Source organism: Cotesia glomerata, linkage group LG1, assembly GCF_020080835.1.
Source record: "Cotesia glomerata isolate CgM1 linkage group LG1, MPM_Cglom_v2.3, whole genome shotgun sequence".
NCBI classification, from domain to species: Eukaryota; Metazoa; Arthropoda; class Insecta; order Hymenoptera; family Braconidae; genus Cotesia; species Cotesia glomerata.
The window spans coordinates 20,991,131-21,063,219 of record NC_058158.1 but is presented as its reverse complement, the minus strand read 5'-3'; the positions used below and the strand labels follow the sequence as shown (position 1 = coordinate 21,063,219).

The window sequence follows — 72,089 nt, the reverse complement described above, 5'->3', positions numbered from 1 at the left end:
CAAAAATCGGGAAGTTATTGTTTTCACCCCGTTTTGCAAAAATCGAGTTTTCATCAGATCTCGACGTTTGAAGGTCACAGGAAGCTTTCCTGACTATTCCCGCGAGGGTGTCACTATGTCTTTATGTATGTATGTGTGTGTGTGTGTGTGTGTGTGTGTGTGTGTGTGTGTAAGTATGTGAATCACTTATAACTTTTGAACGGTTGAACCGATTTCATCGCGGTTGGTGCCATTCGAAAGGGCTTCGCCAAACTTAGATTTCCTGAGAATTTGAACCGATTCGGACCGATAGATTTTGAGAAATTTTGAAAAATCTCAAAAAAAATTAGAAAAAAATCATTTTTGAAAGTGGTTTTTTTGGAATATCTTTTAAACGGCTCGATCGATCAATTTCAAAAACTAATCAGCTCTTAACGTCAAAAAACCACGCCGATTAGCGCTAATCCAGTCAAAATCGGTTGATTCGTTCGAGAGATAGCGTGAACGAAATAAAACCGAAAAAAACCGAAAAAACTGTTTTTTTTCACATAACTTCGTCATTTCTTCTCGGATCGTTTTTGATGATATAGAATAATTTCAGAGGTTAAAAAACCGCGTCGATTGCCGCCAAAAACGTGGAAATCGGTTGATTAGTTCGAGAGATATCCTCGACGAAATATTTGGAAATAAGGATTTTTTCAACATAACTTCGACATTTTTTGGAATAACTTTCAAACAGCTCTACCGATCGATTCCAAAAACTAATCAGCTCTTAACATCATAAAACCACGTCGATTGCCACCAAGCTGGTCAAAATCGGTTGCTTCGTTCGAGAGATATCGTGAACGAAAGAAAACCGAAAAAAGTGTTTTTTCAGAGTTACTCCGAAATTTCTAGTTTGACCAATTGAAACTTAGAAATTATTTATAAGGCTTAAAAAACTACGTAGAATGCCGCCAACCGCGTAAAAATCGGTTCATTCATTCAAAAGTTATTGCGGTATGAACATTCAAAAAATAGTGTTCCATGAAACTTCTATCAGACTTTTATTTATTTATTTATTTATTTCTTTATTGCATATAACCCAACAGCCTTTAAGGCCAATAAGAAGGTTACAAAAAGATACATATAGTGATTCTGATTTGTACATGTAGCCAAAATATAATAATATATATAAAAACATTTGATATTATGAGTATTTAGATTATATAAGGTACAATAGTATTAAAACTAAGTATGAATATCAATATCATAGTGTAAGATAACATTGATATATTAAATTATAACAATGAAGTTGTGTTTGTATGCAATAATTACATAATCAACCTGCAAGATGTTAGTACATTAGTTGTTAGTACATTAAAGATGTGTATATGTATACAGATTATAAGCAGTTATACACATAACCTTCTAGTAATGTTATATACTTAATAAATAGAATAATTCATAATATTAGGTTCCATAATGCTGAGGTTAATAAATAATAGTTAATATAATAAATAAATAACAATTCATGAGTTTAGGTATTATTTGTGGGTGTAGTATTTGTGGGTGTAGATGCTGGAGAATGGTAATCTGTTTGCCTGGAGTTTATGACAATAGTTGTAAGTTCTCTGATACTAGTACGCGATGCAAAGTCGAGTAGGTCAATATTACTACACTGCTGTACAATGGAGTTGCATGCATTGATAAGTCTATTGATCGGTAACGAGAGCATGAAATTACTTTTTTGTCGTGGTGGATAGAAAGGCTGATTATATCGAACAGATCTATTAGGAGCTAATATTGGAATTCGTTCAAGAAGCTTGGGGCATTCAATCTTATTGGATAGAGTACTAGATATTAAAAGTACTGATGCACAAGTTCTTCTTTCTTCCAATGTTAATAGGTTAGCATCAACACACATGGTTAGATAGTCAGAACCTCTAGCTGGATAAATTCCAGTTTTTTTAAAAGAAAAATATTTGACAAATTTACGCTGGACTTTCTCAATATTATTTATATGATTTCTGTAAATTGGTGACCACACAACTGCAGCATACTCAAGTTTAGGTCTGACAAGTGCAACATATAAGGCTTTAATAACATTAAGATTCTTGAAATTTTTAGTCATGCGAATAACAAATCCCAGGGTTTTTATAGAAGATCTAATAATATTAGAGTAATGGTTTGTAAAGGTAAGCTGGGAGTCGTATGTAACACCGAGATCATTAACTTGATGGACCCTATCTAATATCATTCCATCAATACTGTAGTTATATAGTATAGGGATTCTCATTTTATGAAATGTGATGATTTTACATTTGGTCCGATTTAGTAACAGCTTATTGACACTGCACCACTTTACAAAGACAGTTAGGTTGTCCTGTAGATAAGTACAGTCACGAATACTGTTAACAGCTAAGTATATTTTTGCGTCATCAGCAAATAGGTCTAGGAATACCGAAAGAACAGATCCAACATCATTTATGAATATAAGAAAGAGCAAGGGGCCAAGGTTGGATCCTTGAGGGACACCTGAAGTTGAGTAATATGTTGGAGACAGGAAGCCATTGTATAGCACAATATTTTTCCTTCCTGTTAAATAGGATATTAGTAGGTTGGCTAGTTGTTCAGGTATTCCTAGTTCAATTACTTTCCTTACCAGTATTGTGATATCAACCTTATCGAACGCTTTGGAGAAATCAGTGTGGATAACATCAACTTGTTTTCCGTCAGATAGGCTGTCTGCAATGTATTGAGTATAGGGAAGTAGGTTTGTGACTACCGATCTATTCTTTAGAAACCCATGCTCATGAGTAGAGACGTACTGTGTAAAGTATGATAGCAGTAGGTCATAGACTAACATTTCAAGGATTCTCGCAAACGCAGGAATAATTGATATAGGCCTATAGTTTTCAAGATTTGTGTTTTCGCCTGATTTATGTATGGGACAAACTTTAGCTGTCTTCCAGATAACTGGAAAAACACCTTTAGTTAGGCAGTCATAGAATATTATTTTTAAAGGTAGTATTAATGGCCTATAACATTCCTTCACAACCTGACAGGGTATACCATCAATACCCGCCGACATTTTGTTAGGTAATTTTTTAATAGCTCTTATAATATCTAATTCAGAGGGTAATTCAAGACCTCCCATATGCTTACAAGGAAACTCTCTTCGGTGTCCCCCTCCGATTTTGATGAAACTGAGATATGTTATTCTCCGTCGAAATCTAAGAGACACGTATTTTTTTTTATCTGCAAAAAACCTTTCTAGGGGGTGAAACTACCCCTCAAAGTTTAGCCTCCAAAGGGGTGTTTTTCAAGTTTCGCATACTTGCAGTTTAAATAATCGAATGGGACCAATTGCATAATTTTCAGGGTGGAAAATCATGAAAAATGCTTTTGGTTTTATAATAAAACAATGGATAGAACAAAAGTTATGAGGGTTGAAAATCACAAAACTTTTATAAAAAAAAAACTATTCGATGGATTTCAATGAAACCAACGGCAATCGGAAGAGGAAAAAAGTAGAGAATACGTCTTTCGGGGTTTTCCGAAAAATTAAGTTTAGGGGTTAAACATCCCTTTAGCATATCTAAATTGACCACCAATAAAATATCGTTTTATATTAATTTCGATATGAATTCATCAATAATAATTTGTTCGTACATTTCTAGCATTTGGAAAATAATAATAATATTATATCTTAATATTTTACTTACTTGTTTACTTCTCATCCCAAACTTTATTTTGTGTATCGGGACATCAAATATTATAAATGTCATGTAATGTGAATTTGTTTTGGAAAAAAAAGAAAACTGAAACACTGCTTAAAGTTTATTCTTTACAATAATCAAATTAAATTTAAAAATAATTTACAACTGATTTTATACAAAAATATTTAATATTTCTGATGTTTATGAAATTTAATACTTAAATTCATCATTTTGTCATATGCAGATCTATTCAATATATGTTTTGCAATCGTGATGTTCATGAAAAAATGTTGAAAACACAACGACTTTTTGCACCATGAACAGCGGATAATTGCTATATTTTGACAACCAGGAACCTCACAATGAGAATTGCATGATCCGTGAAATGCAAAATCCACAGGATTTTCGAACTCATCTGGTTTTACTTCTGTGTAGCCACTTTTGTACCACGAGTACTTAAATAAATTTATGTACCGAGGAGATGACAATTGGATATGTGTAAGTGATTGTAATTTTATAATGTTATTTCGTAAATGCAAGTTTATGTCCAAATTCATCAAAACTGTACGATCCGAAAAATATCGAACAAAATTTTTCCATACTCGGAATCCAAAAACATCAAGCGGTTGAATTTTCCCAGTTGTACCTTTTGGTAAGATCATTACTTCAGTATCTTTATTTGTTGGTTTAACGCTTTGTACAACTTGAGGACAATGCCCAGTCCATGAGTCAATTAGTAATAAAGATTTTGGGCCCACATTTGGAAAAAACACCCTCTCCAACCAAATTTTGAAATGATCTGAAAATTAAAAAATATGAACTATTTGTATCAACAATAACTTATGCGCAAACCAGAAATTTGATTTTGATGCTTCTATGTATACATTATGAGGTCTAAAAAGTGTTGTTTCAACTATTGGTCCAAATTTTCCACTTGGTTCTTTTAGAACCAAAAAAAGTGGGGATAAAAGCTTTCCATCAGCGGATACAGTTGGTTGAACTGTGTAACTATGAGTAGTAGAAGTAACAGATTGTACAAGACATTCTACTTGCTTCTCTCCTTCAACAGCTAAAGTTCGACCGGAATGCATTTCCAACTGAAAACCACTTTGATCTGAATTATATACGTTTGCTAATTCATAAATTTTAATTTTTTGTTCTACATTATTGACGAATTCCTCAGCTTGCTGTTTTAATGATTTACTATCTTCAATGGTTTTGGACGTGATAAACTTATTTATTTTTCTTGATACGATGCGATGTGCTCTTTTGAATGCCGCGATCCACTTTGTTGATGCTTTAAAACGGAAATCTTCCGCACCAATTTCTTTTTGAGCTTGTAAGGCCCATCTTTTTATGTTACAATCATGTACGATTAAACCTGCATCTATAGCTGCTTTGAAATTTTGTAATGTATATTCACAAATTCTTGCTAATTTTTCCTTATAAGTCCCTCCCTGATTTAAAGTATGAGCCCATCTTCGTAACTGTCGCACAGATTGTACCTTTCTAAATTTTTGTCTAACACTGTCTAAACTTAAATTTCTTTTTTTGCCACTACGCCAGTACTCGACGGCTTTCAATTTATATTCATAAGATAAATCTTCAACATCCTTAGTGCATTCGTCGATAGGTGTTTCTTGATCAACTAGTGCATTTGCCCACTCTTTATCTTCCACGACTTCCATCGTCCAATCTTTATACGGTTCTTGGAAATGCAAAGAACTTTCTTCGACCATTTCGACTCCGGAGTATTCGTTCATAGCATTGAGTAAAATATTTTCAAAACTTTCTTTGATTTGTATTTCTTCGTCATTTACTGGCGATTCTGGAATGTTCATGACTTGAAATGTTGTTAAGAGTAGTCTTATAACATTTATAGGATTGACTTTCATTTTTGCTTTATGTACTAAAAAAAAGATTTTCGTACAATTTTAAATTATTCACTTATTAAAAAAAAAAAAAAACACGATTATAATATTGAATTATAAAAGATGAAGTACATCGCAGTAACTAAACTAATCTCGAAATGATACATTTATTTGTACTATGTTGTTTTTCACATTACTGACTCATATATACTAAAAATATAATTATCTCTTTTTTTGTATGAGATAACGATGAATGATTATTATGATTATAATAAATCATTATAAGCATTTTTTCTTTTTTTTTTTTTTTTCCAAAGCAGATTCACATTAAATGACATTTGTAATATTTGATGTCCTGATACACAAAATAAAGTTTGGGATGCGAAGTAAACAAGTAAGTAAAACATTAAGATATAATATTATTATTATTTTCTAAATGCTAGAAATGTACGAACAAATTATTATTGATGAATTCATATCAAAATTAATATAAAAAACGATATTTTCTTGGTGGTCACTGTAGATATGCTTAAGGGATGTTCACCCCCTAAACTTAATTTTTCGGAAAACCCCGAAAGACGTATTCTCTACTTTTTTTTCCTCTTCCAATTGCCGTTGGTTTCGTTGAAATCCATCGAATAGTTTTTTTTCATAAAAGTTTTGTGATTTTCAACCCTCATAACTTTTGTTCTATCCATTGTTTTATTATAAAACCAAAAGCATTTTTCATGATTTTCCACCCTGAAAATTATGCAATTGGTCCCATTCGATTATTTAAACTGCAAGTATGCGAAACTTGAAAAACACCCCTTTGGAGGCTAACTTTTGAGGGGTAGTTTCACCCCCTAGAAATGTTTTTCCGCAGATAAAAAAAAATACGTGTCTCTTAGATTTCGACGGAGAATAACATATCTCAGTTTCATCAAAATCGGAGGGGGACACCGGAGAGAGTTTCCTTGTTAGTATTGCAATCTGTTAGGTATGAGTATACCCTGTTATCAAGTTGTTCGTAGACGCTGCTGAAAAATTTTGCGAAAGAAGCTACTATTAACTGAGGGTCATCAACATAATTACCTGATATTAAAAAGCTCCTAGGGAATTGACAGCTAGTTGATTTAGATTTTACATGGTTCCAAAAGGATTTTGGATCCAAGAAGAGTTTGTTTTCAGTCTGCTCTATATAATTTCTATATGCTAATTTAATTTTGATTTTGAGAGCTTTCCTATGGTGTTTGTATTGCTCAAGAAGATATGCTGACATGCCTAAGCTATTTTTATAATTCCTACGAAGTTGTTTTTTAATTTTACATTCATAGATGATTTCAGAGGTGAACCACGGTGGGTATTTAGATGGATTGTAAGATCTAGTTTTAGTGCGTGGTATTGATTTTGAGAATGCTAAGTCTAATTGACTATAGAGATAGTTACACTTGTCATCGGGAGTATCTAAGTCGTATAATGGTTCACAATTTATAGATTCAAGTTTAGTTATGAGACTAGTTTTATCAATTTTATGAAAATTATAATTACCCAGAGGCTTTTTAATAATATGTTTTGGTTTTACCATAGATACTTGGGTCATAATCCTTAGTGCAGGATGATGAGGATCAATTTTGACCAGTGGTGTTACATCTTTATCCACTGAGCAGTCAATTGATGAGAATATTAGATCAAGTATTCTACCATGTGTGTTCAGGACCCTATTAAATTGTTTTAAATTATTAATTAATGAGAAATTAGTTAAGAGATCAGCCTTTGAATTCAAGTTTCCAGCAATAGCATCAATGAAGTGTGGTGAGTTGAAGTCTCCAAGCAGTACCAGTTCTCCAGCATCCATGATAGAGTGAGACGAGAGGAGCTCTAGAAGGTCGGAGTAGATATGCACATGCAGGTCTGGTGGAATGTATATGTTAACAAGATGTATTTTAATACCAAGATTAGTAAATAATAATCCTACAATCTCAACCTGAGGGAAGAGTTGCAGAATATCATCAAACTTTATCAATTGTACATTAAGTGTACTCTTGCATGCAATCAGTACACCCCCTCCAGAACGCCTGAACTCCTCTCGTCTGTCACACCTAAAAACAGAGTAATTATTATTAAAAATTTCATGATTTAATACACCAGATTTTAGCCATGTTTCAGTGAATACATAGAAATCATACTCAGCTAAATACGTATTACGATATATATCGTCCAATTTAGAGTTTATGCCTCTGACATTTTGATAGTATATTGTAAGATTATGTAAGCTGGAGTTTATTGTGTTATTAATGGAATTGAAGCTGTAGTATTCCGAGGAGTCTTGACTATGGTCGGTTGTCCATTCCGAGTTACAATCCTCAAATTGGTCTCACCCGCTGCTATCCGTTCCTGGAGTTGTAGACGTACTCTCCTGTGTTCGCTTCTCTGGAGTTCGGTACGATCCTGGACAATAGCCAGATTTTGGACTAGTACTGGGGGGATCTTCTCTCTCTTGGCTTTTATCAGTCCCGAGATGAGCTGGTCAACAGAAGCTTGATCAGTAAACCTGACTTTTATTGGCCTAGGATGGAGTGAGTTATTTATATATTTACCAATCCTAGAGCAGGATGATATTGTACAGTTATTTGCGAGAGAGTCACAAATTTCTTGTATTTTGATCAGGTCATTCGATTGACGTTCATTTAAGGAAGCATTGTGCGGTTCTTTAATACCTAGGAATAGGGCATTATTTTTTTTAGATATTCGCTCATCGACTTCTTGTAGAATAATGTTACTATCCACGTTTGTTTCAAGGTTTGATATTTTGTTGGCTAGCTCTGTAATTTTATCATCATATGAACCTATAATGTTGGTATTTGACGTTATCCGAGCTTCACAGCTACTGATTTTATCTTCGACGTTGTATATTCGGTTGTTAAACTGTTCTGTGAAAGATTGGACTTGGGATTTGAGTTCATTGACACTTGAGACAACTGTGGCAAGCTCATTCTTGACATCATTTTTGAAGTCATTCCGAATTGCGGTGACGTCGTCCTTAAGGTCATTTCTCAGTGCGAGTATTTCTTTTTTTAACATTTCTCGAAATTCTTCTGAAGAAGAGGAACCTCGCCTACCACAACATCGTTGAAATATTCCACTAGTTGTGGGCCCTGCCTGTTTGGCACAGCCCGGGTGATAGTAGGCCATACATTCCACACACTGATAATGCTCCTTGGCAATGGAATTTGAGCAACCACGACATTTTGATCCAGGCGGAGCATTGGCAGTTTTTATTTCAGTATTTTCAGACATGTTTAAGTTTACTAATTACGTTAATTAGTTGATATGATATTCGTAAACAAAAAGAATGAGCACTGTCACAACATGTGTATTGAACAGTTTAAGTCATGTGATATTTGAGCACCACTGGTAATTGAACATATAGATACGGCTCTGGGCAGCTTGAAATGTTTATGACGTATATTGTAGGCACTTCTGATAAGAGATCACGTGAATACGGCACTGAGCAGCTCAAGTGAATAAAGTCACGTCGCTACTGAAAATTATTTAACAAATGGCTTAACACAGTATTTATAAGTAAGTTTGACGATGTGAGACTATATCACTCATTTAAAATTGAGTTGCCAATGTAGATATACTGTTGGAGTACAAATTAACTTAAAAACTGCGCAATAATAATTATTTGTTAAAAAAATACACCACGTGTCACATGGCTATTTTACCGGCTTGAGCACCGAATTTAAGATTTAATTAATTTAATTTATTTATCTGCACAGTTTAGTTATGTAATTATATTAAAGTATTAATTGAGCACTTATAAACACTTTATGATTAACTTCAAAACTGCGCAATATTAATTATTTATGAAAAAATACACCACGTGTCACATGGCTATTTTACCGGCTTGAGCACCGAATTTAAGATTTAATTAACAATGTAGATATACTGTTGGAGTACAAATTAACTTAAAAACTGCGCAATAATAATTATTTGTTAAAAAATACACCACGTGTCACATGGCTATTTTACCGGCTTGAGCACAGAATTTAAAATTTAATTAATTTAATTTATTAATCTATCTGCACAGTTTAGTTATGTAATTATATTAAAGTATTAATTGAGCACTTATAAACACTTTATGATTAACTTCAAAACTGCGCAATATTAATTATTTATGAAAAAATACACCACGTGTCACATGGCTATTTTACCGGCTTGAGCACCGAATTTAAGATTTAATTAATTTAAGTTATTTATCTGCACAGTTTAGTTATGTAATAATATTGAAGTAATAAAAGAGCACTTATAAACACTTTATGATACAAAATATAAATTAATAACAATTATAACATATAACAATCAACCTGTATATACGGAGCACTTTGGAGACCGTGTGCGCAGTTTGGCTCAAAGAGCTCAAAAGCATAGAAAAGGTATCTTTTTGAGCTCGGAGAGCTTAAAACAACACACAGATTGTACTTTTGAGCTCGAAGAGCTCAAAAAAGCGGCCAGGTATTAACGGAATTAGCGGGAAGTTGCAGGGATGGCCTTTAGGGTCAACCGTTTTCCTAATTTTTTTTTTTATTTTTTAGACAAAATTTTTAATTTCTATTTTTTTATGATACAACATACAAAAATACATACAATCCTCAATTTTCACCCTTCTACGATCAACCCTTATTTTTTAATAGCCATTTTAGTAATTTAATCATTTTTCCTCTCCGGTCGAAAACTGATCAATCGTCATTTAATTAGTTATCCCCGCCAGATGTCTACAGGTGTCACTTCTGACCCAGTAAACAGCACGGAGTAGGGATGAGAACGAAGCCGGTCTCCTTTCTTTCTCACTCCCTACACAGTTGTCGGCCATCATTATTGTTTATGCATCAAGTGTAGTAGTAACGTTGACAATTATTATTTTTTTGCCCTCCGGGCGGAAAGTGGCAACTTTCGTCCCGCTGCGCTAAACTAAGTTGCCGCTTTCCGCCTTCGTCGGACAAAAAAATAGTATACACTCCTCGGGAAGTAAATAAGGAAGCCTCAGATCACATGTTTGTTGACCTCGGCTTCGCCTCGGCCAACAATTACATGTGATCTGAGACATTTCTTACTTTACTTCCCTAGGTGTGTAATATACTATTGCTATCTCAGTGTAACTCTCATATTAACTTTTAATCATTCCTATTTTATCAATAATAATTAAATTATCAATTTTGAGTGTATTTTGCACGATTAGTTAATCAAGTGATTTTATAACCTCAAAAGTACTCAACACGTGACACGAGCTTCCAATAACAACGGATTTTGTGTTGTAAGTATACTTTTTTTTATTTATATCGAAAATGTCGTTGATCTTATAAAAATGTAATTTTAATTTAATTTTATTAAAAAAATGTAATTGAACAATTAAGATTTTCATAGTTTACAAAAAATCAATCATTATGAATCTTTATTTTGAAATGTCAATGGAAATATTGGTTGTATGAAAAAATTATAAGAGACAATGTTTTCATAAAATTTAATTTTTTACTTTTGTTTGAAAAATTTTTCCATAAAACTTATATTTTTGTTATAATTTTATAAATTAAAACTAATCATTTCAAAACTGCGGCAAAAATCCTGGCCCTAATTATACTTTTAACATTTTTCATCATTAAATAATTTCATTAATTCTATTTATGTATGTTTTGTACAGTGAGCAATGCCAAGAAAACGCAAAGGGGCTGATTTGAGCCGCAGTACAAGTAAAGCTCGAAACTTGCGAAATAGCAGATCCGAAAGAACAGAAGAACAAATCCAGCAACAAAATACTGATGCACGTGTCAGAATGGCGCAATTGCATCAAGAAGAGCCAGAAGATACACGAGCTGAACGCAATGAAGTCAGAAGATTAGAACAACGACAATCACGCCATTTCACAGTCAATAGACGAAGAACAAATGACCAACAACGACAACAGGTACATCGAGCATTTATATCTGATTCATTCCTGCGTCTAGCATTCCAGTATGAGCCCGATATTGAATATTATGCTCATCTAAAAGTGGTAATTGGTGCTATGGACAAGGAATGTCCGCATTGTCATGCTCTGAAATTCAAAAATGAGCCAGCTGGGATGTGTTGCGCGTCAGGAAAAGTGCAACTACCTGAAATTGAAACACCACCTGAACCATTGAACGGCTTACTTATCGGCACGGATCCAGATTCTAACGTGTTCCTGAAGTCAATTTGAAGATTCAATTCATGCTTTCAAATGACATCGTTCGGAGCAACAGAAATAGTTCGAAATACTAATGCAAATGGTCAACAATTCAATTCTACATTCAAAATCAGAGGCCAAGTTTATCATAAAATGGGCTCACTGCTGCCAATGCCAAACGAACCACATAAATTCTTACAAATCTACTTTATGGGCGTCGAGGATTCCGGAAGCGCACTTGCCAATCGCGTGAATGCACGTTGTGATTATAATAACCTTGATTCACTTTATGCCAGGCGCATCGTCAGCGAGCTAGATGCTCTTTTGAACGAGCACAACGAGTTGTTGAAAATATTCAAATCACATATGCACCAATTACAAAGCGATAATCACGCTATCGTCATTAATCCTGATAAAACACCAGCTGGAGAGCATATTCGTAGATTTAATGCACCCGTTGTTGATGATGTTGCTGGAATCATGGTTGGCGATTGTACAGCTGCACGAGAAATTTACCGACCGATTTCTGCACAATCGCTGATTCGCAAGATACTCTCATTGAACAAATATTTCCCGATGTACACACACAGTACATAAATCATGAGTGGCTTGCAGAAAGAGCGATTTTAGCGGCAAAAAATGTAGACGTTGACAATTTAAATCTGAAGATACAAATGTTGTTGCCAAGGAACTTGGTATCATATAAATCTATTGATACAGTTTGCGACGACAGCGAAGCAGTAAATTTTCCCACAGAGTTTTTGAACTCACTGGATGTGCCAGGCGTGCCACCGCATAATTTACAATTAAAGGTTGGATCTCCAATTATCTTGCTTCGTAATTTGAACCCGCCCCGGCTGTGCAACGGTACGCGATTAGTCATTCAAAAATTAATGAAAAACGTGATCGAAGCCAGGATTTTAAATGGCAAGTTCAGAGGTGAAAATATACTCATACCACGGATTCCTATTATACCTACAGATATGCCAATTCATTTCAAACGTATTCAGTTTCCGATTAGATTGGCATTTGCAATGACTATCAACAAATCCCAAGGTCAAACGATGCCTGTTTGTGGATTAGATTTGAGAACACCATGTTTTTCACACGGACAATTATACGTGGCATGCTCTCGAGTGGGTAAACCATCCAGTTTGTTTGTTTTAGCTAAAGATGGACTAACAAAAAATATTGTTCACGCTATAGCATTAAGAGATTGATATTGTTTAATAGTGTTACTGTCGTAATTGTTTAATTAATGATATATAATTTTAAGGAATAAATTATAATAACTTAAAAATAATGTTTGCCTTTTGTTATTTTTATATTCCCTCATCGTTCACAGCGCTCCATGCTTATTTCACGCATATACCACATTCTTACATACATACAATATACACATTCTAACATACATACATACTTACAATAAGTAAGCTATTTTTTGTCTACACTAGAAATTACTAGGAAATTATTTATCTGGCAAAACAACGTTTGTCGGGTCAGCTAGTATATATATATATAAGTAACGTGGTAGAATTACGACGCACGCGCACTGCACTCGTCCACTCTACTTGACTCTCCTTAACTCTCCCCACTCTTTAAAATATATAAGGCTTGCTCGGCTTGCTATACAAGCGATTCCCCCACTCGCCTACTCTAAACTTTCACTCAATGCTTCTCCTCTAGCGCTACTTCCCCTTTTCCGCCTCAAATCGTTCAATTTTACCCTCCGTAAAGAAGTTTCACTTCAAAAATTATAATAAACAATTGTTCTAAGGAAAGAGAAAAAATATTTTACTAATGAATATTGTTAATATTTTAAATTAAAAAATTGTTAAATGGAAGGTAGTAGATCAGTTAATTGTGACTAAAATTCAATTATTAAAAAATATTCTAATTAATTAATTTAATAAATTAGATTTAATATTTAAATTAACCTCTCAAAATTTTGAGTGTTCCGGATACTTCAACTGGCTCTCCTTTTAGAAATGGACTGATAAAGTTGTCAGTGAAATTAATTATTTTAATTTCCAACTTATATTTGTTTTTGTTTGCAATTGATTCAACGCAAGAATCTCTCGCGAAGTCTTTTCCCCGAATTCTAGCGATGTTCAGTTGAGTTTTTATATATCCTTGGACACCTATGAGAAAAAAAAATTAATTATCTCCAATGAAATTTTAATTCTTCTTGAGTTAAAATAATATAAGTTGTATATACGAATTTCTTTGTTAATGTAACCATCACAATTTTCAATTTCAACAAGAGGTAGGGATTGCTTTTCTTGAGAAACTGGTCTAGACACAACTTTTCTAATAACGTTGACTTGAGTGTTTGATTGGATGAACAATTCAATTTCAACGGTGCTGTAATTGTAATATAAATTTTTTCCAATGAATTTTGAAAAAGCTCCGTCAATATGCACGATCTATAAAAAAAATTAATTAATATTTTAACAATTATTTAGCAATTAATTAATAATATTAGCGGATAGTAAAATTTCATTACAGCATTATTTGTAATTTTGTCCGCGACACGATCAATTTCATCATTCCACACACTCACTTGGACTGACTCTTGGTCATCATTTGATAAAACGAATTTGAAAACAAATGATACCTCGTTGGTTTCTTGATTTACGTGTCTTTTAGTAGGAAAAATTCTAACAACTCTTCCAACAATTTCGCTAATATAAATATTAATGATATTTATTAATTTTTTTTAATTGGTTATTTGCATAATTATTAATAATTTACTCACATAGTTGATGAAGAAGGTTTGAGTAATTTTATGAACTCAGATGATGATAATTCAATGGGTGACTCCTCGGGTGGTTCTTGGTTCCCATCATCGACTTGGCTAGAGTCATTGTTATTGTTCTCTTGTCTCTCAAGCAAATCTGCAACAGAACTCGTTGATTCTTTAGGGTTATTATCTGAATTAAGATTTTTTTTTTGTTTTGTCATAATTATTTTTTTCAATCACAAATTAAATCTATATTTTATTGCAAATTGTTTCCTTTTAATTATATTTATAAGAGAGATTTTATTGATTTGTTTACGTCGTTTGAGTTTAGATAGTCAGTTGTTTGTTAATCCTAGTAACCTCGTTTGCTAATTTTATTTTTATTCGAAATTTAAAAAATTATTTTGTTATTGATGAATAAAAATTTAATATAAAGAAATAAAATAATATACAATTTTTTAAACGAAGTATTTAAGAAATCATTGAAAATTATTAATTTTTAACTTCCCGGTAAGAAAAATTGAGAATTTTTTTAAATTCAGGAAGTTATTGGTTTTACCCCGTTTTGCGAAAATCGAGTTTTCATCAGATCTCGACGTTTTGAGGTCCTAGGAGGCTGTCCTGACTACTCCCGCGATGGTGTCCGTGTGACTGAATAAAATCTAATTCACTCTTAAACTTGAAAAATCACGTCGATTGCCACGAGTCTCGTCATAAGTGCAATTTGGAGCGCTTAGATACGGAATTAGCGGGAGGTTATAGGGATGACCTTCAGGGTCAGCCGTTTTCTAGATTTTTTCTAACAACTTTAACAGGAAATTAAGTTAAAATTTTTTAAGCAAATGTTAAAATTTACAATCACCGATCTAATTACTACAGGTTGTAACGTCCACGTTTTCAAAAAAAAATATATATATGTAACTTAATTTGTCCCCGGCTCGAAATTTGCTCGCCGGAGTCCAGGGTCATAAACGGGGATCACATTATCAATAACAAAATATAAACAAATCACTTCATTTTAAATAAATCAAAGAAAAAGGAAACCTCTTTATTGGCCTGATCATGTTAATAAACGATATAAACAATATAATCAAATTAAACAATATAAACAATACATTAGAACACTCTTTTCACACATATTCGCGGTTCAAAATCAAGAAACAATATAAGCAATATACACTGATACAATAGAAACTTTCTATCCAAACATACACGACGGTATTCACGGTTGTAACAGGGTAAATTACCCTTAATCGATAAGTCACCAGAGATCGATAACTTTTCGACTAGCATTTGAGCGCATCGATCTTCGGGCCTAGAGAGAGAGCAGGAGGGGGTATTTTTGGGGTCGTTATATAGACGAGCCATGCGTGGTGTCCGGAGAAGTAGTAAAGTGTTGGAACGAGTAACATCAAGAAGTCCAAAGAAGGAAGCGAGTATCAACCATAGAGTTTCTTCAACCAAATTTACACCAGGTATTGGACTTTGGTAATGATGAGCCTTGGGGCCATATACCCGGCTCATCAAACACACTACTTCTCATTTTATTTATTCAAGTTTGGATAATTCAATTGTTTAATAATTTTGCTTAATAATAATTAATCATTTTAATCAATTTAATTTGTTAGCTTGTGAACAATTCCTCCTGGGGATTTTACACCCGAGGAATGTTCTAGACCTCCTGGGTTTAGGTCGTGAGTATCTAAATTGTTAATTCAGCTGGTTAATAATTATTAACATCTTAAGATTGGCTAAATTAAATTCATCTTTTGATTAATCAAATTTAATTAATTTCTGAACATCGAGAAATATTCGAGTCGGCAGCTCACGACCAGTCAAACATTAGTACCCGAGGTCAAGCCAATAACGAACAACGTCGTCCATTTTTTGAGCGCGCAAATTCCTTGAGAATTTGATGACGCAGTAAATTTATAAAATCAATGCGTGGACTATTTTATAATTTATAGCAATTGAATTACCACGTAATTAATTATTTTTACATTAATCATTTTTTATTGATTTATATTTTTATCATTTATTGAAAATCACTTAATTATTTATTGGAAACAATTTTAATTACCGGAAATTGAATCATTGAGAAAACTGCGACGCATTTAGTAATTGAACGTCGTGGATAATTTTCTGTAATTACTTTACACCGAGGCGAATTATTAATTATCCAATCGTCATTCTCAAATTACTAAGAAATAATTATTCCACGTGTTATTAATTATTGAGAATTAATTTACTAAATTTCGGAGCAGATAAGACTGATGTACCCGTAGATAAACTTTCGGCAAATAATTTGTATATTGAGAAATTACTAATTAATTATCTAATTTGATTGCCAATTTCTACTTGGGTTGTCTTATATATTGAAGTCATGTACTGGAAAATTGTCAATAATTTAATATCATTGTTCCGGTAGAAATTGTTATGAAACTATTTATTGTGTGGATTAAGTCCGAGTAAAATTTAGTTAAAACTACAAAAGAATATTCTGAGAATTTAGTTAATGCGTAGAGATAAGCTCGTGTTAAAATTGGAAGGAAAAGTAGCGTCGGTTCAAGCCGGAATATTTAAGAAGTAAAATTTGTTAAATTGTGAAAATAAATTACGATTTTATTACGAGTTAATGACTGAATTATTTTAGAAAAATTAACGTTGTAAAATTTTGGAGTAATTTTGTAATCCAGAAAATAAAAGTAAAGTAGAGTCAGTGTGTGTGAGACGCGTGGGATATGTGTGTGGAGATTGTGCGGGTTAATAGTGTGCGATTGTACGGGTTCTCTGCTTGTTGATGGTTTGCCGAATAGAGCAATTCGTACAGTCCTAGAAGCCGTTGTATAGTCGCCAAGTGGGGTACAACGGTAGTAAGATAGAAACTGCAGTATAGTCGCTCCATATGAGGGTACTGTGGGATTAAGAATTTTCTTGGACGACCCCTACTTGTTGATGGTTTGCCGAGTAGGGTAATCAAATCTTAGTGCGACGTTTTCTACTTGTTGATGGTTTGCCGAGTGGAAGACTAGCGTTAAGTCGGAGTAGCCGGTTTTAGCCCGAAATCCTCCAGTAGTTGTAAGTGAAGTAGTTGTAAGTGAGTACGTGCAAGGGCACGAGTTGTGAATTAGTTTTATTTTGTTGTTAAATAAATTTTGGATCCGTTGTTAAATAAAGATTTAATTATTTACAGATCACCTTCCTCCACTCTCTCTCTCTTTCCTTGTAGATTAATAAGCTCAGCTCTGGCATCCGGTTCCAGGAACCGAGAAAATAACCCTGGTGGCGCCCTGAATCAGCATTAGGGTCATTTGTTGTTAATTAGTTGTTTTGTTTAATTTTTGTCAGGGGCCTTAAGTACGGGAAATAAACCACCCGTTACACGGTTGAAACTAAAAAAAAACGCGGTCTACAAAATACTAACTAGTTTCCCAGTAACACCCCCTACCCCCTCAGGTCGACTAGCCGTCATCCCTGGGGGGTCCTAAACTCTACCCCGAGAGCAAGTGGAGAGTATCCTTCTCGCTCCCACCTACACGGCTTATGATCACCTACCGTACCTCAGCTGAAGGCTTCGGCACGGGGAGTAGCACTTTCATCCGGTCGGTTCACGATACTTACCTGAGCCTTGGTCAGACCCCAGGTAGAGTATCATCCTCTACAATTACTTGGTGAAGAATATTCGCCCGAGTAATTCTCCCGAGAAAAAATTGCTTTTATCGAGCCAAATTTTGGCGTTTATCATTTTTCCCCCAACTCTCTTGTAACGAACCGGAAGGATCGTTTTAGACACCTGTCCGGTGCCCTCGAACTAGCATTCAAAAATAATTATTTATTAATTCAATCGCAATTTCCTTCATTTTCTATCCATTCGTCTCGCCAAATTCTAAGTTTTTATTTTCGAAACTCAATTCTTTATCGTTTTAATCGTAATTTCCTTCATTTTCTATCCATTCGTTTCGTCAAATTCACAATTCTTTATTATTTTAATCGCAATTTCTTTCATTAAATATCCATTCATTGATTTTCCATACTAAATTGTCCTCGGGACTTATAAAATCTTCGCTTACCTAAATTATTTCTTACAAAATAATAATCGTCATTTCCTTCATTTTATATCCATTCATCGCTTTCCCATACTAAATCTTGTTCGGAACTTAGAATAATTTTCCCAGTCTTTTAATTTCTTTTACAATTAATTCGCTCGGCTTCGTAATAATTTCTCACACGCTTAATTTCTTAATTTTAATCATACCTTTGGTAACAATAATATAAAACTATTAACTAAATAAATACAATAATTAAATAATACTCGCCGCGCTAATAACAATAATTGTTTCTATTAATTTTTAAGTAATTAATAAAAAATAAACTGAAATACTCAAATACAAAAGTGAAATCTGGGTCATAAAGTGTCAATCGATACTTAGAAATTACGGATATTTTTAACCTTTCTAAATGTTTTTCAATATATTGTAGATTGAAAACAAGTATTTATTTTCAATTTTTTGAATTTTATAATATAAGTTATTGATCAATTAATATTTTCACTGCATATACTGTAATTAGTTTACTTACCGATTCTTCTGTGTGCGTATCTATTTATTCACTTTATCTCAACTTTGAACACATTTTGTTTCATTTGTACAAAAATTAAAAAAAAAAACGAAAATTTTTATTAGTTATTTTTGTTATTGATTTAGAATTTCGAATTATCGTATGTTTTTATATTTTCCATTATTTTCGAAATTACAAGTATATTAAAACTTAAATTCTATGATCAGTTCTTAAGGTTTAATTTTGCTATCTTGGGTATTTTTATATTAATTGCACAAAATGATTTAATAGAATAGTCTGGAGTATCCATTGAAAATAAACAACTGTGATGAAATAACAGAAAAATCTAAGAGTTTTTTTCTTCAAGCTTTACATGGTTAATTCTCTGTGAAACAAGAAAATGTAAAATAATAGTATATTAGAGTATAATTATATTAATATTTGTTTTTTTTCTCATAATAGATATTATAGTTTGCTTTGTTGATTTTTTTTTCAACTTTTAACTTTCGCTAGGATTGTTAAACAGTTTTACATTTTCGTTTGCTTTTTCGATTTCTTTCAATTAATTTTATTTTCATTTCATGTCGCAATATGATTTAAAGTGTGTCCATACTTACATGGGAATAATTTTTGAAATTATAGAAAATTGTGATGAATTTATTTGTAAACATTCATCAAAAATTTATTTATTCTTAAAAAAAAAATAATTAAAAAATCCTTAAAAAAATATGATTAAACATATCTTTTCGAGAGTAAATTAACTTCACGATGAAAGTTCTAAATTCAATTCTGCAAAAAAAAAATTTTAATAATTAAATATCATGAAAAATAATAATAATAATAATAATAATAATAATAATAATAGTAATAATAAGCGGGCTTGTTACGTGGCCTCCAAGTGGCGCACCGCGGGAAACGCAGACCAGAACACCAGGTCTGTAGGCAAACGACGTAACAGGTGCAGTGGGCCAACTACCCACTGCATTGAAACTCTGAGTTACAACAAGACATAATCTCAGAAGTGCTCCCCACAACCGGTCCTTTTCGGATGAGGACCATTTATCAGGTGGGAGGAGCACACCGGACCCGATAAATGATGATGACACTGGCGCTTTAAGGACTAACTTTAAGTAGACGGAGGAACTGCAAGTCGATCTCTTGGCGTGTTACCAGCGCAGCGAGCCGGGGATGATCGGTTACATAGCCCGGATGCACACTCTTTGGAGTGATATGCATCCGGTGCTAGCACATTTTACGCCGAAACACCTGCGTAACTATGCCGCTCATCTCCGGCGTAACAGACGATCGCTTGTGCCGGATAGAAGGCAGTCTAATAGACTTTCCTTTCCGGCGCAATTACACCAAAAGCGACGCCGTTCCTCCTTGGATAACAACAATCCCTTTATAGGACGGCAAGTAAGTATATCTAAAAAGATAACTTACTCCCAACAACAACTTGACACGGTCAATGAAGATCTCCTTACACAGATCCAGGAGGATTCCACTCTGCTCGCTGTGAACCAGGTTGTGTATGGTGCAGCAGTTTCGGCTTTTCCGAGAGAGAGACATCGTCTCTCAATCGAGGCAAGGTTGAGACAGCGCATCGCACAACTTGGCGACAAAATTGACAGATCCCGGAAACATGTCTCTCGCATCCAATGTGTGATTGAGTTCGAAACGACCCAACGAGCATACACGCCCCGAGTACGTCGCATTGCTGCTGAACTTCGGTGGCGTCATCACACATTGAATAAAAGTACTCTTCTTGTCATCAAAGAAGAGTCGCTGAATAAATTGCGAGCTCTAGTGACTGCCAAAAAGTCACTAGAGAAAAGGCTGAAACGGCTGGTCGACAATTCGTTGTTTCGATCTAGCCCTTCACGCTTTCTGACACCAAAGACTGTTGTTACCGGGAATTATCCAGCACCTGAGCGGGTGGAAGCCTTTTGGACTGAGTTGTATGGAGATCAACCAAACGTAAACGCCAACACTCCAGCTCTGCATGACTTCAAAGCATTTTGTCGGAAACACCGTCGACAGAATGCTGATGAAGAGAGCCCTGCAGTCAGTGTAAATGAAGTTCGTTTAGCTCTGGATGGCAGCAGAAATTGGGCTGCCCCGGGACCAGATGGCATTAATGTCTTCTGGTGGAAGAAGTTTACTTCTACCCACCTCCATTTGGCCCGTATATTTACATCCTACATTAGAGCTGACGAACCAATTCCAGACTGGCTCGTAGAAGGGCGAACCGTACTGATACCCAAAAAAAGTGACCTATCACCTGCCTGAATGCGGTTTATAAAATTTTTACAAAAATTTTGAATAACCGTATCTTGCAGGAGATAAGACCTATATGGCAACAGATATATAAACAGCGTGGCAACAAAAGAGGCCTGTCAGGTTGCAAAGAGAACCTGATAGTTGATCGATGTGTCATACAAGATGCGATCTACTATCAACGCAACCTGTCAATGGCCTGGATTGACTATCGCAAGGCATTTGACTCAACTCCTCATGAGTTGATTTTATACCTCCTCAAGTGCCTGGGGGTCAATCCCGAAACGGTGGAATGCATTCGGCGTACAATGTAGCTCTGGCGAACGCGTTTCCACATAGGAAATGGAAACGCATTGCACGTAACCGGAGTTGTAGAGTACAAACGAGGGGTCTTCCAAGGCAATTCCTTGAGCCCTCTGCTGTTTTGCATCTCACTGCTGCCTATATCTGTTGCTCTTAATTCTGAAGATGAAGAACCGGTTAATGTTGAAGATGAATCAACATTATTAATGAATGAAGAGGGCACCAGGAGAGGGTGAAAAACCAGTGTCTTTGTTCGATCAATATGCAGAAGCATTAAGTTTTATTAAAATCTATGGTGGAAAATTAATTAAAAAACCTAAAGATTTATCATATCAAAATTGGATCAAATCAGAAATAATGAGATCCGATAGAAGATGTGCTAATGTAACAAAATTATTCTTTTCTGCATTAAAATTAAGAATGTCAAAACTTAATTCAAGTATAAATTTTTGTTTAAGGAAAAGCAAGACAAAATCTAATTTTTCAGCTAAAGACATGCTAGATAAAAATAAAATAAAGAACTTGGAAGTGAATGATAATTTATTTAAATTATTTGCTCATGACCTTGGTACGCCGTCATTTTGGGAAGAAAAGAAAAAAAATGTGTTTGCTATGATTCGACAATTAGGTCCACCAACATTATTTTTAACATTATCCGCAGCTGAAAGTAGGTGGCCAGAGTTGATTGTTATTTTAAAAAAAATAATTGATAAAGAAGATCTTACTTTAGAAGACGCCCGTAATTTAGAGTATAGAGAAAAAGTTCGATTAATCAGTGGTGATCCAGTTACAGTCGCTAGATATTTTGATTTTCGAACAAGACAGTTATTCAAGCTAATGAAAGCAAAAAATAGTATTTTTCGAGTTCATAATATCATAGATTTTTATATTAGAGTTGAATTTCAGCAAAGAGGTTCTCCTCATATTCATAGCTTACTTTGGCTTGAAAATGCACCGACATATGATGATGAAAAATTAAATAATTCTTCTGTAATCGAATTCATAGATAAATTTATTGCATGTTCTAAAAATATTCCAGAAGAAGTATTAAAATTACAGACTCATAGACATACATTTACTTGTAAAAAGGGTTTCAATAAAAAGGATTGTTGTTTCGATATACCATTTTTTCCTATGAATCAAACATTAATTTTACTACCTTTAACAGATATTGAAAATAGAGAAAAAGTTAAATTGAAAGAAAAACGAAAAAATATTCAAAAATTTTTGGAAGATAAATATAAAAATGAAATTATAATGACTATAAAGAATTATTACAAACATTTGAAATCAGTAATGATATGTATATTAAAATTATACGTAGCGGTTTAAATCGACCGACAGTGATATTACGCAGAAATCCTAATGAGTGTATGATTAATTTCTACAATAATGAAATGTTACAACTACATTCTGCGAATATGGACATTCAATTTATATTAGATATGTATTCATGTGCAAGTTACGTTTTGAATTATTTGAATAAATCAATCGCTGGTCTTTCACGGTTATTGTACAATGCTGTGAATGAAATCAAAAAAGGGAATTACACAATAAAAGAACAATTAAGAATGCTTGGAAATGAATTTTTAAAAGCTAACGAGTTTAGTGCACAAGAAGCAGTTTATTATATTTTAGCTCTTCCACTATCTATAAGTTCCCGAGAGTGTTTATTTGTAAATACTAACCTACCAGAATCGAGAATTAATATAGTTAAAAGTAAAAAAGATCTTAAAGCATTACCACTAGAGTCTGTTGATATTTATATTAAAAGTAAAATAGATCATTATATAAATCGCCCGAATGAATTAGAAAATTTTGGCTTGCGTCATTTTTATCTTGGTATAACTTTTCTACTAAAGAAAATGAAAAAAATCCCGTCAATAGTGATGAAGAGGAAGAATTAGAAGATAATACTCGTTCTTTAAAGCTTATTGACAATTCAGGATATGTACGAAAAAGAAAACAGTCAAAAATATTACGATTTATAAACTACGATGAACAGACAGATCAAGAAAATTTCATAAGAGAGAACGTTATGCTATTTATACCTTGGCGAGATGAATATCAGATGATTGCTTCAGTAAAACAGTTATTTTCACAATATAGTAACATTATTAAAGAACGAAGATCAGAATTTATTTTTGACAAAGATATCGAGAAGATTTTGAATGATATAAAAATACATTTAGATGAATCAAATAACGAAGAATAATGAAGAAGAACATACTCCAAATTTGAAGTGTTCAATAATCCAACTTGTGAAGGAGATGTAGCTATTGACTTAGCTGGTTTGACTAATGAAGATAAAATATGTAAAGAAAAAGATTTATATTCCGTACCAGTACCCCAATTAATTGATGAAGAAGAATATATTAACTTAGTATGTTCTCTTAATGAAAGACAACGAAGATTCTTATTACATTCATTGCATTGTTTCAAGATAAAACAATTGCCTTTTTATCATTGTGTGATTGGTGGAGCTGGTGTCGGTAAATCTAGATTAATTGAAGCTATTCACCAAACATTTATTCGTTTTATAAATTATGAATCAAATCAAAATTTAGATTCTATTAAAATTTTATTATGTGCACCTACTGGAAAAGCTGCTTTCGGAATCAAGGGAACGACATTACATTTTACTTTTGTATTGCCTCTGAATCAATGTTCCGCGAATCTTTGCCCATTAAGTAGTAGTACAAGAAATACGTTATTTGCTAGATTAAAAGATCTCAAACTTGTTATTATTGATGAAATTAGTATGGTTGGTTCAAGAATGATACAATATATTGATTGTCAGTTAAAACAAATTTTCCAAACATCGAAAGCTTTTGGTGGCATATCGATTATTGTAATTGGAGATTTTAATCAATTATCCCCAGTAGGTGATAGATATATATTTCAATCTCATATAAAAGATCTTTACGGAGATATTATCGGCAATCCTTTATGGAATTTATTCACAAGTTTTCAATTAGAAGAAATAATGCGACAAAAAAATGATTTGAAATTTGCAAAAGCTCTCAACAATTTAGCTAATGATGTATTATCCCAAAAAGAATTTGATCTATTTAAATCTAGAGTAGTATTTAATGAAAATGATGTTCCTAATGATGCTATTCATTTATTCCGAACTAACGTTGAAGTTAATGAATATAATATGAAGATAATTAATAAAGATTCAAAAAAACAATCCGTTTTTGCACGTGATAAAATTTCAGGTAAAGCCTCCGATAAAATAAATCAAAAATTGCTTAATCTATCTAGGACTTTAGAAGTAAAAGATGCTCAAGGATTACCGTCACAATTATTACTCAGTATAAACATTAAGTATATGTTAACCGTAAATATTGATGTAGAAGATGGTCTTGTTAATGGTGCAGTAGGGATATTGAAAGGGTATGAATCAAATAATGAAGGAAATATTTTCCGTTTGTGGTTGGACTTTTTTGATGATCAAATAGGAAAAAAAAGAAGAAAAGAAATTTTTAAAGATGGAAAAAATAATTGGACAGCAATCGAAAAAATAACTAAAAATATTCAACCTACCAAAAATATTGTAACAATTATTCGTCATCAATTTCCTTTGGTACCGGCTGAAGCAATAACTATATATAAAAGTCAGGGTGGAACGTACGACAAAATAGTAGTACATTTGGAAAAAGGAATGAAGAAAAATGAACTATACGTAGCTTTTAGCCGGTGTACAAAATTGAATGATTTATATCTAATAGGGGAATTACAAATTCCTTCCACGCAGAACCAAAATGATAAAATCAAAATAGAAATTAAACGCATCTTGAATTGTAAAATTAGTCCATCCTGTCTCTTTATTAATCGTGAATATGAAGATACAATAGTATACCAAAATATACAAAGCTTAAATAAAATATCTCATTGGCTTGACCTGAAGAATTTCATCAAACTATATAAACCGTGTATTTTTATAGCAGCAGAAACATGGATTAATTCTGAAGATAATGTTGAACTACCTAATTATTCAATAGTACATCGTGTAAATGTGTCACAAAATAGTAACAGACATGCTTATGGATTAATTATATATTGTAGAGAAGACAAAAACTTTGAAGTTATTTTTAGTCATAATGATGAAAATAAAACCACATCGTGTTCTCTTGTAACAGGACTGTACAATAATGAATTAGTGATATGTACAGGCTACAAACCACCATCAACACTTTATTAAAATATTTCAAAAAGTATTATCGAGATGCTAGAAACTACTAAAAAAGATAAAAAAAAAATAATATTTTTAGGAGATTTTAATTTCGATTAGAATAATAATTTTTCACATCCTTTTTTCACAACATTGCGATCGGAAGGATTAAATTCTGCTTTAAAAAGCAAGGAGATTTCCACAAACTTAAATACAGCCATCGATATAATATTTTCCAATTTTCAATTACATTGTGGGATTTCCGAAACAATTTTTGGATATCATAAGCAATTAATTTGCATTTTAAAAAAAGGAAAATACATTGATAATAATAACGATAAAAGTTTATGTCATCTTTCTACCATAGAAGCTATTAAAGAAGGTAAATGGTTGAAAAGTCGATTAATGCAAACAAAATGTATCCAGAAGAGCGACCCTGGCGGTTTCGGCGACACGGTGAAAGCACGGTCGCTTGACGGTTGTTTCACGGTCGTTCCACCGTATAAAGTTCGTTCTTACCGAGCAATCTGTCAGTCAGCATCGGATACCGTTGTGAACGATGTCTACTATTAATTTATTGAATATATACGGTGCATACGCAAGTGAATCTACGATGTTATGACCGACACTGTACGCTCAATATACTGTCAAAATACGGTGATTTTACGCTACTGTCACGGACAATAAAATAAAAAAAAATACTTCGAACAGTCTAGACCGGGACTCGAATCCGGTTCATCTGGTCGCGTGCGCGAAACTTTACCAGGTAGGCTATCTGAGACGCTACACGAATTATTCGATTCAGTGACATGATAAGGTGTCAAAACCAAGTCATTTTTTTCATTGTACAGATAAAAATAGCTTAAATAAAGTTATATTTTTTCCATGACTTCAAAATAATAATCGTAATAAATGATTCAAATTTTTGATGATTACGAAATTCTTGATTTCGAAATTACGGTGAAATTATTAACTGTATAAAAAAAAATCTAGAAAAGAAATTGCTAAAAATTTAATTGTTAAAAAAAAACATCTCATAATAATTTTTCTTGATAACAAACAATTTTTCCGTAATTTCGAAATTAAAGTTTTCGTCTCTAAAAAAAAAAAAAACTCAAATCTTTAATAATGGATTCAAATTTTGAAATTACGATGAAAATATTTGACGTGCAGAAAATATGTTTATAGTTAAGTTGAAAATAAATTATAATTTATTAATTAATTGTTGAATAAAATATCTCCCGATTAAAAAAGAAAAAAAAAACAATATTGATTATTATATTTTTCATTATCAAAAAGTATTATGGTTTCTGATTTAAGACTATGAAAAAAATTCAACACTTGTAAGCTATATAAATTCTTCTGAAAAGTATTGAAATGATGGATCTCTGTTGATTGCCTGTAATCTGATTAATTTTTTATGATTTTACTTTGAAATAAACAAAATTCAAATAATTTAATATTTTTTTCAAATTTTTCATCCCGATTATTTACTGAAAATTTCTCATTTACAAATCTTTTTATACACTTTGAGTATTTTTAATGAAATAAAAGAAAAATAAAATATTGTCAGCACTTTTTCATCGTTGACTAGTAAAACATTCCTGACTTACCGACATTATATGCTCGTTTCACGGTCGTTTCACTTACAGACTACTGTGCATCCACCACCGAGTTACGGTTTTTTGACAATTTATATGTTTTCGAATGACTGTCAAATGACAGACGATCGATCGATGATCTACGATTTTTACTTAGGTAAAAAATCGGAGAAGTCAAGTAAAAATCTGGTTTTTCGAAGAGTGAAGTATGATAACTATACAGAATAAAAATCATAAAGTAACAGTGAAAAACTTTTACAATGATACTCGTCGTTCACTGTCAAATGACGGCCGTTCGATAGTCAAGTGACGGTCATTCGACGATCATTTGTCGACACTGTGAATTGACGGTACATTCACCGTCGTTTCACGATCATTTTACCGTGACCACGAATCCGCCAGGGGATAAAAAAATAATACAAGAATTACATAATTTTGTTAGAGAAAAAATTCATAAATTCAAAAACGTTAACCAAAAAAATAATAATAACGGAATAGAAATTCCATTCAAAATACTAAAATGTTTTCTATCAATTTACACAAAAAGAGATGGTAATTGTTTTTATAATGTTGTTTCTATTTTATTAACTGAAGATGAAAAATTAATGTCGTGCTTGAGAGCATTAGAAGCTGCTCATGTCATTATGAATAAAGAATTTATAAAAAATCTACCAGAAGAAATCTCAAAAACAATAAATTTTGAGAAAATTTTAAGAAATCGTACACGCGCAGAAATTGGAGATATAATAATTATTTCAGCAATATTGCAACGTTCAATTAATATTTATTTTAACAATAATAAAGCTAATAAACAAATTCCTTCAATTAAAAATAACGAAAATTTTCATCTTTATTTTGACAAAAAATCTGAACATTGTCTGCCACTAATTAAAAAAGATGAAAAAGAAAATTTACCTATCCTAGATCCTCTGAAAGATATTAATTTCAACAATTTTTATTTCATTGATACTCCGTATGATCAACATGAACATAAACAACATGGAATGAATGCAGATCATGATAGTTCAAATGTTCAGAACAATTCAGTAAATCAGAAAACGAATAAAATCGTGAAAAAAAAAATTGTTATTCAATCTAGTAAAGAAGTTTCTATCAATATTCATAATTTTAATATGCAAAGAGCAGTTCTTGAAATTGAAAATATAAAAAAGAAATTCGAAAAAAAAAAATATTTGATGATAATGACATATATACCAAGGACATATATACCAAGATGGTGGGCCGGCATGACGCTGGTGAAAATACGTGCAAGGTTTTCAAGTGCCACTCAAACATGAAAGTTCCTAAAATAGTTATGTGCTTAATTTGTGAGAGTGTTTTTCACGAAGGTGACTTTAATAAATATCAAAAGGGTCAATACATCAGTGAGATGTTAGTTATTTGTCCTCAACATCATACGGACAACCTAACCTCTAAATCTGACTTTAATCTGAATACTCTTGATGAAAACGCGCGTAAAATAATTACCCAGCTTAAACTTTTCTACAAAGAAGAGCTGAGAAATGATCTAACTAATAACTTATCTTTAAATGCTTCAAAAAATACTTCAGAGCTGTCTGAAGCTCAAGAACTTGATGAACTAAATGCGTTGAAAATGGAAAATGAATAACTGAAACAACTTAACACTGAGCTAAAAGAAAGAAACGAATTGTTGGACAGACTTGTGAATACCTCTAGTATCGGAGTAAATAAGCATACGTCGTATGCCGTTACTACAAAAGGTATCAATAAAACTGAAAAAGTCCCAAATATTTATGTTAAATCTAAGAGCAATGATAATCGTGAGACTCTTAGCAAAGTTAAAAAGAAACTAATTTGTGACTTATCTGTGCCTATTAACAATGTGAGAGAAAATAAAGATGGTTGTGTGTCAATAAAATGCAAGAACAGTGAGGATGTTTGTAGAGCTAAGTCTGTGCTTAGTGAAAAACTCGGCCCTGATTATAGTGTTGATCTTGAGCATCTGAAAATGCCTAAAATAAAAGTGATTAATGTTGAGTCTGATTTTGGAATGGAAGAGCTTTGTGAAGATATTTATAACAGAAACTTTCTTGACCTTGATGGTGCGTTTAATATAATTGCAGACTACAACAATAGGGTAAACAAACGTACTTTAATTCTTGAATTAACTGCCGAGTCTTACTTACAAGTTAAAAATAATGGTTTTAGGTTATTTATTGGTCATCAAAGCTGTCGTGTCTTTGATCATTTTAACTTAAACCTATGTTTCAAATGTGGTAGAATGAACCACAGTCATAAAAAGTGTAGCAATGAAACTAAATGTCTAAACTGTGTAGGTGATCATCCCACCAAAACCTGCACATCACAAGTCAAAAAATGTCTTAATTGTATCTACTATAATGAGAAGTTTCATAAAAGTAGATCAACTGACCACTGCGCAACTGACACCTGCTGCGAGTATTTGACTTTTAAGTTGAATCAGATAATTACTACTACTGACTACCCTGCTAAACCTATAATACCGAAGTCACTTGGTAATATAGGTAATAAAACAACGATCACCAATCAATAAGTATTCTATCTGTTTTATCGATGGCTGAAATGGATCTACGAATTGAAGAAAATTACAGTGAACTTGAAAGTTTAAATTTTGCGTTGTGTAAAAATAGTCTCCTGATATTACATCTTAATGTCAGGGGTCTCAATACTAACTTTGAAAACTTAGAACTATTTATAGAAAAATTATCTGTTAAACCGGACATCATAGTTTGCTCTGAAACCTGGACACTGCCCTGTTTCTCATTCTTCAAGATTAGTGATTATGATTGTTGCTACAATCATAGTATGATTAACAAAGCTGATGGTGTTTTAATGTATATTAAAAAGACATTAAACTCGAGTTTCGTGATTGAAGAAGTGGGTAATTTAAAAATAGTCTCCACTATTTTCAAACGTGACAATAATGTCAAATTTAAAGTCTCAGGTGTATATAGATGGCATGATGTTAATAAAGAAGTCTTTATTAACTCAATTTGTGATTACCTTAAGTCTACTTCTCATGAAAAAAATCATGCAATTGTTGGTGATTTTAACATCAATGTGCGTAACCTAGATAATTCAACTAATAACTTTTTATCAAATTTCCTGGATTCTGGTTACATTCCATACTTTAATGGAGTAACCAGACCTAATGCTCATGGTGGGTCATGCATTGATAATTGTTTCATTAAATCAAATAACAACAAAATTAAATCTTTAACATATAATAATATTTTCACTGACCACTATCCCATCTTTGTTAGCATTGGTCTTAGACCTAGTGCTAAATCAACACAAGATATTACTATTCTGGATTACAATAATATCAGTGAACTCAGTAAGAACTTTGATTGGTCTTCGTTTATGTATATTTTAGATCCTGATGAGTTTTTTGATACTCTCATAGTGACAATTAAATCGTTTATTAAAGACTCTAGTGTTGTTGTTAAAAAATCTAGTCGTGATAATAAACCAAGAAGTAATTGGATTACCAAGGGAATTATTAAATCTTGCAAAACCAAAGAATCTCTATATAACATATGGAAATTGGATAGAAATAATATTACTCTAAAACTAGAATATAATAATTATTGTAAAACTCTAAGCAAAGTGATTAAATCAGCCAAAGCTAAATATGAAAGAGAAAGGGTTAATAAGTACATAAATAGTAGTAGAAAAATGTGGCAATTTGTGAATAATAAGTTAGGTAAAAATACTAAGTCTTCTAATAATATTGACTATCTAGTTAGTGATAACATAATTATAAATGATAGTAAGAATATTGCTAATAATTTTGTAGATTTTTTTAGCAATATTGGAGTGGATCTAGCAAAAAAAATTAATACTGAACCTATAGATATAGAAAAATTTGTTAAACTTAACTGCGATAGCCTCTTTCTTGTACCTATTGACTCGAATGAAATTAGAAAAATTATCTTGAACATGAAAGACAAAGCAGGGGGTGTGGATGACATCGGTAGTAGAGTTTTAAAGTCAATAGTCAATGAAATTTGTTGTCCACTTGAATTTATATTTAATGAATGCATTAGCAAGGCCACTTGGCCGTCTGCACTAAAAAAAGCTGATATTATCCCTATCTTTAAATCTGGGAATAAACATTTAACTACGAATTATAGACCAATATCGCTTATCTCCAATCTTGCTAAAATATTTGAAAAATTAATTTACACCAGGCTGTATAACTTTTGCTCTGAATATAATTTAATATCCGATAATCAATTTGGTTTTACGAAGAACAAGGGCTCAAATGATGCTCTGGCTTTTACATCTAATTTTATCTATAATAATATTGATTCCAATAGACCTACGGTACTAGCCTTCTTAGATCTTGCAAAAGCATTTGACACTGTCAACCACAAGCTGCTTCTAGATAAACTGTGGAGAAAAGGTATAAGAGGCCTACCTCATCAACTACTTAAAAATTACCTTACTGACAGACAACAATGTGTAAAGGTTAATAAATATACTAGTGAATATAAGGCTGTCAGGGTTGGTGTACCGCAAGGCACCATTCTTGGCCCTTTACTATTCATACTGTATATTGATGATATTTTTAATGTAATTCCAAGTAATAATATTGTTTCTTATGCGGATGACACAGCTATATTATGTAGTGGTAATAGCTGGGATGATACTAATTTACTCTTAACTGAATGGTTGCATAAAATAGATTGTTGGCTTAAGGGTAATCAACTTTCCCTGAATATAGATAAGACAAATTATATTACTTTTGGTAGTTACATTGATAGTGTTCCTTACAAATACAAACTATTTATAAGCAATAAAGAGATTAATAGAGTAGATAGCTGTAAATATCTTGGAATAATCTTTGATAAGAACATGAAATGGAACATTCATACTAATGAACTGGCAAAAAAAATTAAATTTTTCTTGTATTTGTACTATAAGTTGAAACATTGTATACAACCTATTGTATTGGAAACAATATATTATAGATTGTTTGATAGCTTAATTAATTATGGAATAATTGCTTGGGGTGGAGCATATGAAAACTCCGTTAAATATCTTGTTAATGTACAAAATAAATTAATAGACAGAATATTCATTAATAATCAACTAACTGCCCCGCTAAAACTCAAAGAAAATTTTGTTGTCAGTGCTTTAACCAATTATTTTGAACTTTGTAAAAATCAGTATGTTGAAAGACCTTTAAATACTCGAACTAAACAACTCCCTCTCCCGAAAATAAATAAGAAATTAAGTACTAAGAATGCCTGTTATGTAGCAATAAAATATTTCAATTTTCTACCTAATGATATGAAGCTGTTAAGTGTTTCTAAAAAAATCTTGCGTAAAAAGTTAGGGATATGGATAAAATCCAGTCCTACTGTAGTAATTTAGATTTTAAGTTACTATGCATGTGTTTAATACTTGATACTTTGTACAATAGAACATGCCTTCTATAACTTTATGTAAAACATTGTATAACTTTTTGTATTCCTTCTGGTCTCTATGCACAGGTGTAACCCACCTCTATAGAACTATTTTCAGAAGTAAAAATAAATAAATAAATAAATGATTTCAAAACTATGTCTAAAATCTGTCATTTTATAAGAAAAATAGTTCATAAATTTGAATTTCAAAATTATAATTTTAATGTTTCGATTCCACAATCGTTAGGTAATTATTTCACTCCAATTAAAACCAGTGGTCATGGAAATTGTTTTTATAATGCAATATCTATTTTTTTAAGTGGTAACGAAAATTTAATGAATTGTTTAAGAATTTTAGGAGCAGCTCATATGGTGATTAATCAAGAATTTATCAATAATTTACCAACCGGTATTAAAGAAACAATATCTATAAATCATATTATAACAGATGGAATATATGCAGAAATAGGTGATATGATCTTCATTTCAACACTGTTACAACGATCAATAAATATATATACCGGAAATAAAAATTCGAGCATAAGAATAGCTCCGGTAGAAAATGAAAAGGAATTTCATCCTTATTGGGATTTGAAGATTCCACATTATACAGCTTTAATTAAAAATAATAAAAATAATTCCTTTCCTCCAATTGACACGATGGTTATTGATTTGAAAAATTTTATTTGTTTAAAATAAAAAAAATTTCATCATAATAAAATTATCTTCTCGTGTTATAAAATTTTTCTGTAATTTCAAAAATCATTCCCATGTAAGTATGGACACTTTTTAAATCATCTTGCAACATGAAATGAAAATAAAATTAAAAGAAATTGAAAAAGCAAACGAAAATGTAAAACTGTTCAATAATTGTAACAAAAGTTAAAAGTTGAAAAAAAATCAAAAAAGCAAACTATAATATCTATTATGAAAAAAAAAATAAATATTCACACAATTATACTCTAACATACAATTATTTTTCATTTTCTTCTTTTACAGAGAATTAAAAATGGTAAAGCTTGAAGAAAAAAACTCCTAGATCTTTCTAAGTTATTTCAAAGTTGTCTATTGTCAATGGATACCCCAGAATAATCAATTAATTCATTTCGTGAAATTAATATAAAAATATCGAAGACAGGAATATTCAATCTGAGTACTAATTATAGAATTTGTTTTATTGTGAATGTAATTTACAAAAATAACGAAAAATATGAAAACATACGATGGTTCGATTTGAAAATAATTAAAAGAAACTATACTTTCATTAATAAAAGTTTAAGTAATAATTATTCGACAAATTTTTTTTATAATTATTTATAATTACAAAAAATTGAAATCTACCTTCCATCTCGGGCGGAGCCGAATGGCTTACTTTTTTATTATGTGGAATCAAAAAATACATACAACTCTAAATTTGCACTTTTTCATCACCAACCCTTGCTTTTTAATAGTCATTTTCATAATTTTATCATTTTCTATCCCGCTCGATAACGTCAATTATTATCACTTGGTAAGTTATTCCCTCCATGTGTCTACCGGTGTCACGTCTCACCCTGTAAACAGCATGGAGAAGGGATGTTATCTCTACAGTTTTCGGCTATTATGAGTGTTTATGCTTCAAGCGTAGTAGTTAAACATTTTTACTATCTCAGTGTAACTCTCATATCAAATATATTCTCGAGTAACTTTATTATTTATTTATTAATAACTAATATTATTGAATATAATTAATTGATAATAACTAATAAAATGATTAATTTTGAGTGTAAATCGCACGATCAGTTAATTAAGTGATTTACATAACCTCTAAAATACTCAACACGTGTCACGAGTTCCCGCAAACAACGGCAGTTAAGTTGTAAGTATAAATTATATTTTACGTTTATTATAAAATCAAAAATTATTCTTTCTTATTTATAACAAAAATATTGTTGGCAATGGTGAAAAACGAATTCGGTGAAAGTTAGATTTTTATTACAATTGGGAAATTTTTTTTTTGTGTTTACTAATAAGAGCTCTAACTTCGACAGAATTTTTTTTTCACTATTTCTAACAATATGTATTTTCGATATAATTAAAAAACATAAAATTTTTCGCTTTCTCGAAACTATCTAATTTTTACATGTATATTTAATGTAATCAAAGATAAAATAAATAATTAATATAATAATTAAATAATTCAATTGGTTCTATTCATGTGTGTTTTATATTGTACAGTGAACAATGCCAACAAAACGCAAAGGGGCCAATTTGAGCCGTGATACAAATAAATCTAGAAGCATTCGAAATAGAAGAGCCCAAGGACCGAAGAACAAGTTCAGGAAGAAAATACTGGAGCGCGTGTGAGAATGGCGCAATTGCGTCAAGAACAATCAGACGATACACGAGCTGAACGCAATGAAGTCATGAGATCAGAACAACGACAATCACACCGTTTTACTGTCAATAGACGCAGAGCAAATGACCAACAACGCCAACAGGCACATCGAGCATTTGTAGCTACATCATTTCTGCGTCTAGCGTTTTAGTATGAGCCCGATATTAAATATTATGCTCATTAAAAAGTAGTAATTGCTGCTATGGACAAAGAATGCCCGTATTGTCATGCTTTGAAATTCAAAAATGAACCAGCCGGGATGTGTTGCGCGTCAGGGAAGGTACAACTACCTGTAATTGAAACACCACCGGAACCATTGAACGGTTTGCTTATCGGTACAGATCCAGATTCTAACGTTAGACGTATTCCTGAAGTCCATTCGAACATTCAACTCATGCTTTCAAATGACATCGTTCGGAGCAACAGAAATAGTTCAAAATACTAATGCAAATGGTCAACAATACAATTCTACATTTAAAATCAGAGGCCAAGTTTATCATAAAATAGGCTCATTGCTGCCAATGCCAAACGAACCACATAAATTTTTACAAATCTACTTTATGGGCGGCGTGGACTCCGGAAGCGCACTAGCCAATCGGGTGGATGCACGTTGTGGCTACAATAACCTTGATTCATTCTTTGCTAGACGCATCGTCAACGAGCTGGATGCTCTATTGAATGAGCATAATGAATTGTTGAAAATATTCAAATCCCACATGCACAAATTAGAAAGCGATAATCACGCTATTGTTATTAATCCTGATAAAACACCAGCTGGAGAACACATTCGTAGATTCAATGCACCTGTTGCTGACGACGTTGCTGGAATCATGGTCGGCGATCGTACAGGTGCACGAGAAATTGTGATTCGTAGGAGAAATAATAATCTTCAGTTCATTGCTGATACACACCGTTCATATGACGCTCTCCAATATCCGCTAATCTTCTGGAAGGGACAAGACGGATATAGCATAAATATTAAACAACGAGATCCCGTATTAGGTACTTCATTTATTATGAATTTGATTATTACACTTTTAACAAAACAATTAAATTATTAAACGCAATTAACTTAAATTAATATTTATGAATATATTATTACAGGAGCCGGAACAAACAAGAATGTTAGCTCGAAGGATTATTATGCATATAGATTGATGATTAGACGCGGGCTGGATAACGTCATTCTACGATTTCGAGAGCTTTGTCAACAATTCATGGTCGACATGTACGCGGAGATAGAAGGCAAACGACTACGATACTTACGATATAATCAACTCAAGCTACGTGTGGAAGAGTACATTCACTTGCGAGACGCTATTGTCAACAACGCCGACGCCACCGAAATTAATAACTCTGTCATTCTACCATCATCGTTCGTAGGCAGTCCACGTCATATACAAGAGTATATACAGGATGCTCTGACTTTAATGCGCGAATATGGGCGACCGTGTTTATTTATCCCGTTCATATGTAATCCAAAATGGCCAGAAATTACATCTTTGCTGTTGCCTGGCCAAAATGCAATACATCGCCATGACATTACAGCACGTGTGTTTAGACAAAAGCTGAAGTCATTGATAAATTTTATTACTAAATCACATGTATTCGGTCCCACACGTTGCTGGCTGTATTCGGTTGAGTGGCAAAAGCGAGGATTATCTCATGCCCACATTTTGGTTTGGTTAATCGACAAAATCCGTCCTGAAGAAATAGATAATATAATTTCTGCAGAAATTCCCGATCCGTCTACGAGATCAAAAGATTTCACTAACGATACAATCACGTATGTCGACGGATATCCAATATATCGTCAAAGGAATCCAGATAATGGCGGACAATCATTTATTAAAAATATCAGCAACACAGACATTGACATTGACAATCGTTGGGTCGTGCCATATTCGCCCCTGCTGAGCAAAACATACAATGCTCATATTAATGTTGAGATCTGCAGTTTTGTGAAGAGCATCAAATACATTTGCAAGTATGTCCATGAAGGTAGTGACATGGCGGTGTTTAGAGTGGAAAATACCAATGTGAATGCTCCTCCAGTAAATAAAAACGATGAAATAACGCTCTACCAAATAGGTCGGTACATCAGCTCCAATAAAGCTGTTTGGCGTATCTTTGGTTTTCCAATTTATGAACGGAATCCAGCAGTTGTTCAGTTAGCCGTTTATCTTGAAAATGGTCAGCATGTATATTTCACGAACGAGACAGCGATTGATCGTGCTATAAATCCACCAAAAACTACACTCACTGAATTTTTTGAATTGTGTAATCGTGCGGATGATTTTGGTGCCTTTGCACGTACTTTACTCTATTCACAAGTACCACGCTATTTCACATGGGCTCAAACAAAACAATGGATACCCCGCAAGCAAGGCTCACCAGTTGATGCATGCCCCAATTTATTCAAATCAAACGCCTTGGGGCGAGTATTTACAGTGAATTCAAGACAGACTGAGTGCTTTTATCTTCGACTATTGTCGGTTAATGTTACTGGCCCATTGTCATTTCAAGATATACGTAAAGTGAATGGGCAACAGTATACAACGTATAAAGATGCATGCCTTGCACTCGGCTTGCTAGAAGATGACAATCAGTGGGAATGTATGCTTGCTGAAACAGCATTGAACTGTACAGCAATACAAATTCGTCTACTATTCGCTATAGTGTTGACTACATGTTTTCCAGCCCGAGCAGAGATATTGTGGGATAATCACAAAGATTCAATGACTGATGATATATTGCATCAACATCGTACACAGTGTAACGATCTAGCGATAACATTCAGCGACGATACGTACAATGAAGCATTGATTGCTATTGAGGATATTTGCATTATCATTGCAAACTTACCATTCAGTCATTTCGGTATGAATTCGCCAAATCGAGGTGCAACTGATTCAATAAACACTGAAATGAATAGTGAAATGCAGTACAACACTGTAGAAACGGCGGCGATTGTTACTCGCAATGTCCCACTAATGAATGAGGAACAAAGAACCATTTACGACCGCATTATGCTTTCAGTTTCAGCAGGACAAGGTGGGTTCTTCTTTTCAGATGCACCAGGTGGAACTGGCAAGACATTCCTTATTTCGCTAATTCTCGCCAAAATACGATCCAATAATGACATCGCATTGGCCGTTGCATCATCGGGCATTGCGGCAACTTTATTGGATGGAGGCAGAACAGCTCATTCAGTATTTAAGCTACCACTAAATATTCAAAATAACCCTGACGCAGTGTGCAACATAAAAAAACAATCGTCCATAGCTACAGTGCTGAAACAGGGTAAAATTATCATCTGGGATGAATGTACCATGGCACACAAACATTCGCTTGAGGCGTTGAACAAGACATTGAAAGATATTAAAAACAACGACAAAATATTTGGTGGCACTCTGTTAGTCCTTTCTGGTGACTTCAGACAAACACTTCCCGTCATTCCACGTTCAACATACGCTGATGAAATCAACGCCTGCTTAAAATCATCGACATTGTGGCGTAATGTTGAAATAGTACAGCTGAAAGTAAATATCCGCGTTCAAATGCTTTAAGATCCATCCGCTGAAACATTCTCAAAACAACTTTCAGATATCATCGATGGAAAAGTCACTATAGCTGAAACTGGATACATAAAATTAGCGAATGATTTCTGCACAATCATTGATTCGCAAGATGCTCTAATTGAACAAATATTTCCCGATGTACACACGAATTACATAAATCTCGAGTGGCTTGCAGAAAGAGCAATGTTAGCTGCAAAAAATGTTGACGTTGACATTTTAAATCTGAAGATACAACAGTTATTGCCAGGGGACTCGGTATCATATAAATCTATTGATACAGTTTGCGATGACACTGAAGCTGTAAATTTTCCAACAGAGTTTTTGAACTCACTAGATTTGCCAGGCATGCCACCACATAAGTTACAATTGAAGGTTGGATCTCCAATTATTTTGCTTCGTAATTTGAATCCGCCACGGCTATGCAACGGTACGCGATTAGTCATTAAAAAATTCATGAAAAACGTTATCGAAGGCACCATTTTAAATGGCAAGTTTCGAGGTGAAAATATATTGATACCACGAATACCTATTATACCCACAGATGTGCCAATTCAATTTAAGCGTATTCAATTTCCGATTAGATTGGCATTTGCAATGACTATTAATAAATCCCAAGGCCAAACAATGTCTGTTTCTTGCTTAGATTTGAGCACACCATGTTTTTCACACGGACAATTATACGTTGCATGCTCTCGAGTGGGTAAACCATCAAGTTTGTTTGTATTAGCTAAAGACGGGCTAACAAAAAATATTTTTCACGCTGCAGCATTAAGAGTTCAATATTATTTAATTAATTAATTATATAAATAATTATTACTTTTAATAAATTAAAACAATTAATGTTTGGTGTTTTGTTGTTTTGTTTAAACAACATTCCCTCATCGTTCACAGCGCTCCAGGCCTTTTTCACTCATATTCCACATCCTTATATACTTCTAATAAGTTAGTAATTTTATATATATATATATATATATATATATATATATATATATATATATATATATATATATATATATATATATATATATATATTTACATTTAAATAATTAATTGAATAAAATTTAATTAATAGTTATTTGTAAGTAATAATTATGATAAACAATACAAATTTACGTGAGAGTACTTATAAGTTACAGTGTAAATAGTTTTATAAAGTAATAATGACATTATAGGTTTTGAGTAACAACTTCACACTTCTATTAAATATAGAGTATGAAACTGAAATAGATTTTTTTTTCAATATAACCTGTTTTTGTCTTTATTATTTAAAAATAAAAATAATATAAATTAAGCTGTCATTTCAAGCTGAGAAATTATTTTAATCGATTTTTGATCAAATATAGCTACAATTTTAATCTACATTTAATCATTTATTATTTACATTTCTTATTAACAATTATCGTTTTATTTTAATTCATTTTTTTTAAATGTAAATTTAATTTTATCTTATATTTTTGGAAAGAAGTTTATTTTATGAAAAATGCCTAATTTTTTTTTTAATTAAATTTTATTTTTTAAAACATTAATTACATCTAAACCCGAGTGATAACATCATTAATAATCACCATGTCCAAGCTATTAAATCTGGAAAATTTGTGCAGTTATGCTGATAATGTGTTTGGTGAAAATAATTGGTCATACAATTACCAATCAAGTAATCAGTGAGTACTAAAGCAAAAATTATAACTTTTAGTTTTTTAATCGACGAAGTGCGTAGAAAATAAAATAATTATTTTCTAAGATTACGTTGACGAAACAGAGAAAACTATTGCAATATCCTGTACAACCAGTACAAAATTTTATGTTACTAATAACTTATGTCGAGAGTCAATCGGAACGTCGACTATAGTTTCAGATGACAAATTAAACGCATTTAGACAAGTGAGATAGGAAAAAAATTTCCAATTTATTAATTCTAGAAAATTTATAAGTTTTCTGTTTATAAAACTTTGTTCATTTTTCTAGACATCATTTCGTGAATCACTTCAAAATACATTGATGTTTTTTAAAAAAAATTAGATCTGAAATAGAAAAAGAGAGCAGAGATTACAAAAGCAAAAAGAGATGCAGGAACTTTGGAGAGCGAAAAGTATATTCTTTTAAAATTAATATACTGTCATTAATATAGAATTAATTAACATCGATTTGATATTGATTATTACAAAATAATTAATAGTTAATCTGTTTTTTTTTAAGTCTAACAAATAATTCATTAATAAAAAAAGTTGAAATGATTGAAATAAACTCCATATTTATAACCCCTATACATATGTTATATTACAATGCAATAATTACTTAGCCTAACATCTAATATTTTTTAATGATGTATTTTTTTAACTTCCCGCTACGAAAATCGAAGATTTTTAAAAATCGGGAAGTTATTGTTTTCACCCCGTTTTGCAAAAATCGAGTTTTCATCAGATCTCGACGTTTAAAGGTCACAGGAAGCTTCCCTGACTATCCCCGCGAGGTTGTCCCGGCGTCTGTATGTATGTGTGTGTGTGTGTGTGTGTGTGTGTGTGTGTGTGTGTGTGTGTGTGTGTGTGTGTGTGTGTGTGAAAGTATGTGAACTGCTTATAACTTTTGAACGGCTTGACCGATTTCATCGCAGTTGGTGCCATTCGAAAGGGCTTGACCAAACTTAGATTTTGAAAACTATTTGGACCGATTCAGATCAATAGATTTTGAGAAATCTTCAAAAAACTGAAAAAAAAATTTTTTTTTAAATGTGGTTTTTTTGGAATAACTTTTAAACGGCTTAACAGTTCAATTCCAAAAACTAATCAGCTCTTAACCTTAAAAAACCACGTCGATCGCCACCAGTTCGGTCAAAATCGGTTGATTCATTCGAGAGATATCGTGAACGAAAGAAAACCGAAAAAAGTGTTTTTTTGGAATAACTCCAAAATTCTTAGCGCGATCGATTTAAAATTTAAGATTCTTTGTGAGGCTTAAAAAACTGCGTCGAATGCTTTTAACCGCGTAAAAATCGGTTTATCCATTCAAAAGTTATTGTGGTTTAAAAATTCAAAAAATAGTGTCTTATCAAATCTCTATCAGACTTTTGAGCTCGAAGAGCTTTAAAGGATAGGAAAGCAATCTCTTTGAGCTCAGAGAGCTGAAAATAACCCATAAATTGTATTTTTGAGCTCGAAGAGCTCAAAAACGTCATTGGTGCAATTTTAAGCGCCTAAGTATGAAATTAGCGGGAAGTTGCAGGGATGGCCTTCAGGGTCAACCGTCTTCCTAATTTTTTTTATATTAGACTTGGAGATAAGCCAAAAGGATCTGTAGGACATGGAATCCGATATTATTTAATTTTAAATTAATTGTGTTAAGTTATCAACTTAAAATAATTACCTTAGTTACTATACTTAGTAATAAATAATAATCGTACTACCTTACTTCAGTAACCATAATTACAATAAATTAATAAATAGAGAAACATCAGAATTTTAAAACATAAATAATCAAATAATCGTATCGATAAATTCGGAAATCATTAATATTTTTTGTTAATAGTAAAAAAATATTAAAAAAAATTATTGATTTGTGGTTAATAATAATAAATATATTTTTATAATTAAGAAATTAATTAGTTAATTGTAGAATTATTTATAATTAAAAAAAAATTGCGGCAGCAGGACCAATATATCAAATCAGCTAGAGAGAAAGCTTGAAGAAAATGAACTCGAAGATGAATGATGGTTGATGTATTGCGATAATATAATTAATTATTTACAACGTGTTGAAATATGAACTTTGTTTAATAAACTAAGCTTTAGCCCGGCGAAGCGGGCTGGGTTCGCTAGTCTTATATAAATAATATTCATAAAATATATGAAAAGTGCATGTGGGTATACTCAAGGTCAACAACAATTTATAAATAAAAAATCTATTAAATAAACATTTTCCCGTAGACTGAATTGTGAAACTAAACCATTTTGGAATCAACCGGAAGACACATAAAAAATTTCATTAAAATCAGTCCAGCCGTTTATAGGAGGAGTTCAGTGACACCACACGCTCAGAAGAAATATATATATATATATATATATATATATATATATATATATATATATATATATATATATATATATATATATAAAGATGTAAGAAAATTCAGATAGCTCGGATTGGGATTTAAACCCAGAACCTCCCGATTACATGTTGGCTGAACTTTAATTTTTAATTTTTCTATTTTTTAATATTTACGATTTTTTTTCAAATGTTTTTTTTTTTATAAACCATCTTTTAACTATAACGTACAAAGAAAAATTATCAAAATCGGTCCAGCAATTCATTTTTATAAATATAAATGGGTCATTCCACCAAATAAGAACATTTTTACGGGGCGACCCTCGCGGATTATGTTAAAAATTCATGGAGGTGTTTTCTATCATAAGACGAAAATTCCCTGAGAGTTTGAGCTCTTAATACGCAGCGGTCTTGAAGTTATGATTTTTTGAAATTTTGGAAAAAATTTTTTTTCAACTTTTTCGTCAATTTTTCTGATATGAAAAACATTTTTAAATAAAATCGACAAACATTGTATTTTGTAGGAAAAATTCTCAGCTTTTGAATGAAAATATTTATTTTTTCATAAACTCATCAGAAGACCCTTAAAAATCGAATTAAAGTGGAAAAATGGATTTTTTTCGGTGTGCAGCCCAAAATCCTTTAAATTTGAATTCTTTTTCTGAAAGCTGAGAGTTTTTTACACAAAATATATCGTTTTGCTGATGTGCATATTTTTTGTTTCGTCACAATTAAATTAAACGCAAATTCATTATAATTAAAATACTTTTATTTTTGAACTTTTTTGAGATGTGGACACAGTTTTAATGAAAGCATAACCAATTTCATCTTTTAAAGGCATAAAAGTGTGTAATGACTGAGTACCTTTCACCGTTTTCGATTGAGAATATCGTACGTCTAACACATTTTTTTTTATTAAATAATCGTCATTAGCTATAAAAGTAAAGTCAACGCTTGTAAAATTTTTAGTTCCCCAGGAAAACAAATCTTGTGGTTTCAGTATATGCTCTTTATTGTTCATTTGTAATGAAGCTCTAGCAGCATATCGTTTTAATGAACCCGCAAGACCATCGCATGGTCCTTTGCCATGGGCAGTTGCAAAAAAATGCCACTCAGCGTTGATTTCGAAGTCAGCATAATGATAACATAAGTTTGTAAATGCTTTCTTGTTTTTGAATTGTTGTGGAGCTCCATCAGAGAAGTAAAAAATCGTATTGATGACAGCAAACTTCTTTTTAAGAAAGGCAATCAATTGCTCTTGAAATAAATAAATTAAAACTGTCTCGTGCTTAAGACAATCTGAAATACCAACAAAGCTCAAATGCTTAATAGTATCATTTTTGTTATAATAAATCACCATTGGAAATATAGTAGCTTGATCATTATTCCAATGAAAGCCTTGAGCTGCTTCCTGCACAACGAATGCATAATTTTCCGCAAAGTCAAATACTACGGCGAATTCCCCGCTCTTTAAATTTAGTTTTGTATCAGAAAAAAATCAACTTTGTGTTTTCGCAATAAAATCATGTTTCAAAAGCTTATCAAGTTGCGTCACTAAAGTCTCGATGAAGTCTTCAGAATCTGAAGTAACATTCACAATAGTACAACGGTCTGTTGATGTCCACATTTTATATTGGATTTCATTAACATCAGATTCATTAAACGACACACGAAAATAATCAGCGATTTCTTCATTATTTGGACAACTATTGCACATTCTGGAAAAGCACGATTCTTTTGGATTGTTACAAACTAATTTATTTAATAAATTTTTGTAAATTGGCTGAGATTCTACAACCCAATCGGTGTTTTTCGCAAATTTTGGAAAATTACATCCTAAATGGAATAAATATAATAAGATTAATAACTAGTTTTAATACAATTATAGAGAATGTCAAATACACAAGTACCTTCTAACATCAATTTTACATTTTGATGAATAGTAAAAACACATACGACATGTGTACCACTACTTCCAGCAATAATACAATAAGTAGGCTTCAAACTAGCGAATTTAGAAAATCCGATTGCCACTGAATTATATTGCGCTTTGAAGCTTTGGTACAATTCTTTTAAATTACAAAGGCTGATTGCCTGGAACTTTTGTAGGATTCAAAGTATTAGTAGTCATTTCACCAGAGTCTAAATCAACATTCTCAGATTCACTGATATCATTTTTAAGATTCAGTACCATTTTTCGAGAACAGTTAAATTCAGATGCTATACGACTGACTTCCCAACTGTCGGGTAAAATTGAAAGCAGCTTCTTTTTTATTGATCTGTAAAGCAAACGATCGATCGTATTAATATGAAAAAATGAAGATATTTTAAAATGATTGATTGTTAAAAAAATTTACTCGTCACTTTCAGCGTTATATAATTTCTTCACTTTAGCTATCATGGAACAATGATCTTGATTAATCTTTCTGTAAGTAGATTCAGGTACTATTCCAAATTGTGATTGGAACTTATTCTCTAGGGCAGCATAGCTCTCATCAAGTTTTTTTACTCCATAATTTTTTTCAGAATATAACCTTAAATTAAACGCATAGAAAAATTATTAAGTAAGTTTTCACTCAGTAAATGAAAAACTTAATCAATAGAAAATTTTTACCTGTCTTTTTCAATAAGAGGAATTTTCAAAAATCGCTCTAAAGAATGATCATTGTAATCACATAGATTGTCGCTAAAATTACTGACAGTTCGAGATAAACTGCTTCCTTGAGTACAAATTTCAGCTGATATACTCAGACTTTCAACACTAATTTGACTTGAAATAATTTTCTCTTCCTCTGATGCCGGCGGAGTATATTCTTTGATACGGAATCGACAACGCACACATAACATTGAAGTGTCATCTAAGTCAGGAAATTTCCAACGATCTTCGTCGGGAAATTTTCTTAAATCTTTGTAACTCCTTTTTTATCTAAAAGTTTCGTTTAATTAGATGTCAAAAGTCAATATTAAACACAAGACCATTAATTTAATTGGTTCTACGTAGAGGTTATACATAAGAGGTCAAGTGCACTGTATTAGTTACTTACGTGACTCATTAAATGGATTACAAAAATTTACTGACCGTATACGTTTACTCATGGCGATGAAATATCAAAGTAACGCAATAATTATTACTTAAAAACTTGAGCAATTATATTTTTGTTAAGAACAAACGATCCGAAAAGAAATCGCTCAAGAAAGAATCACAAAATGAAAGTAAATAGAGGGAGTTGTGAGCGCCATCTGCATGATAAGTGACGAAGTATAGACTCATCTTTTAAGCAGGTGGTTCAAAATTTCTGAGTACTATAATTTTAGTATTAAAGAGAAAATTATATTACTATTCTGAATTATATTACTGCATAGTGAATCTAACATTTAATTTAATTGTGACGAAACAAAAAATATGCACATCGGCAAAACGCTATGTTTCATGTAAAAAACTCTCAGCTTTCAGAAAAAAAATTCAAATTTGAAGAATTTTGGGCTGCACACCGAAAAAAATCAATTTCTCCACTTCAATTTGATTTTTAAGGGTCTTCTGATGAGTTTATGAAAAAATAAATATTTTCATTCAAAAGCTGAGAATTTTTCCTACAAAATACAATGTTTGTCAATTTTGTTTAAAAATGTTTTTCGTATCAGAAAAATTGACGAAAAAGTCGAAAAAATTTTTTCCAAAATTTCAAAAAATCATAACTTCAAGACCGCTGCGTATTAAGAACTAAAACTCTCAGGGAATTTTCGTCTTATAATAGAGAATACCTCCATAAATTTTAAACATAATCCGCGAGGGTCGCCCCGTAAAAATGTTCTTATTTGGTGGAATGACCCATATATAAACTTTTGAACCATATGCATTTTCTGAATCCGCTTGATGAGCTGAATCGAAATATAGCAAAATTTTTCAAAAGTTCTGTCATGAGGACCAATGCAATAGTTAGATTTCTATGAAATCTACTAAAAAACCACGTTGATCGCCGCTAATCGCGTAAAAATCGGTTCATTCTTTTAAAAGTTATTACGGTTAAAAAATTTGAAAAATTGTGTTTTATCAAACTTCTATCAGACTTTTGAGCTCGAAAGCATAAAAAAGTTATCTCTTTAAGCTCAGAGAGCTCAAAATAATACATAAGTGGTATTCTTGAGCTCGGAGAGCTCAAAAACATCGTTAATGCAATTTTGCACTCAGGTATGAAATAAGCGGGAAGTTACACGGATGGCCTTCAGGGTCTACCATTTTTCTAATTTTTTTTTTTTTTAGTCTCGAGTGAAAAAATGTTAGTTTTTGATATTTTAAGAGCAGTCTCCAAAGATCAATAAAAAATTTTAGGAGGTCGCTCCAAATGTTTTTAAATTTCAAAAATCGTCAAAAATCGAATTTTTTTTAATTTTTAACTTCCCACTGAGAAAATCGAAGATTTAAAAAAATCGGGAAGTTATTGTTTTCACCTCGTTTTACAAAAATCGAGTTTTCATCGAATCTCGACGTTTCGAGGTCCTAAAAAGCTTTCCTTACTATTTTCATGATGATGTCTGTACGTCTGTATGTATGTGTGTTTTTTTTTTTTTTTTTTTTTCATAGAGAAGGTCAAATACATTTAAGTATACCAGGACGAGATGTTTGTCCTGGGTATGTCGGACTCGGAAGTCAATATTATTGACAACAATACCGACTAAACATCCTCTTCTCTCTTTCCCCATAGATGTTACGGGGAAGACTGGATCGGGACCGCGTTAGCATTACTTCAATCCAGTCCGTGTTGCGTCTCACGACGGTTGTTCCTAGTTACTAGTTTCTTTCTGTGATTTTTTTCTTTAAAAGATGCTGCGCATAGGCTGAGACAGCTGACCAGTTATCTTCTTTTTTGATCATGCAGGTTACTAAGCTCTCAGGGGAGAGCTTGGTGCCAATAGTTTCATCAGTACTGCTTTTGTAGTCCTTCCACCGGTCACACTCAAAGAACGTGTGATCGACGTTGCCAATTTCGTCTGGGCAGTATTTGCACGTTGGTGTGCTGTGCAGTCCCATCTTAAAAATATAGGCATTGAACTGCCTATGTCTCGTCAATAGCTGGGTCAAGAAAAAGTCCGTTTCTCCGTATTCCCGAGAAAACCAGACGTTGATGTTTGGGATCAGGCGTGCCGTCCATCTGCCCGTCTCTCCCGATGTCCATCGGTCCTGCCACCCTTGTTGCGTTTCCGCCTTTATCCTCGTTCTTGCGTCCTTCATTTTTTCGTCACTGTTTTTAGCGTCATAGAGTTTCGCACTCTAAAACGCGAGTAGGTCAATAGGTGTGGCTCCCACAATGACCAATATAGCCGCTTCGGAAACTGTTCGATAGGCGCAGGCAACCCTGAGAGCGCCTCGCCGCTGCACTGCCGCTATTTTTCGTCGGTAGGTCTTCTGTTTCAATATGTCTGTCCATATTTCTGCTCCATAAAGCAGTACCGAGTGGACTACTTCTAGAAGAACTCTTCTCTTTTTGGTTCTTGGTCCCATAGAGTTGGTCATGATTCTTGCTAGGCTAGACACCGTCTTGCTGGCTTTCTTGCATGCACTGTCAAGGTGTTCGCGGAAAGATAGTTTCTCGTCTATCATTACCCCTAGATAGCGCAGGGCCCTTGTTGACGACAGTGTTGTTCCTTCCATATCCACAGCGAATGGTTTTGGGAACCATTTTTGACGTGTCAGAACAACCATCTCCGTTTTATGCTTGGCGAGTTTCAGGTGGTGTTTATCAAGCCAAGTCTCGATGGCGTCAATGGTTTTTCCGGACCAATAATTCGGCCTCTTCTACGCTGTCTACTACTATCGAGGCCGCAACGTCGTCTGCAAAGTCCGTTAGCTCTACTTGCTTTGGTAGCGAGATTTCAAGAAGCTCGTCGTAGTCCGCATTCCATAGTTCGGGCCCCATTATTGAGTCTTGCGGTACGCCACTCGTTATGGCGTATTCTTGTGGGCCTTCCGTAGATTCCGCTATTAGCTTTCTTTCGTCCAGGTAGTTGTCGACTAGTGCCAGATTCTCTGACTCCGCGTCAAACTTGTGCTCCAGAGCATCTAAAATGTATCTCCAATTTGCGCTGTTAAATGCGTTTTTGACATCTAGCGTGAGGAGGAGACATACTTTACGAGCTTTGAGGCTACCAGACCATGCTTGTGTTGCTGTCTTTATAACTTTCTCGATCGCTCCGACTGTCGAACAACCTTTCCGGAAGCCATGGTGGTTGGTGGCAAAACCTCCAGCACGGTCGATGTCGTTGCGAAGTCTCCCATGTATGAGCTCCTCGACCAGTTTTCCAGCAATGTCTAGCATACAGAGTGGTCTAAACGACGAAGGTGATACGGGGGTTCTCTTTCCTTTGTCTAAGAGAACCAATCTCTGCCGCTTCCAGACCGCGGGAAACGTGCCAGTTGCCAAGAATGCGTTGTAGGTGTTCAGGAGTATGACTGGGTATTCCAGGGCTACAATCTTGAATCACCGCTGCAGGGATGCCATCAGGTTCAGGTGCCTTTCCTGTTTTGAGTAACTTGGCCGCGTCTTGTAGTTACTTAGTTGTGAAGGGTGTTCCTTCGCTGTTTTTAGCGTAGTGTTTCTCCTCCCGCGGCGGGTATTTGGGGAAAAGCTCCGCTACAATACTGTCCATTAAGGCAGGAGACTTAGGCGCTTCTGGTGAAGCCTTTCCAAGTCATTTGCTGACAATTTGGTAGGCTTTGCCCCAGATGTCCTTGTCGAGATCATAACAGATCTTTTTCCACAATATCGCTTTTCTTGCTTTAATGGCTCGGTTTAGCGTCTTTTTGGCCTGCTTGTACTCTTTTGAATACAATTCCTCGCTTAGGGAGCGTTTCGCGGCTCTCGTTGCGCAGCGACGTAGCTTTTGACATCTTTTGCGAAGTTCTGCTGTCTGTTGACCACCAGTACGCCAGCCTGTGGAAACTCCTATTTTTCAGCCGCGGCATAGAGGCGTCACATGCGACAGCAATCTCCTTCATCATATTTAGCACTGCCTTTACCGTCTCGCTGCAGGTATCCAGAGTCGGGTTGTTTTGAAGAATAGACCAGCATCGTGCAAGTGAAGCTCGCAATGCCTCTGGATCAAGCCTTCTGGCATTCCACTTCCGCTTAGAAAGGTCGCGTTGTGAAACCGGAGTAGATGCCAATCCAACGTTGAATGTCACAAACCGGTGGTCACTGCCACTGAATTCTTCGGATACAGTCCAGTCGTCGATCATGTTGGCAGTCCTTGGAGTCGCCAACGAAATGTTGAGGATGGACTCTTAGTACCCTGGTCTTCTAAAGGTCGTGGTGCTCCCGGTGTTCAGCACTATGAGGTCGAGTCTAGTTGCGACGTCAGCGACCTCGTTACCTCTGGTGTCAGAGAAAGCAGCGCCCCACTCAGCCGATTTAGCGTTGAAGTCTCCGGCTACGATGACTTCACTGTTGAACTTAGTGACCGCATCTTCTATATTTGCCAGTTTCTGTCGGAACACACTAATCCCTCCGTTAGGTGAGAGATAGAAGCTCATGAAGTAGGTTGTGGGGGTTTGAATCCAGACAAAACCGGCTCCACTTCTGCTGTTGTTGACGGTAACGTTCTTTGTGTTCACAATCCAAATTTCTGCCTTGCCAGTTTCGTCTGCGAACCATGTTTTACCTTCGATATTTAGATATTGCTCGCAGATAAAGCAGACGTCGATTTTATCTTCAAAGACACGCTGGCGCAGCAAGTTTTGCGCCAAGGCGCACCTATTCAGGTTGCCTTGTAGTATGCGTGTCATTTTTGCCCTCTCTTGGCTTCTGCAAGTGCTGTGCGGAATGCCCTGCAAGCAAGAAATATGGCATAGACCATCCTTGGCATCTTTGTCCGGAGCACAAAGGAAGCATTTTGGCTTCTCCGTGCAGTTTATGGCCTTGTGGTTCTCTCCGCCACATTTGTAGCAGCACCTGCTTCTGTTTTGTCCCGCACACTGGCGTGTTTGGTGTCCAAAACTAAGACATTTAAAACAGCGGGTTACTTTTGCAACTGGGCGTATACGACAGTTCACCCAACCGATCATTATATGGACCTTGTCAAGGGCCTTAATCACACTGGCCTCGTCTACTTCGCAGAAGGCTGCCCGATTTCCTCGTGGTGTGGGTTTTGTCAAATTTACCCGTTTGACCTCCAGGCTGTCAGTGAATTCACGTTTGAGTGCTTCACGGACTTCGCTCTCGGTAGAGATTTCGTCCAAGTCGAGGATCTCGATCGTTGTTGTTGGTGTTAGCGTCTTGACCGTGCCGATGTTTGCAGTCTATGTTGACCTTACTGCATCGGTGAAAGCCTTGCTATCTTCGGTCTTTCGAGCCATTTCAAGGAGAACGCCTTCGTGTTTTGTCTTTTTAATAGACTTGTCTACGTTCGTCTCGACAGGGCTTACCTTGGCTTTGATTTCCTTTAGGATATCAGCATAAGTTTGACCGTCTACTGGTTGAACAAGAACAGCCTTAGTTCTTGTCTTCTTTCTCCTCGGTTTCTTAGAGGCACCCTTACTTGATTGGTTTTGAGCTTTATTAGGGGGAGCCGCTGTTTCATGCTCTTTTTCTTTCTTCTTCCTATTTCGGTCCACTGTAGTCCAGACGTCCTCCCGGGCTGTCTTTTTCTGTTGTGGCTTCTCGATTATCGAAGAAGGGCTGGGCGTGGACAGCTGCCTCTTCTTGTTATTGCCCTTTCCTTGATTTCTAGATTTCCTGTAAGTTGGAACCGATTCGGACTAGTAGATTTCGAGAAATTGCAAAAAAAAGTGAAAAAAAAGCAACAAAAAAAGTTGTTTTTTTTTTTCATTTTTTTTAAATATCTCTGAATTGGCTGAACCGATCGACTTCAAAAACTAAGCAGCTCTTAACTTTGAGAACCCGCATCGATTGCCACATAAAGCGTCAGAATCAGTTGATGCGTTCGTGAGATATCGTTGTCTAAAAAAATCGAAAAAAGTGTTTTTTTTGTAATAACTCCGAAATTTTTCATGAGATCAATTTTTTTGTACAAAATTATTCATAGAGCTCAAAAAACCACATCGATCGCTGCCTACCACGTGAAAATCGGTTGATCTATTAAAAAGTTACAGCAGTTTGAAAATTAGAAAAATCGTGTTTCATCGAATTTTGATAAGACTTTTGAGCTTAAAGAGCTCAAAAGCATAGCAAAGCTATCTCTTTGAGCTCGGAGAGCTCGAAATAACACATAAATTATGTTTTTGAGCTCAAAGAGTTCAAAAACATCATAAGTGCAATTTTAAGCGCCTAGGTAGGGAATTAGCGGGAAGTTGCAGGGATGGCCTTCAGGGTCAACCGTTTTTCTAATTTTTTTCCTCGTTACATTATAATTTTATAGGCCACAAATAATAAGTTCCTAAAAGTTTCAGTTCAAAATTCAAATTTTAAAAGGTCGCTTATAATTTTTTTTAACTTCTAAGTCAAAAAAGGCTAATCCAATTAAATAGTCACTAATGTACCATAAATGTCGTGAAAAACTTTTTAGTGCAGCTGAACCTAACTTTTGATTTTCTTTTCTAAATTGAACCAGATCTTTTAGTAATTGCAAATCAATTCTAGGGGCAATAGTAGGAATTCGGCGAATAAACGATTTGTTCAGATAAACTTACGAAATATTAAGAACTCAGAGAAAAAACAATTAAATATAATGATACATTTTCTTTGTAATATTATTCAATAAAAAAAAATTATGTTTTCTATATTGTGCTTAATTTTTAGTACATCACGTGGTGTATTTTTATCGATTATTGTACTAAATAAAAAAATAGAAATGTACGTAATTTTAATTTGAATATTAAAAGGTCGCTCAAAAAAATCTAAAGCAATGCACTAATAAATTGAAAAAAAATTATGAGCGACCTTTCAAAATTAAAATTTTGAACTGAAACTTTCAGAAACTTAATTTTTTTTGGTCTATAAAATTATGACGTAACGAGAAAAAAAATTAAAAAAAAAAAATTAGAAAAACGGCTGACCCTGAAGGCCATCCCTGCAACTTCCCGCTAATTCCATACCCAGGCGCTTAAAATTTCACTTATGACGTTTTCGAGCTCTTCGAGCTCAAAAATACAATTTATGTGTTATTTTAAGCTCTCCGAGCTCAAAGAGATAGCTATGCTATGCTTTTGAGCTCCTCAAGCTCAAAAGTCTTATCATAATTCGATGAAACACGATTTTTCTAATTTTCAAACTGCTGTAACTTTTTAATAAATCAACCGATTTTCACGCGGTAGGCGGCAATCGATGTGGGTTTTTAAGCTCTATAAACAATTTGTAACAAAAAAAATTGATCTGATGAAACATTCCGGAGTTATTACAAAAAAACACTTTTTTCGATTTTTTTCGACAACGATATCTCACGAACGCATCAACCGATTCTGACGCTCTATGTGGAGATCGATGCGGGATTTCAAGGTTAAGAGCTGGATAGTTTTTGAAGTTTATCGGTTCAGCTAATTCGGAGATATTTAAAAAAAATGAAAAAAAACAACTTTTTTTTCACTGTTTTTGCAATTTCTCGAAATCTACTGGTCCGAATCGGTTCCAACTTACAGGAAATCTAAGTTTGGCGAAGCTCTTTTGAATGACACCAACCGCGATGAAATCGGTCAAGCCGTTCAAAAGTAACAAGAGGTTTAAACACACACACACACACACACACACACACACACACACACACACACTCGGGGCAGAAGAGATACTGCTACCGGGCGCGTCTCCCCGAGCGGATGGGAGAACGCTCGTTGTCCTTGGATGACACTTAATCTCTTAGTTGATGAGGTACAGCGGGTAGGAGCCAAGCAAAATAACCAAACAAAATAAGCTCCCGTGGACAAAACTCCCCTTTAATGGGTTGGTCACACTAACTGACCTAGCAAGACGATTGGTTCCTGCTGTAACTCACTGGGAGTGTCCGGAACCTGTATCGTAGTTTCCGACGATGCAGGCCACGGCTGATGTGAGCTTGCTCTGCCGAGGTGAAAGTTGCAGCAGTGGATCAGGAGCCAGCCACTTCGGGCCTTGATCAGGAAGTACGCAGTGAGTGTTAGAGATCGGAATCTTCACCGCTCCGAGCGAGTCTAGTCCGTCCGTGTATTCCGGGACTGGCTAAGTGTCGGCTAGGCCTCAGGGAACTGGGGTAGGAGTACTATCTCCGAGGGTACACCCGTTCCTAGTTATGGCAACCCGCTCCACTCCGTACGATGCGCTGGTAAATCAAAAAAGTATGAGTAAGTTACAGGAAACAAACATGAATAGAAACGGGCTTCATGCTCAACAAGCAGCGATTGAAGCAAGCGCTGACATGAAGAGAACGCAAGCGTTGGAGCGCCTTGAGAAGCTGACCATTGAGCTGCAAGAGTTTGTCCAAACTAAAGTCAATATCCACAAGGAGATAAAGACCAAGACAACCGGTGTAGTCAATGCTCTTGGAAGATTCAAGAAACTGGACGAAGAATGGCGCTCATCATTACACCGCACCCCTTGTGCTACATCGGAGAGAAACAGTCAAGTGGTTGTTGAAGAAGCGATGGACACTGGAGCCGAAGGTGAGGGAGAATCAGTCGCTGAAGAAGAAAGTGAAACTATCACAATGGCAGAGACTGAATCCTTTGACCAAGACGGCCGCATCCTGAGGAAGTTGAAAAGAAAAATTCGTTTTCCCGAAGGCGGAGCTTTTCATACTCCCAAGAAGCTGAAAGACGTTGGACCTGGTCATCCTATCAAGAAGCAGGAAGTGGTTAAGGATCTTCCACAAAACTCTTGTGAACAGAACAAGAAGCCAGGCTAGGAAAAGGTGCAATCCAGAAAGGACAAGAAGAAGGAGCGCAAGAAACTGCCCCCAGAAAAACCTCTGGTGCCTCCACCGAAGCCGAACCAGAAGCCAAGAAGAATAGCAACGAGACCGGAGGCACTTATTATCCGTCCAGCGAACAAAGATAAGTATTCTGAAATACTTACACGGATCAAGGCGGACGTTCGCCCAAATCAGGTCCGCAACACAGTCGAGAAAATACGCAGGACCGCGACAGGGAACATTCTCATCACGCTGTCGAAAGGCAGTAGTGATAGAGGTAAAGACCTGCAGAAGACTATCGCGGGAATACTTAAGGAGGACGCAAATGTCATTAGTACAGGACCTGAAGAAGACCTGGAAATTCGCGATATTGACGATACTACAACTAAATATGACATTCTAACAGCTTTACAAGAGGCAGCTGGAAACGATTGTGGTATAACAGTAGAGGCCATTAAAATTCGTAAGGTCTTACGTAGCAGAACACAAATTGCATCGGTGACTCTGGCAGCAACGGTAGCGCAGAAAGTGGTAGGAGAACACGGTAAGATTAGGATCGGCTGGACCAATTGTCGTATTAGAACAGTACTAAGACCAGTCCGATGTTATAAATGCTGGCATTTTGGACACCGTGCGGTTCAGTGCACAAGTAAAGTCGACCGCTCTAAACTTTGCATTAAATGTGGAGAAGAGGGACACAAAATCGCCGAATGTAATAAGCCTGCTAAATGCGCACTGTGTGTGGATCAATCCGGTACAGAGAATAACGCCCATCATGACGGCACAAGCAGATGCCCGCATGTATACCAAGTACACCAAGAGGCACTCAAGAAGATAACTGATAAACGAAAATGAGAATACTGCAGCTAAACATCAACCACTGTGAAGCGGCACATGATTTGCTCATGCAGACAGTACGTGAACAGAAGCTTGACCTTGTGCTTATATCGGAACCGTATAAACACCTCGGCGGCCAACCATGGGAAACTGACTGCACCAAAAAAGCTGTCATATGGTCCTATCGCAAGCTCCCCTTCCAGAGTGTCGTTAACAATGGCAGCGCCGACTTTGTAGCAACATCGGTAGATGGCATCCGCTTTTACAGCTGCTACGCACCACCTAGCCTCACTATTGTTGAATTCATGGACTTTCTGGATCGACTGACGGAGGACGCGAAGCAGTACTACCCAGTGGCAATAGCTGGAGACTTCAACGCCTGGGCAGTGGAATGGGGCAGCAAACACACCAACGCTCGAGGTAAACAACTACTGGAAGCTTTTTCTACGTTAGATGTAGTACTGTTAAACAGCGGCGATGCGCCGACGTACACTAAAGGAGACGCAAGTTCTATTGTGGATCTTACTTTTGTCAGCAGCAGCCTCATCAGAGGAAACTACGACTGGAAGGTGATGGAGATCTACACGGCCAGCGATCACAATGCGATTCTCTGGGAAGTATCAAAGGACCAGAATCCTAGAAGACCGGCTAAGAAACTTGACATCGTTGGGTGGAAGGTGAAATCCTTTGACCCAGGTGCTCTAGTAGCTGCCCTAAATAGTGAACCGCTTACTACTGGATCTGCAGAAGAAATGACCAAGGACTTGATGAAGAGAGTGACCCAGGCTTGCGACACCTGCATGCCCCGTAAACGGGGCATGAACCAAAGACCTTCGGTGCACTGGTGGAACGAACACATCAGCTTCCTACGGAAAGAGTGTCTCAAGAAAAGAAGAATATCTCAGCGTGGTTATCGGCGGCCTGACTCAGCGGAACTAGTCGCAGAATACAAGAAAGCTCGTCGACATTTAAACAAAGCCATCAAGGATAGCAAGAAGAACTGCTGGAAAGAGCTAATCAACGAGGTGGACAAAGACTTGTGGGGTAGACCTTACAAGGTAGTCATGGCACACCTGAAATATCAGCCAATGCCGTCTCCTACGTGTCCTCAACTCTTACAGAAGATCGTGACTGCGCTGTTTCCACGACAGCGCGTTTTCAACTATCTGTTGACACAGGACGAACTGAATGATATTCCACCTGTCACGAAAGAAGAACTGATGGAAGCTTGTAACCGCGTCGGGAATAATAAAGCACCGGGATTGGACGGAATCCCTAATATTGCCTTGAAAACATCTATTAAAGCAGCGCCAGCGTTATTCCTCGACGTCTACAACATCTGCTTGAAGGAAGGGATTTTTCCTCGGAAGTGGAAACAACAACTGCTAGTACTACTTTCTAAAGGGAAAAAGCCACTGGAAGAACCGTCATCTTATCGTCCACTCTACATGCTGGATACAGCCGGTAAGATACTAGAACGTATAATCCACCAAAGGATAGAAGCAGTTGTCGATCCACTCTTGGCAGACAATCAGTACGGATTTCGGAAAGGACGATCAACCCTGGACGCGATCAACCTGGTTGTCGGTATAGCCAAAGACGCAATCGCCGGTACCAGATGGAAGGGGGGAACGAAGAAATATTGCCTGGTGGCAACTTTAGACATAAAAAATGCCTTTAACTCCGCCAACTGGGATTGCATCATGCAAGCCCTTCAAGAGATAAACGTACCAGGATATCTACGAAGGATAGTCGCTAGCTACTTCACAGATAGAGTCCTGAGATATGACACGAAGAATGGTCCAAAGGAGTATGATGTTACTGGAGGTGTACCGCAGGGTTCTGTTCTCGGTCCACTTCTCTGGAATGTCATGTACAACGGATTGCTGAGACTGAAACTACCAAGAAACGTCAAACTGGTAGCGTACGCGGACGACGTAGCCGTAGTAATAGTCGCTAAGCATCTTGATGAGATATAACATATGTTCGCTATCACCTTTGAGCGAATTAACCAGTGGATGGACACAGTAAATTTACAACTGGCTAAACAGAAGACCGAGGCTGTACTTATCACTAGCAGAAAAGTGGTGGAAACGATCAATCTAAACGTCGGAGACCAAGAAATCACATCCCAACCATTCATTCGATATCTGGGAGTGATGCTCGATGCCCGACTTAACTTTAAACAACAAGTTGAGCACGTGACCACCAAAATCATCAGCAGTAGTAGCCAACCTAGTACGATTGATGCCCAACATCGGTGGCCCGAAGCAGACAAGGAGGTCATTGCTATCATCAGTAGTTACTTCGGTCCTCACATATGGTATATCCATTTGGGCCGACGCACTTGAGATCCAAGAATCATGGAGGAAAGCATGTCCAGTTTACCGACTGAGCGCGCTAAGAGTAGCCAGCGCCTTTCGAACAATATCAGAGGAAGCAGTGTGTGTCATTTCCGGAATTTTGCCGCTCAGAGTCCTAGCTGAGGAAAGACGTAACCCTTACCAACGAAAGAGGACAACCGCACAAAGTGCCGAGGAACTCAGAGCTAAAGAACGGCAGAACAGCATCGCGCGATGGCAATCGCAGTGGGACGCCGCGACAACAGGGAGATGGACACACCGTCTCATACCAAGGATTGACGTTTGGCTTAACCGGAATCACGGCGAGGCCAACTACTATCTGATCCAGATGTTGTCAGGACACGGCTGTTTCCGGGAGTACCTTTATCGCTTTAAGCACGATAATTCCCCAGAGTGTCCGTCTTGCCCAAGAGTTGCTGAAAATGCGGAGCACGTTTTCTTTGAGTGCCCTCGTTTTAACCCACAGCGTGATGAGTTAGAGAAGATCCTGAACAAGAAAATCACACCAGAGTCAATAGTAGAAGAAATGCTGTCATCCGAAGCTGCATGGAACGCCACAAGCACGTTTACCACCGAAGTGCTTACAGAGCTGCGTTCCATTGGAAGAAAAAGGGCAAATGACAGAAACTAGAAGGAAGGAAAAATAACACCTTAGCCACCAGAAGGAATAGCAGTAGCTAGATCCTCCCCTCACGAAGTAATGCCTGACGGCGGTTTCCATGAGGGATTAGAGGAAAGAAGAAAAGGGGTTTAGGGTTTAGTGGGTAGGGGCGTTAGCGTCGAGTTTTAGTATGACGCTGCGTCGAGTCGCCACATATCCAGGCCGAACAGCTATGCCTAGAATCCGTAAGAAGGATTCCCCCCCGTAGATAAAAAAAAAAAAAAAAAAAAAAACACACACACACACACACACACACACATACAGACGTATGTCGGGACATGGGTGTTTTCGAGAGTATCTACACCGCTTTAAGCACGATGACTCTTCGGAGTGCCCGTCCTGCCCAGGAGCTGCTGAAGACGCGGAGCACGTCTTCTTTGTATGTCCTCGTTTCGATCCACAGCGTGAAGAACTGGAGAGGATCCTGAACCAGAGAATGCAACCAGATTCACTAGTAGAAGCAATGTTGTCATCAGAAGCTGCCTGGAACGCTACCAACACGTTTGCAACAGAAGTCCTTAAAGACTTGCGTTCCACCGAAAGAAAAAGAGCAAATAGCAGAAGATAGAAGTAAGATAGTTAACACCTTAGCCACCAGAAGGAAGAGCAGTAGCTAGATCCTCCCTTCACGAAGTAATGCCTGACGGCGGTTTCCATGAGGGATTAGAGGAAAGAAGGAAAAGGGGTTTAGGGTTTAGTGGGTAGGGGCGTTAGTGTCGAATTAGTATGACGCTGCGTCGAGTCGCCACATATCCAGGCCAAACAGCTATGCCTAGAATCCGTAAAAGGATTCCCTACAAAAACACATACAGACGTACGGACATCATCGTGAAAATAGTCAGGAAAGCTTCCTAGGACCTCGAAACGTCGAGATCCGATGAAAACTCCATTTTCGAAAAACGGCGTAAAACCAATAACTTCCCGATATTTGAAAATTTTCAATTTTCTTAGCGGGAAGTTAAAAAAATTCGATTTTTGATGGTTTTTGAAATTTAAAAAAATTTGGAGTGACCTCTTAAAGATTTTTTATAAAAATCATTTCTTTTTCAAATAAACAATTTTATTTTATTATTATGTTCACTTTCATATTATTAATAAATTTTTTTCAAAAAATTGTTTATTTATTTATATTAAATATTTATCTTTAAAGTGATTTATTATTACAATTCGGAAAACGTCGTCGATGGCCACGAAAAACCTGTAATAAATACTGTAACTGTTTTTCATTTTTAGTTAGGTAGCAGTTATAATCTTCAATTAGTGCAATACCTCGTTCAGCAACATCGTTCGTTACTTTTAAAGTTTTAAAATATTCCAGACAAATTTTGAAGCTTCCTTTTTGTGTCCAAATTGGTGCAGCTTCCTTGTCGCCATCATGCATTGGAAATCATTTTACTAAGAGTTTTTGAATTTTTTTGGAACGCTACATCTGGCCAACCCGAGTCAAAAAACAAATTCTAGTTTTAACCTCAAAAGCCTCAAATTCTTTGATGTTTTATTTGCCGCACATAAAGTAACTGTACTTTAATACTCAAAATCCTTATTAAAGATTTTGAGGTCTTAATGTGAACCACCCGTTGATTTAGAATCCTCTCTACAACCTCAAAAATCTCATTCAGTAAAAAGTTGTATTTTGGACTTAGAAAATTTTTGCTTCACCGAAAAAAATTTAAGTTACATTTACAAATTAACATATAATATAAGAAATATGTCACCACTTTATGTAAAAATAGTTATTAAAAAATCAAAAAAAAATTTTCTAAAAAATCAATGATTATTTATTTATCTGACAGTATAGTTTTTGTAGCATTTGTTCGCATATTATGTCTATTAATTAAACTCAGTCATTACCAATAAACTGATAGATAATAAATAATATCAATGAAAATCTAAATACATATTTGTTATTTTATTACGTAACGAATAATCAATTCTCAATGACCAATGGACAAAATAATCCTTCAAGTTCGAAAAATTGAATTAGGTTCATTGAAGTGCTGATATAACCGTAGATACTCAATAATTCAATGATTTTTTGAAGCAACTTACATAGTACATCAGGTAATTGAATTAATTTTTTTAAATGCTGTAAAACATTTGAAACGTTTGTTGAAACCAAATCCATGTAATGATTCATCAATGCAAATGCTTATTCAGCTTTAAAATTTTTTAATCTGTTTTTTTTCTCAATCACAATAAAGTTTTTAATAATAAACGTTAACTTAAAAATTTTGGGATTCAGTCACATATCAGTATTTTGAGAGTCCATCATGTCTTGAAGTCGAATAGAGTTTTAAAAGTTTCATACTCTTAAAAGAAGATAGAAATGAAATTAATTAAATGACCTTATATAATAGGGTTATAAGGACAGTCAGAACAAAAATCGATTTTTTTTTGCATTTTTTCAGAGTATTTATATATATATGTGTATATATATATATATATATATATATATACTAGCTGACCCGGAAAACGTTGTTTTGCCATATAAATAATTTCCTAGTAATTTCTAGTGTAGACAAAAAATAGCTTACTTATTGTATGTATGTATGTATGTTAGAATGTGTATATTGTATGTATGTAAGAATGTGATATATGCGTGAAATAAGCATGGAGCGCTGTGAACGATGAGGGAATATAAAAATAACAAAAGACAAACATTATTTTTAAGTTATTATAATTTATTCCTTAAAATTATATATCATTAATTAAACAATTAGGACAGTAACACTATTAAACAATATCAATCTCTTAATGCTATAGCGTGAACAATATTTTTTGTTAGTCCATCTTTAGCTAACACAAACAAACTGGATGGTTTACCCACTCGAGAGCATGCCACGTATAATTGTCCGTGTGAAAAACATGGTGTTCTCAAATCTAATCCACAAACAGACATCGTTTGACCTTGGGATTTGTTGATAGTCATTGCAAATGCCAATCTAATCGGAAACTGAATACGTTTGAATTAAATTGGCACATCTGTAGGTATAATAGGAATCCGTGGTATGAGTATATTTTCACCTCTGAACTTGTGTGAACTTGTCTGAACTTTTGTCTGAACATACGTGCTGTAATGTCATGGCAATGTATTGCATTTCGGCCAGGCAGTAGCAAAGATGTAATCTCTGGCCATTTTGGATTACATGTGAACGTGATAAATAAACATAGTCGTCCATATTCGCGCACGAAAGTCAGAGCATCCTGTATATATTCTTGCATATGACGTGGACTGCCTACGTACGATGATGGTAAAATGACATGGTTACCAATTTCGGCGACGTCGGCGTTGTTGTTAATAGCGTCTCGCAAATGAATGTACTCTTCCGTGCGCAGCTTTTGTTGATTATATCGTAAGTATCGTAGTCGTTCGCTCTCAATCTTCGCGTACATGTCGACCATGAATTGTTGACAAAGCTCACGACATCGTAAAATGACGTTGTCCAGGCCACGTCTAATCATTAATCGGTACGCATAATAATCCTTTGAGCTAACGTTCTTGTTTGTTTCAGCTCCTGTAATATTTGTTCATAAAAATTAATTTAAATTTATTACGTTCAATAATTTAATTGTTTTGTTAAATGATTAATGATCAAATTAATAATCAATGAAGTACCTGATACGGGATCTCGTTGTTTTATGTTTATGCAATATTCGTCTTGTCCCTTCCAGAATATTAGCGGATATTGGAGAGCGTCATATGAACGATGTGTGTCAGCAATGAACTGAAGATTATTATTTCTTCTACGAATCACAATTTCCCGTGCAGCTGTACAATCGCCAACCATGATTCCAGCAACATCATCAACAACGGGTGCATTAAATCTACGAATATGCTCTCCAGCTGGTGTTTTATCAGGATTAATGACGATAGCGTGATTATCGCTTTGTAATTGGTGCATATGTGATTTGAATATTTTCAACAACTCGTTGTGCTCGTTCAAAAGAGCATCTAGCTCGCTGACGATGCGCCTGGCATAAAGTGAATCAAGGTTATTATAATCACAACGTGCATTCACGCGATTGGAAAGTGCGCTTCCGGAATCCTCGCCGCCCATAAAGTAGATTTGTAAGAATTTATGTGGTTCGTTTGGCATTGGCAGCAGTGAGCCCATTTTATGATAAACTTGGCCTCTGATTTTGAATGTAGAATTGAATTGTTGACCATTTGCATTAGTATTTCGAACTATTTCTGTTGCTCCGAACGATGTCATTTGAAAGCATGAATTGAATCTTCAAATTGACTTCAGGAACACGTTAGAATCTGGATCTGTGCCGATAAGTAAGCCGTTCAATGGTTCAGGTGGTGTTTCAATTTCAGGTAGTTGCACTTTTCCTGACGCGCAACACATCCCAGCTGGCTCATTTTTGAATTTCAGAGCATGACAATGCGGACATTCCTTGTCCATAGCACCAATTACCACTTTTAGATGAGCATAATATTCAATATCGGGCTCATACTGGAATGCTAGACGCAGGAATGAATCAGATATAAATGCTCGATGTACCTGTTGTCGTTGTTGGTCATTTGTTCTTCGTCTGTTGACTGTGAAACGGCGTGATTGTCGTTGTTCTAATCTTCTGACTTCATTGCGTTCAGCTCGTGTATCTTCTGGCTCTTATTGATGCAATTGCGCCATTCTGACACGTGCATCAGTATTTTGTTGCTGGATTTGTTCTTCTGTTCTTTCGGATCTGCTATTTCGCAAGTTTCGAGCTTTACTTGTACTGCGGCTCAAATCAGCCCCTTTGCGTTTGCTTGGCATTGCTCACTGTACAAAACATACATAAATAGAATTAATGAAATTATTTAATGATGAAAAATGTTAAAAGTATAATTAGGGCCAGGATTTTTGCCGCAGTTTTGAAATGATTAGTTTTAATTTATAAAATTATAACAAAAATATAAGTTTTATGGAAAAATTTTTCAAACAAAAGTAAAAAATTAAATTTTATGAAAACATTGTCTCTTATAATTTTTTCATACAACCAATATTTCCATTGACATTTCAAAATAAAGATTCATAATGATTGATTTTTTGGAAACTATGAAAATCTTAATTGTTCAATTACATTTTTTTAATAAAATTAAATTAAAATTACATTTTTATAAGATCAACGACATTTTCGATATAAATAAAAAAAAGTATACTTACAACACAAAATCCGTTGTTATTGGAAGCTCGTGTCACGTGTTGAGTACTTTTGAGGTTATAAAATCACTTGATTAACTAATCGTGCAAAATACACTCAAAATTGATAATTTAATTATTATTGATAAAATAGGAATGATTAAAAGTTAATATGAGAGTTACACTGAGATAGCAAAATAATAATTGTCAACGTTACTACTACACTTGATGCATAAACAATAATGATGGCCGACAACTGTGTAGGGAGTGAGAAAGAAAGGAGACCGGCGTCGTTCTCATCCCTACTCCGTGCTGTTTACTGGGTCAGAAGTGACACCTGTAGACATCTGGCGGGGATAACTAATTAAATGACGATTGATCAGTTTTCGACCGGAGAGGAAAAATGATTAAATTACTAAAATGGCTATTAAAAAATAAGGGTTGATCGTAGAAGGGTGAAAATTGAGGATTGTAATTATTTTTGTATGTTGTATCATAAAAAAATAGAAATTAAAAATTTTGTCTAAAAAATAAAAAAAAAATTTAGGGGTGGACTACCCCTAACATTTAGGGGGATGAAAAATAGATGTTGGCTGATCCTCATAGATACCGTATAAGCACAAAAAATTTCATCAAAATCGGTCTAGCCGTTTCGGAGGAGTATGGCAACGAAAAGAGTGATACGAGAATTTTATATATTATATATATATATATATATATATATATATATATATATATATATATATATATATATATATATATATATTAATAATTATATATATATATATATGATATTGTAAATTAACTTAACATTAAATATTTATTTATACCGGATCTGGGTGTTGAAAAGAAATTATAAACACTTATTCGTGGTTTTCTCGTTTATTATATAAAATATCACAGTTTAAAATTAGTGAACACTTGACTCTTAATAACTATCATAAATTTAACTTCTTAATTTATTTGAACTATTTAATTAAGGAATACGAGAATTATTATTAAATTAAGTATTTGAAAGTACTGTAATTATAATCATAAAGACGAGTTATCAATATGTTGGCACCATACACAAATATCAATTTAAGGTTTTAATAAGAGCGTTGAGTTAATCAATTTTACCAAGATTTGAATACGAGCTCAGATTTAATTAATTGCATGAGTTTGTTGATCTATTATTTTATCACAATAAAAATTATTAATGACGCGACAATAGTTAGTACGAGCGATGATACGAGTGAAGAGCACGGAGGAGAGTCAGAACGCGAACTGAACTCAGCAGTCACAAGAGAGGCTTGAATAAAGGCAAGAGATTATAAGATTATTTGCATACCTGGTGATCAGTGACGTCACCTCATCCAGGTATGACAACGACTTGAACTGAAGACAATTTTAATTAATGAGTCATGCAGGTATTATATTATTAAGACTGAATATTATTTAATCTCTTGTGAATGCTGATTCAAAATGTAAAATAATTTATATAGTATGTAAAGCATGATCCCGAGGTACCGGCATAACAACAATCGAGAGGTTACGTTTTTAATTGTTATTATTAACCAATTCATTATTATTAAATTATTATGAAGGACACGAAATTGGTACCTGAATTTCCGATGGTGGAGAATTGTCCTGGATGAGTTGTTGAGTAGATTCGTACAAGATGCACTGGATGATTGGAATTCCGTTATGAACACTTTATAAATACTGAGCACGTGTAGTTAGCCACCGCGTGTGGATTAATTGTGCCGGTTGGCGCGTAATCGTCTATTTGCCTCGGGGAGTTGACTATCAGGGTGCGCGTCAGTCGCAGCACCACTGATGCAGTAGAGTGCGAATTTACCAAGTGTTCTGGCGCGAACATTTGGTATTTACGCAACAGATATATATATTAATAATTCTGTATCGATTTGTACAAAATGAAATTGTTGCATCATACAGTTTTGGAAATATTTAATTTAAAAGTTAGAATTTTTTAGAGGTTATACATTGCACTATAGGAGGAAAGAAAAAAATTTTCTGGTATACTTGATTATAACTCAAAAACTTTTCGTAATATTTCCATTTGTTTGAAAAAAGGTTTCATTTATGGTGACCATATAAATTTTTGGCACATTAATAAGTCTACCAGTTTCTTCTCTACCCCTTTAACACGTCTACCATAACTAATTATACCACTAGACAGCTCTACCAATTGCAAGTATACCAGTTACTTCTCTACCAACATTTAAGTCAACCAATCAGAAAATATACCCGTTAACAACCTTACCGCGAAACAACTCTACCAGTTTGAAACTCTACCACGTGTCAAACTATACCACAACAATCTCTACCGTTAATATCTCTACCAAAATCAATATCAACCATATAAAAGCCTACCATTTTACATCTCTTCCAGTTTAATATCTACCAGAAACAACTCAACCACATAACAACTATACCAAAATGAATTTATACCAAAAAAAAACTCTACCGTAAGACAGCTCTAACATTTTTTAAGTCTATTAAATTAAAACTCTACCATTTCAAATACTACAAATTTTTTGCAGTAAACGGTGAAGAAAATATTGCTTAACGTTCGTTGGTACAGTAGTGAATCACCAATCTTTAAAAATTATCTAGATATAATTTGAATTATGGCGGCAACTGATAAATCTAATGCAATTGAAATTTTCAGAATTAATAAAAATCGGCTTGTTTACTTAATAAATAATAACAATGAGCAGCTTGCAGTCACTGTGCGATTTTATTTGCACATATGTGAAATACTTTTTTTTTTTTAAGCAGGTAGACGGCTGTATACATACTCACTATTGTTTTTCATTTCGTAGAGTAGAAAACAGCAATTTGTTTTAATTTAAAAATTTTTACCAATGTTTCTACAGAAAAATTATGGATTAATGCATAATGTAATTTTTTTTTCTTTCTGACTATAAAGATTCTATATGTATTTTTGACCATATATTCTTTAAGGAATTTTTAATTAAATTTTTTTTTTTTTGAAACGTCATTTACTGTTTGTTTTCCAGTTAACATGTATGCCGATGGTGGGTACACCACCTTCTTCCAGTAGGTGGCTGTGCATTGCAGCCCCGAGGTAATGTTGCTATTTCCTTCCGGTTGAAATTCTCGGCGGCTTCTTTATGGTTTGCTGTCATTGTCGTTATTCTCGCCGCTGCTAATGTTACTGGTGAGTTATTTTCTTTAGCTTATTCTAACATTTCATTATTACATTAATAATAAAAAAAAATTTCAGGTTGATCGTCCTGATGTGGCTTGATTGCTGTAGCTACCGTTGCTGTTGCTGTTCAATTTCGTTACTACCGAGGTTGTGGCTACTGTTGGCACTGTTACTGCCGCAAATGCTGTTATTGTTGCTGGTACTGTTGTTGATACTGATGCTGATTAACTTTTCCTGCGGTCGATGGTGAGTTTCTTCCTTATATTTTCTCCCATACTTTATATATTACATTGTTTTATGTTTTCCAGGTGAATTATTGTGTTGAGTGACTGACTTCCGTCCTGTTTGGTGATGTTCCTGCTGTTGGTGGCATCATTATTGGTTTAATTATTGGCTGAACGGTGTTTTGATATTGCCGTTTTCCTGATTCTCTTCGTCACTGCTGCTGCTGTTGGTGATGGGCAGTTCCAACTGTTAGGGCGTAATAGTGGTGCCCTGACATATAAGCGTTTTCTTTTTGCTCACAGTTCTGGGTGGTATCTACCACACAACCTAATCGTATCCTTTTAATTTTTATTTTTAATAGTATTAGTATTATTTTGCATGCCTTAAGCGCGAAGCGCGCAGGTATGCTCTACTCTCGCCTAAAAATCGTGATTTCGATTAAAACGTGATTTTCATAATTTAAACGAAAAAAAATTATAGATAAAAAGCATATTGAAATAAATAATAGTAACTACAGAACACGTTAAAAAAAATTTTTTTTATCGATTAAATAAGATTTCTCAGAAAAAACTCGTTTTCCTGATGAATTAAATGGATGAGAGCGTGGTATTCACGGGAGCTATGGGCTTGATAACACCACAACTTTGTCAAAAATCACTTTCACGATTTAATTTTTTTTTTGTTTTATTCCTGAGGAAGTTTATCAAAACCCTTGTGAAAGTTGCGTGTCAAAATAATTCCGTTTCGATACAGTTAATTTTTTTCGATTGTCAGTTCGGTGACTTTTTCTGTGATTTCAACAGACATATATATATTATTTTTCATAAACCGAATTGAAATAACTATTAACAAACAGAAACTATACATACATGATGGTATAATTACTAACTGTTTTATCATCTGTTAAAATTTTTCTTTAGTTCAACCTACAGAGAGGATAATACTACTCGCGGGAAAATTCAAATTAAAAACGAATAATTTTTGTTATGATCTAAATAATTTATGTATGACATAAGCGCTTAAGGCATGCTCATTTGGATTTTCCAAACTTTTATTGTTATTATTATGACTATAATCTTCTTTTTCTTGGTTTAACTGTTACCCGTATCATTTATTAAAAAAAAGGAATTTATTTTCGTTTCCTTCATGTGTCCGCGTAGTATCGATACCGTATAACCTTCGGGGTCCCGAAGAAAAAGGAATAGTAAAAATATTTGAGATTGCGAAAATTCTCACTATTAAATTAGTTATCTACCCTATCTAATTATTCTAAAGTCAGGTCTTACTTGCTATCAGGTCTTACTTGCTAACCCCCCATATTCCCACAAAATTATCATTTACGGAATTTCAATCTTTTAAATATGGGTCAGTAGGGATTTTCGCTGCTAAATTAGTAATTTTCAACATATTACTATTTTAAAGTCAGATCTCATTGCTGGCCCTTATTAATAGCTACAGAAGGAAAAAAAATGTTATTCTAAGTAAGGTAAAAGCCCCAATAGATGATCACGTACCAGTATATGATCACTCCATGTATTTGTATATCTATATTCACAAATATGAAAAGAATGTGATGTGAATATGTGAAAAGAAAAAAAAATTACTGGCCAGATTTTTAAAGTGAAAAATGAAAGATAATAGGTACTAAGAGTAGTATCTTTAATTAGCATGCTTTATTATTATAGTTTTGGTTAAGTGATTACCTTCCAGACAACAAGAAAGAGAAAAAGAGAGAAGAAAAAAAAATATTTGCTACCATATTTTGATATCTTAGCTTCTATGATCCCATATCAAAATTTATAATAGTAAGATTTGAGGGAGTATTCTACTGTAGAGGCATGAATTTCGCCCGGTTTTAGAAGCGCTGTACGAAGGAAACAAAAAATATTTTTATAATATTTTTTTATCATTTGTTTATTGATGTTTTATTATTACATAAAAAAATTATTAAAAAAAAAAATTAAAATTGACAAAGTTATGAGCAGTCAAAGTGGGGGGTCAAAAAAAAAGAGGGTGTCCTAGCGTGCGTGATTCCAACCCTCCTGGTGATCTGAAACATAAAAAATAGACGGATTCTTAATTATTGTAGATGCCGCTATCGTATAACCCTTGAATAAATTAAAAAAAAATTTTTTTTTAAAATGGTGGCAGTTTGAAAAAAAAATTTTTTTTTTCATATTTTTTTAACAATTCCGAATTTTTTAAAAATACTAAATGAGAATTTATAGTTTTAGGCAGGGTTCACGAGATGGAGCGACGTATAGAGAACATCCTCTTCAAATTTGAAGTAAATCAGTTCATTAGAACTCGAGATATCTTTACCGCCAGCTCGAAAAGAGTAGTTCCGAGAAAAACGCGTTCAAAGTTTTGAGACAAGTTTTCGACAATTTTACTTGTAGCATGGTACAGAATACTTACATATTTTTAATCGGCGATTCCTGCTCCATATAAGAATCCTTCTTCTACTTCAAAATGCTCATTCTCCGATGTTCTCTTGTGAAGACGTGCAGTTCTACCCTCCTTTGACGCCTCTGAAGTCCGGAGTTCCGAGCGCTCGATACGCGCTTCGTCCCGTCTCGCTGCAAAAGTATTAGCTTCTGGGCCAATCGTGATTCCCATAACATCTAAGATTTTTAATATAGGTATGAAACCTTCATTAAAAATACTAACTGCGAAGAAAGTGGCAATTTCAATTGTCTTCGGTCCAGCGTGAATGTGCTTTGGAGAAAAAGTCTAAATTAACGAATTCAAAGATTCGTTATTATTTTGGGTTTCAGAACCCAAACATCGTTCCAATAAAGAATCAGCTGATAAACTTTCATAAATTGGTTTTATTACTTCTAAAACTTTGTCATTTAGAGGAGGATTTTTGTGGTCAAATTCGTCAATAGTGCTGTCTTCTATTGTCTTCTGACACTTGCACCAACTAGATGAACAATTCATGTGCTGAGGATTTTCGTTAGTTGAAATTTTATGAAAGTAGGTTACCCACACATCTCTCTTCATGTCTTCAACAGAATCTGGATTTTGACGAATTGCCAAACTATAATATGAAGACACTTCATTGATAAGCTTATCAGTGAGTTTACCAGCGCCTTTGCCACCAATACCTTTATTATCTTTTTTTGCTTTACGTAACCGTGAACCCATGCGTTTTTGAACATGCCCAACACACTCCTTTTTTTCTACTACCGGGTTATCATTGTAGGGGTTAATATAAAATAGATATACAATAGAAAGGGACATAAGTAGGGACTCGGGAACGCCTACCGTCTTTTGTTAACTTTTAGCGGTCGGACTAGAACCGATGCCACGTCACTAAAACGGCTATAACTCATGAAATAATAGGAATTTTGAAAAATCCTTTTAATGAAATATTTTTGAATATCTAAACTTTGAAAATATGAAAAAAAAAATTTTCGATTTTTTAAAAATTCTACAGTAGAATACTCCCTTAATAATAATTTCTGATTACATCACCTATATAGCTTGTAACGTTACATTTTATGTAGCGTTACAGTAGTAGTATATTTGATTAATGTTGTGAGTTTATGTCGTAGTATTAAGGACTATCGTGAATAAGTGTGTGTAAGTTAGTTGTCTCGAGGATGTCAAGCTGTATCGCGGAAAAGTGACCGATGTAACGTGTCTCCCGGTCAGTTATCGATGACTGAACTCAGGTTTAGCCTCTTGGAGCAAGGTGATTATCGCAGAGGAGCGACTGAAATGTCGTCGCCCCGAAATACGGGAGTTTGGCAGGCTCATGCGGTAGCTTGCGGTTGACAGGCCTCGATTGCTGGATGCTCGAGGGTAGTCGCGAGTGCTGTCATGGCTCCCAGGGAAGCGGGATCACTAGTAAGTCTGGGACACTAGTTGAGTGAGTGGGAATGAGTGTGGAGTTATGTGTGTCTGGGAGTAGCGTGAAAGTGAGTTGAGCGCATGTAGCTGGTGGTATGAATGTAGTGGGGGTACGGTGAGAGGCAGTCTGGCTGGAGTAGTGAAAGAGTAAGGATTGTTTTGGGTGAAAGTTTGGCTTGGGATCGTATTTATAAGGGAGTCTTTTGGAGGTCCTCGTAGAGGACGGACATGCCGTCGCTGCTAGGCAGCATTAGATGTGTTCCGTGAAAAGAGTCAGTGACGAGCTCTCGTAGAGGGAGCAACGTGTTTTGAGAGTGGAGTGAATCTCTCGTATCGAAGCTGGCGTGCCTCACGCTTGCTATTATCGTAGACAATGGCCCGAGCCATTGTCTTTGTTTCGTGTTCGTTTGGGACCGCTTCCGCGATATTTTAGATATCGATTTAGTTATTTTACCGATTAATAAGGTGGAGTGTTAGTGAGAGTACCGATTAGTGTACTAGATATTTTTTAGTCCCGTTTTGTAAGGAAATTACTTCCTCTGAAAAACCGAATCACGACCCTCTCTCCATAACCAGCATATTTGAGCGACACCGAGGTATTCCGTTACCGTCGAGGCTGCTCTTGGTCTTCTGGGGACATAAAAATTAAGTTATCGTATCCCGGTTGCCGATACCGGTGAAACAAAAGTCGGCTGGCGCCTGTCGGGGTTCCTGAAGGATCGAGAGATGGCTGAGATGGACGAAGTGTAACGTAGTGAATTATGGGCTGCCGTGAAGATCTACCGCGTAAGAAAAATCTACGTTACAAATTGGCGCCTAACGTGGGGCCACGTTGATCAGAGGAAGGTAAGTGAGTTTGAGTATTTTGTGTATGTTGTGTGTGAGTATGTGTAAGGTTCGCGGGTTTGGTGGCCGATCGTCTGGTGAGGTTGTCAGGAGGGTGTGGCAGGCCTCAGTTGTGGGATGGACGAGGAAGCTGGCTCTCGAGAAAAGCCGCCAAATTGCGTTAGAGTAACGTCTGTGTATGAATTTTATTTGTTTGTATGTGTGTGTGCATTTGGTATGTGAAGAAAATTCGAGAAGGTTTGGAAAGAATGTAAAAGAACAATAGATGTGTAAAAGATTAGTATATATTATCGATGACATCAGTTTGCAGGTATTTACTGCTGGTATTTGCCT

General features: G+C 34.7%; 5 protein-coding genes across 5 annotated transcripts; 2 read left to right on the top strand and 3 right to left on the bottom strand.

The window, feature by feature from the left end:
- Nucleotides 1-12,256: 12,256 nt before the first annotated feature.
- LOC123263823 (ATP-dependent DNA helicase PIF6-like) lies at nt 12,257-12,946 on the top strand (the record flags this gene model as incomplete). Its single annotated transcript, XM_044726839.1, has 1 exon — nt 12,257-12,946. A coding segment is annotated over exon 1 (534 nt), but the record flags the coding sequence as incomplete, so codon positions are not given.
- A 724-nt stretch (nt 12,947-13,670) lies between these two features.
- On the bottom strand, nt 13,671-18,136 carry LOC123268668. Its single transcript, XM_044734012.1, has 5 exons — nt 18,103-18,136; nt 14,497-14,671; nt 14,245-14,422; nt 13,957-14,164; nt 13,671-13,879 (listed from the first exon to the last, which is right to left on the bottom strand). Exons 1-5 carry the CDS (start codon nt 18,134-18,136, stop codon nt 13,671-13,673), a joined length of 804 nt encoding a protein of 267 aa, XP_044589947.1.
- Nucleotides 18,137-29,970: 11,834 nt separating this feature from the next.
- Nucleotides 29,971-38,475, top strand: LOC123268608. The gene is made up of 5 exons (XM_044733876.1): nt 29,971-30,577; nt 30,794-31,073; nt 35,855-36,210; nt 36,313-38,420; nt 38,464-38,475. The coding sequence occupies exons 1-5, from the start codon at nt 29,971-29,973 to the stop codon at nt 38,473-38,475; spliced, it is 3,363 nt and encodes a 1,120-aa protein (XP_044589811.1).
- Nucleotides 38,476-43,574: 5,099 nt separating this feature from the next.
- Nucleotides 43,575-44,766, bottom strand: LOC123265110. The gene is made up of 2 exons (XM_044728752.1): nt 44,738-44,766; nt 43,575-44,663 (listed from the first exon to the last, which is right to left on the bottom strand). Exons 1-2 carry the CDS (start codon nt 44,745-44,747, stop codon nt 44,326-44,328), a joined length of 348 nt encoding a protein of 115 aa, XP_044584687.1. The 5' UTR covers nt 44,748-44,766; the 3' UTR covers nt 43,575-44,325.
- Nucleotides 44,767-49,373: 4,607 nt separating this feature from the next.
- LOC123268544 lies at nt 49,374-62,939 on the bottom strand. Its single transcript, XM_044733750.1, has 4 exons — nt 62,134-62,939; nt 61,672-62,032; nt 51,247-51,556; nt 49,374-49,505 (listed from the first exon to the last, which is right to left on the bottom strand). The coding sequence occupies exons 1-4, from the start codon at nt 62,729-62,731 to the stop codon at nt 49,374-49,376; spliced, it is 1,401 nt and encodes a 466-aa protein (XP_044589685.1). The 5' UTR covers nt 62,732-62,939.
- Between the last annotated feature and the right edge of the window lie 9,150 nt (nt 62,940-72,089).

Coding starts and splice junctions, on each gene's coding strand:
- LOC123268608 (XM_044733876.1), top strand. CDS start 29,971: ATGGCTGAAATGGATCTACGAATTGAAGAAAATTACAGTGAACTTGAA. Junction 31,074..35,854: donor GAAAGAGAAAGGGTTAATAA/GTACATAAATAG, acceptor ATTCTTTGCTAG/ACGCATCGTCAACGAGCTGG. Junction 36,211..36,312: donor ACAACGAGATCCCGTATTAG/GTACTTCATTTA, acceptor ATATTATTACAG/GAGCCGGAACAAACAAGAAT.
- LOC123268544 (XM_044733750.1), bottom strand. CDS start 62,731: ATGACATCGTTCGGAGCAACAGAAATAGTTCGAAATACTAATGCAAAT. Junction 62,033..62,133: donor ACAACGAGATCCCGTATCAG/GTACTTCATTGA, acceptor CAAATATTACAG/GAGCTGAAACAAACAAGAAC. Junction 49,506..51,246: donor TAAAGGAAATCAAAGCCAAG/GTAAGCCCTGTC, acceptor TGACTTGGAAAG/GCTTCACCAGAAGCGCCTAA.
- LOC123268668 (XM_044734012.1), bottom strand. CDS start 18,136: ATGATACTCTACCTGGGGTCTGACCAAGGCTCAG. Junction 14,672..18,102: donor GGGGTCTGACCAAGGCTCAG/GTAAGTATCGTG, acceptor ATCTTAATTCAG/ATAATAACCCTAAAGAATCA. Junction 13,880..13,956: donor TTACATTAACAAAGAAATTC/GTATATACAACT, acceptor TTTTTCTCATAG/GTGTCCAAGGATATATAAAA.